General features: G+C 38.3%; 1 protein-coding gene across 1 annotated transcript; it reads left to right on the top strand.

Annotated features, from left to right (window-relative positions):
- The first annotated feature begins 4,932 nt into the window (after positions 1-4,932).
- Positions 4,933-32,309, top strand: LOC135213889 (alpha-1,4-N-acetylglucosaminyltransferase-like). The gene is made up of 5 exons (XM_064247987.1): positions 4,933-5,133; positions 12,502-12,600; positions 20,453-20,477; positions 20,606-20,796; positions 31,833-32,309. Exons 1-5 carry the CDS (start codon positions 4,933-4,935, stop codon positions 32,307-32,309), a joined length of 993 nt encoding a protein of 330 aa, XP_064104057.1.
- The last annotated feature ends 32,398 nt before the right edge of the window (positions 32,310-64,707 follow it).

Genomic DNA, 64,707 nt, shown 5'->3' with positions numbered 1-64,707 from the left:
AGGTGGAATTTTTAATACCAGGGTTTGATGGCCCTAATTTCTTTTATCATCATAACATCCCACATGCACAAGGTATGGCTGTATACACTAGGTCTGGACACCCAATTTATCCTTAGAAAAACTTGGGAGTGTAGTTGCCATGAAGTTCTTTGTTTCGAGATTTTCTTTAAGTTCCTCGGTAGTTATGATTTCGTGTTTACCACAATCCAAATATTGACAATACACTATAAGACTGTTTCTTGTTTCTGTGTATCCTCTAATTTTTTTCAAAGTAATTGAGGAATCCATGCATATATATGGTAATGGATTAGACCTCATATTGTCAAGTCCAAGGTCTGCCAGTATATAGGCACTTCTGACTATTGTACAGTTCAGATGAACATATCTGTCACTCAGTATATTCCTAATGTCACCATTGGAAAAACGGTCGCTGAAATCCAGAGCCATTTGGGATCACATTACTGAAGCTTATAAGAACTTAATATTTCAGATACTATATCAGATCCAGATCACAAGAAGTTTAAATGAAATGCTGATGGTTATTTTAGTAAGGTGTGTCCCTAGAAAGGTCATCAAACTCAGGACAGATGACCAGCCATGATTTGATGATACATGAAGATGGCCTTAACATGATAAACAGAACAAATTCAACACATTGAGATGACTGGCATATTCTATCTTTAGTTCAGGCTCGTCTTCCATTCCACCACTACTAACAGATTATGGTAGATTGGTTACAGTCCTAATGAAAAAGCTGAACTGTTTCACCGAGCTTTTGAAGCTAAGCAATCAGCTGAGGATGTCCCTCATACTCTGATACTTATCATGCTTATCATCCTGAACTACTTCATACAGTAATTGCATTTCTCTTTAAGCATATTAAGGAAATTCTTGATAATCTTGATTGCTATGGATTGAGATAACTCAGATGATTTCTTCCTTTTGTTAAAAAGGATTCTGGTGTGTCTGACAAAATTAACTGATTCTACAACTTTTTATGATGACAGTATCTTAGTGGATGAGTGCAAGCTCAGTAATACATTGCCTATTCCAAAAAGCAGCATTTCTGCTGACTGCAGCGACTAAAGGTCAATTTCTATTTTCTCGGTGCTCTCCAAGATTGCAGAAAAAAGATTATTCACTTTGCTGATAATGCAACACTTGTGGGTGTAGTGAAGTCTCTACTTATGAGAAATGATGCTTCCCTTAGTCTCAGTCGGGGTATGGAAGGGATTAGTGAATGTTATGAGGCTGAAATCTGGTAAAACAAAAACACTCTTGTTTCGTAGATCTCAGATTAGTTTTCCACCACATCTTTCCTTATAAGTGGATAGGACTTTAATGAATGAGTCTGAAGCTTTAACTATACTTGGAATAACTTTTAACTCACATCTTACTTATGAGAAAGATCTAATGAAAGTTTCAGCAAATGCCACATGGAAGGTAGTTAGTGTATGTAAGGCCACATGTATTTATAAGTGATAAAATCAATGCAACCTATTTTAGGTCATTGTCCTCCCTTTACTAGAATACAGTTCTCCGCTGTGGACATCTGCCTCTGCCAGAGAGTTGACTATTTTAGATAGAGTGGTTAATGGTGGTAGGTTTCTGCGTCATAACTTCAGCAGTTATGACTTGAACCATCGATGGAAGATCTCTTGTGTGTCAGTTTTTCGTAAGTCATGTTTTAACAAGAGATTTTTCACATTCACAATTGTTTCCAGATTCAATTTTTACCGACAGAGAGCGACCAGATTTGCGGAAAACAGTCCCAATACACAGTAAATTTGCCTTACTGTCAAACTCAGTTCCAGTCCGTTGGACTGTGAAACAGTCTCCCTGTTGATGTTGTGCAACTGGATCCCCCAAAGTTCAAGCAAAGATGGAATCCAAAATTACCCTGAAACAATTTTTCTTGTATTTTAATTAAATTCTTATTTATTTATTTATTTATTTATTTATTTATTTATTTATTTATTTATTTATTTATTTATTTATTTATTTATTTATTTATTTATTTATTTATCTTTACTTTTCTAACAACTGATTGCTTCGTTCTGTATTCTATATTATCTTCTGACTTCTTTCATATGGAACTGACCCCTCTGGGTCAGTTCCATATGAATAAGGTTCATTTTCTGAATAATAATAATAATAATAACAACAGTGGTACCGTCAACATGTTTCGACCAGCTCGATGGTCAAGACCACTGAACGAGACCACGAAGGAATCTACAGATTTTTGATTGAATATTTTCAATAAAATATTTCCGCCCTCCATGGTGTCTTTTTCCAATATGAATATTGGCCAACTGCTGACCGACATCGATGAGCCAGAAAAGCGAATCATTAGGAAAATAGAAAAGTTCATATATAAGATAAATTCGCTTAATACAACCAGCCTTTTCAAGAGGACTTGTTTGAAAGAGGGTCTACTCCCTATAATAATAATAATAATAATAATAATAATAAGAATAATAATAATAATAACAATAATAATAATAATAATATAATAAAATAATAAAAACTAGAGGCTGAAGTAGCTCCAGGACTCATGCAGAAGAGTGTGATCCTAGAAACGGCGCACATAGTAAAAAAACTGATGGACTCCTAAGGAGGCAGGATGCAACCCGGAACCCCACACAATAAATACCACCCAATCGAATTGGAGGACTGTGATGGACAAAATAATAATAATAATGACCACCCATTAATCAAATTAAGGTTAAGATCATACTAGCGCAGTTAAGCACATTTTCAGATGTAATAATCTTTTCTTTGTCTGTTGATGACATCTGCATGAAATTAGTTTGAAATTTTTAGAAGTAACTAACACCTGTAGATGGTATTCCTCAATGAATATGTACTGTTTCTGTCAAGACTGATGTTTAAGAGAAGGTCATCACTAACCACTGTGTGAAATACCTGTAACTCCTGCAAAGTGTAAAAGGACTTACCCTAATTAATGATGACAGGGAACAAGCCTGTTGCAGCACAGCGACTGTTCCTGTGAATGAGTTCGTCTGAGGGAGTTCTGTCACTAGACTCTTGTTGTTGGCTTCTACGCTCACCTGGAGATGAGGGAGAATTATGGAAATAAAAAGTAGGGAAGAGATGAGCGACGTTGGAGGCCACAATGATGACATCTGCGAACCAAACCGTTCTTGATCTTAATAATCATAATACCCTCAAGTGTCGTCCATCATACACTGTACAGATTATAACAATAGACCTGGTTCTGAAAAGATGCTTATAGGACGTGATCAAAGGCGAGGGCAGTGCATGCCAGAACCATTTTACTCTCTCACCTGAAGCGCTGAAGAACTCTGCTTCCCTTCAGGTGAAAGTTAGAGCCGGCTTCCTTTTTGTATATTTCAACGGACTCAACTTTGTCGTCTCCGGTTTCATAAACCGACGACGATTTTCCGGAAAACAGACAAAATTGGGTCTTCGGATGAACCTGCAAGTTTTGAAAACAACGCCCTCCACCCAGACAGGTTGCTTTTACTTTCACCCCTTGTTGTAACCTATAAAATCTCCTCATCAATTATGACAACAAGATGCAGTTTAGAGTGACACTTTAATAATTCAGTGTCATAACAAATGCACAATAGTTTTCACAAACTGCTGAGTAGCAGATAAATTACGTAAAGCAAATTCTTCCTTGTCTTTCTCCGATCAGCGAGGTGCACGATCACATGCTTTTGCAACTTTGTTAAAATGTATAATAATCCGCAATAAATTTCAAACAGTCAGTTTGTGACCTGAGTAACATCCTTTGTAAGTCCGGAGGTTGTTTAAATGGAAGGAAATCTTGAGGATCCACCGCCATTCCGCCTACGTTCTCTTCTATCCCCTGTTTCCAGTCCTTAGGTATTGGCGATTTGGTCTTTTCCTCTCAAGCTGCCAACTACGCTGGCCTGGAAGTTTTTCTTTTCTGCGCCTTTTTAATCCTTGTCTAAGGGACATAGCAAATGCTTCGGGCCTCTCACCAATGTATTGGCAGTAAATCTCTCATGGCCTGTAAACAAAAACTTTACCTTTTAAACAAAGTGAACAATACAAGCATAAAGAGTTACTCTTTCCACTCGCTAGCAAAGCTTCATAGTTCCTTTGCAATGGCTGATTAGTCATTATTACATTTAATAATAGCCATTATTATATGTAATAACGACTATTAAATGAACATCGGTGGTAGTGCTTATACAACTAGGTAAATGATGATTTTCACCCACTGTGCAACCTTTTCAGATGGCGTGAACTTTAACCGCCCTCCCCGCCCGGGCGCCTCTCTCTCTCTCTCTCTCTCTCGTGATTATTTGAAATATTTTGGGATTAATAGCAATAATCTCATGGATATGTAAGTCATGCATATGATTCTTGTATTCGGTTTTCTTGGTGTATTATTACCTTCGATTGCTTCAAACCCCGACTTCCACAAACCAGGTAATATCAGCATTTTATCGCCGCTGTAGCTGCTGCGCGTTCTTCTGGCGCTCCACTCGACGTCGTCAGGAAATATCAGAGATTATGCCCCCATAAGGAAACTTATCGAGAAGCACATGACTCTCGCTTGTGACTGAGCCAACCATTCACCTCCAATTTTTCTTGGTACTCGCAGAACAGGAGGTCTGTTGGACAGGTAATATTAGTCAAGTGAGTGAATGTGGATTTTGCTCTTATGATCAGAAGAGAAAGGCAGATTAACCTTCCGGATCATATAACATTAAACGTTTATTGATCTTCTAGATGAGGAAGAATGACATATCGTCAGAGATAGTACCTGAAATATTCTTATTGTTTTTCTGGGAAAAAAAAAAAAAAATAGATACCATGGTGGTCTACAGAAACACCCGAAGAAAGAAATACACCTGGCTCGTATTTTGCTCTGTTTGTCTGGTGGTCATGTTCAAATACTTTCATTTCGGGGGGATGTTGGTTCCCAGTCCTCTCGCTAGATCCAGGGAGCCTCTTGGCAGGATTGCGAGGGAGGGCGAATGGTACGACCTGCTGTGTCCCCGATATCGTCTCCAGAAGATGGCCAAGCCCTCGCAGCTCAAATGGCGCCCCCCGAATGAGGACTCGATTATCTTCACGCAGACGTCCTGTGGACTCAACTTCAATGGACGTCAGGTGACTATTTTCGCTTTGGGACGGACCGTCAGGGCAAACAGTTTATCCTCTCCGTGAAAACAGTGCACTGATCTTCTTTTGGAACTTAGGGTCACCAAAAGGTCGTTCATAAGATAGCATTCGATGCTCAAGGAAAATGTTAAGACTTCTTAATATCCTCTGTTGTTTCCATAAAAGTTGCATCAGTGTGCTGCTTAAGGAAGTGGATAGGAAACGTTATGTTTATCAAAATGCAAAATTACATAAAGGTCGAAAGCATCATAAACAAGGTTGGGGTAAATGAACCCGAGTGTTCTGTGACCTTTGGTTGCGTAAAGCAAATTGCGAACATTAAAACCTGACCAGAAGCAGCTGTAAGGTTATTGAATGGTAGGGGAAGTGTAGGAGAAAGAGAACAAAATGATGGAAGGAGGAATTAGCAATGAGAGGAGGAGAAAATAGTTTCAGTGTTTGGGGCAGCTGGATCTTCAGCAAAGGTCCGGAAGGTGTTTATGCTCTTCCTTCCTTCCTTCCTTTCTTCTGAATTCTTTCATTGGCAGTTATTGGCAACTTAGCAGACAATGGCTGCCGTGACATTTCCTTTTGTAAAGAGAAAGTTTTTAAAGGTGAAATGCATATTATGTACCACACATACTATAGTACTACATATTAAAACATACACATGTGTAACACATCAAATATTTATACGTGGACCCGTTTCCCCTAACCGAGTATATTGCACAAACTGCTGAAAACTGGATAAATCTGTTCACGTTGCACTTGCACACAATGTGTATACATCGGATATCAGATTCAAATGAAATGAAGTCACATGGATCTTCAAGAAAAAAAACAGAAATTAAGAGAAGAAAGATTAGAAGATTAGTTCACTGGTAAGGTTAATGTATTTTCCAAAGCTTTACCACTAGAATTGGTCAGAAGATTCGCATGCAATGAAGTGGAAGGAAAAGCCAGTTGTGGAATAAAGTAGTTAAATGTGTAATGACTTCTGATGCCCAGAGCAGTCTGGTAGATATGAACAGAGGGACATTAAAGGGTACTGATATAGTGTGCTATGACTGTTAATGTTGAATGAGGAAGTAATGGAGGACTGAAAATTCCACATTTACCGAAAGATAAAATGCTTGAAATTTTGCGTGTAGTATATGAGGCATGAGCCCTAAATAAGGCGACATCCCTCTCGGGTCCAGTCGCAATCCTATACATCTGTAAAGTATTGATATTAAGGGAACATTGTTGCGCTCTAAATCAGTAATGGTTTGAAATACAGACATTATGTATCTAAAGGGAAACGAGAGCCTTCTGAAGAGTTGTGGACCCATTGGAGTGAGGAAATACCCAAATATGGTCGATGAGCGCTCTTTTCTTTAGGCTATTTGTAACCCAACCTTTTCTTACACAGGACACCAGACAAACAAATACAGGTAATACCATTCTCAGCACTCTGTGTCGTGTGGAAGTTAAATGGACGTTGATATGTGTCTTGTAGCCACAAAACACATTAATATTGGACCAAAGTATGGGTAAAAGAATAATATATTTAGTTAATAGGAAGTTAGCAATGGAGTGGACAGGGAAAATAGCAATTTCATACGGGGTGGTGAAAGACAGAGCTATGGAATGGGCAGCACTTGTACTGACAGGAAGGCCTTGGGGATAAGTGGAAAAGTAAAAATATGCTAGGTTAAAGAATTCTGGTTAAGGATGAGTGCTGCGGCAAAAAAAAAGTTCTATTGTGGAGTGTATATGGTCTAGGAATGGAACAGAATGAAGTGAACGAGAAGGTTCTTGGAAGTCTGAATCCTCACCTGGCTTTGTTTTGATGATATATAAGAGTGGTTGTGCTAGGTGATATGAGTACAAAGGTAGTACATAGTGGTGGAATTTCTAGACTAATATGATTTGATAGATTTTCTGAAAGTGTTTTGGAAAGAGCTTGAATGCTGGAATACATGATTTTCAAAGAAAAATATTCATTAGAATACTTAGGAAATCGCACAATTCTGGTGATGAAAATCGTCTGCTGGATTATGCAGTAGTACAGAGTAAGTGGAAATGTGGATGAGTATCACTGGGGAGAAAAGGAAGGAGATGGAGGACTTTGTGATCACTATTTTGTTGAAATGAAAGTCAGGTAACAGAGGATGTATGCTAAAGAGGAGGGAGTTGTGAAAATGTGGTTATAACTGTGATTAAGACGAGTGAATTTGATAAGAAACTGAGGAGAGTACACAAGAATCTGCCTCAAAAATTGTTTTCGCAGATAGGGTTGGGAGGAGTGCAAGAGAAGTACGAAACATTTGAGGGTGGTGCCATACGAACATGAAGGAGTATTTGTGGATACAGGAGAACACCAAAACAAAATCAAAACAATACATGGAATCATAAACGAGAGGTTGCATGAAGAGCAATACAGTTTATTTTGGATGTAATTCCAAGCCACAAGAGAAGTTTGTGCATCAGAGTGCATGTGGATGGATAAGGCAATCAAGTTGAAAGAGAGAGAGGATACAAAAACAAGTGTGGTAAATAAAAGGAGGAGGTCGAGGAATAAACGATACAAATGGAGAAATGCTGTCTGAAGAGCATGTAGTCTTTGATCAATGGAGTATTTTGAAGATGTTTTAAATGTGGCGAATAGAAGAGAGGCAGAGGTGAATGACGCAGTAGCGGGAAAGGTTTATTGTCAGATTCAGAGTTTATGGAAATGATTGTCACCTTTTTGATTTTCACCTAGCTGCAAAACTCATCCGGGACCACACATATTTTTGTCTGGCCATTTATGCTGATCTAATTTTCCATTTCTGTGTTTTCGAAGCCAAATAATTTTGACATAATTTAGTGGTTTTTAGGAATGGATAGCAAGAATAAAAAAGTATGAAAGGCTCAAAAGCTTCATTGGGATAATCAAGTTTTTTATATAGCGTATAATGCTGTATGAAACTCTTAGCAACGACTGATGAAACTCTCAGCCATGACTCCTGACACTTTCAACCACGGACCTCTGGTGGCCCTGTGTTGTTGGCACCTTTAGTGGTGCCAGACCTAAGATCATGGCTAATTTTAACTTTTGAGGCTAGAGGGCTGCAATTTGGTATGTTTCATGATTAGAGGGTGGATGATCAACATACCAATTTGCAGCCCTCTAGCCTCAGTAGTTTTAAGATCTGAGGGAGAACAGAAAAAGTGCGGACGGACAGACATATAGCCATCTCAATGGTTTTCTTTTACAGAAAACTATATATATAGAAACGATAAGTGGATGTTAACTGATTTTGTGTAGAAAGTATTTGTCAAAAATCAGTTAACAGAGATATATACGTTTTTCACCGTCCAAAGATAGAATAAACTTCTTTATTAATTTTATATACTACTAGCTAGCTAGCATGGTGGCAGGCAACCATAGGCCGGCACTGCTTGAACCATAATATCATCGTTATTTTTCATTGTAAAAGAAAAGTAAGAGCTATTTGGAATCCTTGTGAAAAGTTCTACCAGAATAATGTTTTTGTTTTTTCTTTACAACTAATATTAAAGAAGTTATCATGACCGGATATTCTGATCAAAACGAAACTCATAGTTATTTTTCATCGTAGAAGAAAAAGAGTATCACATTTGGAATTATCGCGAAAAGTTATATAAGAAATAGGCTTTCTTTTTTCTCTACGAATAATAATAAAGAAGTTAGCATGGTCAGATATCCGTATCACATCGGCACCCAGCTAAAAACCATCCCCCATAAAATCTACATATATGGTCCGACTTTGATTCAATTGGGTCCAGCAGTTTTGCCGCTATAGCAAACATACACATACATACATACATACATGCATACATAGTCCGACTGTCAGGTTTATTTATAGTGGTACCTCGAGATACGAAATCCGTTCCGAGGTGGCCTTAAAATTATAAAATTACAATAAATATAAGTCAACTTAACAGGAAATTATAATTAAAACACGCAATGAGTCACATTAAAACAATAAGTGACATTAAAAACTCTTACATTAAAATTGCATAATAATTTACAATTGAACCAGGATTATTCACAAAGTTTCCATTAAAAAAAAGGAATAAACAAAGGGAGAGAGGAGCTAACCTACCAGAGCAAAGTCTAGAGTTAAACTAAACACAAATAAAATTTTAAAAAGTTGAACAGATGAGGACTGGTTGTTTAAAAAGGGAACAAGTTGTCTTTATTTGCAACATCTTAAAACTGAATAAGTCTAGAGTTGTTGACCTGTTCAGTTATAGAGAAATCTATGTATTCAATGGTTATTTTATATTTTCAAGAATGATTTCTCTTTTAGATGCATCTGGGTTGGATGATTCCTTTTATTAGATGCACCTGGGTTGGACAAATGACATTGTGGCAGGATAACAAGCTTGAAAGCAAGCGGGCAAATCCCGCCCCCCTCCCCCCCCCCTCCCCCCCCCTCCCCCCCCCCCCCCACATAAACTTAATCCACCTGCCAAACTCACCCTCAGTAACACTTTCCTCTTTACACTACAGAATACATGCAGGACAATTGACCTATACCTATAAAAAGAACAAAATAAACACAAGCATATGTACTTACCCAACTCCAGATACTCCGGGCTATACTGTGCTGTCCACTGGTCAAGGTCACTGAGACACCACCAACTACAAGACAAAAACCAAGAACCACAACCCCACAACTCAACAACAACACAACAACTAAGGACCACAACCCAACAACACAACACCCAAGGACCACAACCACACAACTCAACAACACAACACCAAGGAATCACAACAGCTCACCAACAACAACCCTCAACAACTCACAACCACACCAAGAAACCACAACAGCTCCCGAAAAACAACCCTCAACTATAACAACTCACAAATAACCCAACAGAAACTCACTAGCACAAGAAATCCAACAGCACAGGCACAACAACTCTAAAGCTAACACTATCAACTTAACAAATCAATAAAACACAAAACTTACCTGACTTCAATGCCTTCAATAGACTGCTGCCAACACTACTGACTATCACAGGCTCTCATCCAAGACTGATCAAAGACTGACTCCAAAACACAGAACTCTAACAGCTAACTCCAGCTGCACCAGCAGACAACCCAGAACTCACCGACAGCCAATTCAATCGTTAACTATCCATACAGCAATTACGCCCTCTCTCTCTCTCTCTCTCTCTTCTCTCTCTCACAGACGTTGTCAAATGGAACTCCATAACTCTTCCATATTCTTTCCCCCGTTACATTTGACAACGTCTCCTTACACTCACAACACCCACACTAAATAGCCTTCTGCAACACTCACGGATGCTCGGACGCAGGCCCCTTGGATCTTGTTTGAGGACCCTTATACACACTCTCAGTTACACCGCCATCCACTTCTCCCAGACCACTTCCAGTCAGACTCCCATTACCATCTCCCTCACTACCATCCTCCCAAATCCCATTCACTATCTCATCTACCCCTTCTGACTCTTGTCCAAATATCTCTTGTAACTCTGCCACCAAATCACTTACCTCATTTACACTCCTGCCAAACTCCCGAAGAGACTCTTTCATACTGCCAACCACATCCTTACCACCTGATTCCCTTCCTGGTGAAATTTCACTAAACCCTGACAATTCAAACCCACACACGCTATATGTATCATTCCTCCCCTCAAAGTCATCCATATTACATGCCTTATCCACCATTTTTACCCTAACACTAACCCCTCTATCATGCAGTTCACGTTTATCCCTTTCATTCCCTTTCCTTACCTTCTTCCTCTTCCTTCCATACTCAACTAACACTAACTGCCGATCTCCCAGACCCATTTGCTCACTGATGCTCAGCTCACATTTATTCACTTTCAACCACTCACTCATCACATTCTCCTGAACACACTGTCACATACTAGAGGACCCACCTAACTAAATCCCCTTAACATCTAGTTTCCCGAATTCCCAACCTGACTTGTCCTCTTTCGCCTACACACTCACCATATGACCTTCCATTACACATTGAACACACTTCGCACATGGCTCCTTACACATCCAAGCATAATGCCCGTTCTTCCCGCAGTTGCCGCAAACTACATTCATACAGGTACCCCGACATCCACTAGCTATGTGTCCTACCTGTCCACACCTGTAACACTTAATATCCCTATCTTTCTTACACTCGCTCACTAAATGCCCTGCTTGCCCACACCCAAAGCACGCTCCTAATGCCCACCGACATTCATTCTTCCTGTGTCCTGGCTTACCATATCTATAACACTGATGCTCTCGCTTACAACTAACTGACCCTACTCTTCCAACACTCGCACTCCAATCTCTTTAAGGGCTAACTACACTCACGTTACTTGCCCTAACGCTCCTATCAACCACTCGCTCTGCTATTTGCCTCGGCCCTTCCAAAACTGCTTCCCTATAGCTTTTAAACTCTGGTACAACCTCAGCTACTTCAGTCCTAACACTAACACTCCCACTCTCTTTCATACACCTATCTAACTTATAATTATCTAACTAAGGGTACGATTAGACACCTATAGAGGAGTTAGTTTTAGAACCGGAAGCACTGTCCAACCCAGAACAATCCAATATAAGGAATCATTCCAAATTATGCAAAATATACATAGATAACAAAGATTTTCAGATAATAGGACAAACGCAGAAAAACAATGACCTAACAACGTTAGAGTCCATAATGATAAAATTAACTGTCCCATCATTAAACACCCAAACATCATCTTCACAATTGTTCATTGCTTAATGGCCCTATTTGTCTTGTTGTTGCCTTACTGTACGTGTGTGCCTTAGTGTTTAGTATTGTAATTTTGTTTAAACAGTTTCCTTTTAACTCCCGTCTAGGTAGGTCCTTCTTTTCGTGTCAATGGTGTTTTTTATATATTTCTAAATGAGTTAACATTTTAAATAAGAGATTACTGTAGTGATTTTAGTTATACATTACTATAAGTGTTTTTATGATTAATTATTAAGAATCAACTCGCTGTATTCCAGCCTTGAAGATGCAACAATGTAGTTGTGAAACGTCGGCATTAGCAATAAATCTTCAATTATATTGAATGCCTTTCCCTGGACGCCTACAGGTGTGATTTCGAGAGCAGCAGCTCCAATGTTTTAGTTATATATATATACTAAATGTTTTAGTATATATATATATATATTATATATATATATTATATATATATATATATATGACAATGTTTTAGTATATATATTAATAATATATATATATATATATAGTATATATGTATGTATGTATCTATGTATGTATGCATGTATAATGTTTATGGATGCGCATGTTGATTTGTCTGTATATTTAACGAACATCCCAACATTTTGTGTCCTATCCGCAGGCATGTGCCGTTGAGAGTGCAGCTCGTCACCATCGCCATCGATCAGTTATCGTTTACGTCACTGCTCCCTTTATTGATATGTCACATCCCTTGATAAAGGTACTCTGTCACTTTTTGTATACCAAAGGATGCAGGGTTAGAGTCCTTTCTATTATTTTTGTGTAAAAGAGAACTATTGTGCCGCTTTATCTGTCCATCCGCACATTCTCTGTTCTCCCTCAGATCTTAAAACTACTGAGGCTAGAGGGCTGCACATTGGTATATTGATCATCCACCTTCAAATCATCGACCATACCAGACTGCAACCCTCTAGCCTCAGTAGTTTTTATTTCATTTAAGGTTAAAGTTACCCATAATCGTGCTTTTGGCAATGATATAGGACAGGCCACCACCGAGCCATGGTTAAAGCTTTGTTGGGGCTGCTGCTCATACAGCATTATACCAATACCACCGAAAGGTAGATCTATTTTCGGTAGCAGCTGTACAGAAAACTCGATTGCATCGACAAAGCTTGGGTGCATTTTTTACTTGTCATTATTAAACTTCTCTTCGATTAATTTTATATTGTATGCCGTGCCATTATTATTAAAAACTTTTTCATCAGATTTCCGTAAAATTTGATAGAAGTAATGTCTGTTCTGGGAATCACTATTGGAATTCTTCTAGGGGTTGAAGCAGTCTGCAGCCATTAAATGTATTTCCATTTAATAGTCATTCTTAGTATAACTGAGTGTAATGATGTACAGAATTGTTCAGCATACTTTTGAGAGAGATTGACTTGAGTTTGGATAAGCCCTTGTGAGAGAAGTATTTGTGTGCAAAACATAACTTCTAAAAGTTGCAGACACTGCGATTTTTATTAAAGCCATTGAAATTTGTATTTTGTCAGCTCATCATCATCTGTCTGATATCTTCTAACTACTGAATTTTGCTGTATCAGTACATTGTAAGAGAACATTTCCTTATGTACTAGTGCGATGCTAAAAGTAACTACTCGTTAGGGTAAAATGTATTTATGTATATTAGCACACCATAAAGTGACGGAAGTTAAGAATGATCTTTATGTTTCGTCAATTAGAATAAAAGATATATTTCACGTAATATGAAGGTTATGGGATCTGCTTGAGGTGATGATTGCATGCTTGAACTAACATTATTTCTAGTTCTGTAAACATGATGAACACTACTAGGAATTCAAATTCAGTAAAGAAGTAAAAGTTTTCAGCTGGTTTCTTTCTCTGAAAGAAGTAACATAAAATTGTCTGCGTTGAGAAACTCGTTAATACTGGGAAACTTGTAGCTCTGGAGTGCTATGGCCTGTCTCTTGATCCTTGACTTTTAGTCTTGCAATGCTAAATGTATCCAAGTGACGTGTGCCCTGTTTGTATGTATTACAAAATTCACGCCATAAAAAAATGGATCTTTACAACAAATATTATCGGTAGGCACCTGCTTCCCCTTCCTGCATAAGTTACCAGTAACGATGACATCTCAGAACGTTTCTTCTTCATTTCATGGTTGAGGTTCCTACCAGACCTCTTCTGGGATTACCTAGTTCTTGTCAGCTTCTTCCTCGATGATGGTCCCACTCAGGCTACCCCTTCTTTGACGACAACTGCTGCTGCTTCCTTTGCTTCCCTTTCATTGTAATGAAGTCTTTGTAGTTGAAGCAATTAACAACCTCCTTGACGTATACAATCTCCATTGCAACATTAGCTTATATCCTACCCTGCTGAAAACTTCAGGTAGTTCTTCCTGCTACTTTATATTTTAAGGAGTGCTACTGCCTCTGGGTATCTCATAACCAAAGCTTACCATTGCCAGAGTGTATATGTTGCTGTTTTCCAACACTGGCAATACAGATCTGGTGGTCTACAGCTAATATCTTGAACAACTCTTCAGTCAGCAGTATCTTCCTTAGCAGTATTTTGGCAAATATTGCAAGACCAGTAAAATCTGGTGATGTTCCGAATTTCTCCCGGCCAGTGAAAACTGCTTTTTATACGCCTGACAGTCATTTTAACCCTCATAAGATGACCACCAACAGAAGACTCTTGGACTGCTTCATCACTTTGGCCCAATATATCTCCAGACAGGATAAATATTGGGCCTTACCTTGGAAAACACAAAGTGCTATGTTATTATAAAACGAGCTTTAACTTGAGGTCTTTCACCTTTGGTCCTGCACTATGTGAAATTTTTGGCAATCTCCAACTGCTTGGCTAAAATGGGTTCCATCTGTTGTGCTTATTTTAACTATTCCACATCTATATGTAAAATCCTAAAGGGTTTACCAATAGTTTGATGCTGAATCTTTCTTGCTGGACTTGGAGCTGGTCATAAAAACTGCTGACTTGGTACTAGCCTTTTCCAATTCTATCTCTGTATCACTTCCCTCTGATTTTAGCCTTATTATCCCTGCATCTTTCTTGACCATTTCAGCCTCCACAAGCTTCATCATCTTGCTAATGTCTCTAGGTAGTCTTCCCATGAGAAATAATACCATGTCGCTCAAACATGTTTTGGAAAAATGTTTCCTGATGAGTAAATCTGTCAAATCATCAACCTTTTTCTGCATTAAGCCATTTCATTCCATCTGTTGGAATTTTTCTGCAGCCTAGCTACCAAGTAATATGTAGTTTCACGCTGTTCTGATCTAGACTTACGGAATTTCTTCCCGAATCCCTTCTCTGTCATCTCATATCTCTTTAAAAGTGCTTGCTTTAAGCTATCATGAAGCAGGGTTTTATAAGTATACATAGCATGAAAAAAATTGGTAGACCCATACTTCTTCATATTGGAGTTAAAGAAACCGCACATTCATCTCTATGCTACCCTTTGCTCTTTGCAAGCCTTTCAAATTTTTCAACGAAAGTTTACAGGTCGTTTTGGCAGTTTTGGCCTTGTTTAGTTGTCCCATAGTCAGATGTTGAGTTTTAATGCTCAAAGTCCAGGTTCCTGCTGTCTTCAAGCTTTCTGTCTTCATCTTTTAGCTACCTCTTTTGCTGCTTCTCTTTTTCTCTCTGCATGGCTGAGTTTCATTATTTCGTTATGAATTCCATCTTCTTGTCCTTGCAACAACATCTCCACAGCCAATTCAATGAGTTTAACTGTTATATTGTGGTCACGGCAATAATTTTATGTCAACCAGTGTGTTAAAGGAGGCTCATGATAGTAGTGGTCTGTGGCTTTGCGAATGGTATCGTTCAAACACTTGGTAAAAGCTAAACTATAAAATTTATTCACAATACTAAGCAGGTGGTCCTCTGCTCGTTGAAGTTGTCTGTCAGGGACCTTTTCCTAAAAATGGCTCCTTGCATCCAACTAAAGCTAACATAAATTCCTTTAAACTGAGACACCGTATTCTCCTTTCTGTGTGAGATGTCTGAGGAAGATATATGAGGTTAGCCATCTCTCCATCTTCTGCTCCTTAATTAAACAGCATATGCAAAGCGCCTCAGTGGTGTAATCGGTATGATCTTGACCTGCCACCTCGGTGGCCGCGAGTTCGATTCTCGGGCATTCCATTGAGGTGTTAGAGATGTGATAGAAGTTCACTCTCGACGTGGTTCGGAAATCATGTAAAGCCTTTGGTCCAGTTGCTGAATAACCACTGGTTCCATGCAATGTAAAAACACCATACAAACAAACAAACACAAAAAAAACAGCATATACAGCTTCTCTCAGATCTCAATTATTCTAGCATCCGCATACATTACCAGAAATAAATGTTACATAATCCTGGTCAACTTGGGCAGTCTGGAAATACCTTGAATGAAGATATTATGTAAAACCTCTAAGAAAATTGAAATTAACACGCTTTAAGCATAATTAAAAATCAACCATATGGCACTAATAAGTGTTTTCCAAGCCTAATTCATGTATGAAATGAACATATATGACATTATTCTCAAACAAGAAAAGAAAATTCAAGAATCCATGTAGCCTAAGAACTTCAACCAAGAAGAGTGCTACATGGAAGCAAACCTGGAAAAAATTGTACTTTGTCTTGTATCTTTAACATAAAATGGCCGTACATCTGCATGACAGCATTGCTCAAGTGAAGTGTAGTTTGGTTATTGTCTTGTTTTTGTGATATAAACTATTTTCCGCGTTATTTGAAGTCAAATCTATTTCTGCTGGAGAAGTACATTAAATTTCAGTCCTTGACTGTGTGTGAAATTTCTGATGTTAACTTCAAAGTTTAAGTTTTGGCTTTGTGATTCATTAATAAATCATGCTGTATACCTTTTCTCTATCACCGTGATTTAATAATTTTCCTTTTTCTTTTATTTATTTTCATTTGTTCTCTTGCTGTTTATGGAAATAGAATTCTAATGTGTGGGAACCCAGCATTTTAATTAAAGGTTACTTGCAATTGAATTCAACTGATACAAGAGCCAGGGGAGATGTACAGCCTTGAGCATTTGTCAAGAGCCCAGGTGCTTAAAAGAAATAAGAGTTCTCGCTCTATGGATTCTCCACCTGCTCGAGTAGCAAACCAGATTTTTCGAGTTAAAATCAAAATCTTTCCACATGACGCTGCACCAGCATGCAATAATTTCTATATTGAATATCTAGTTTTGGTAGATCAAGTGATTTCATATTCACTAAAGTTAACAGGGGTAGTTAAAAATGATACCTGAAGGATTTGTTTTGTTTTTCCCTCCTTAAAATCAAACTCATAGACTATTTTCATATATAAATTAATCTTGAAAAATGGCACCAAATAATCACATAATTTTATATCACAATTGCACAATTATTATTTGAAGGCTATCTTTCGAAATAACATTAAAATTTTCATTTGTGTCACTTTTAGATTTGCACTAATATTTGCTCCTACACAATATACAAACCATGGCCCCTGTAAGGCCACCCATCATTTAACGACAGCCAGATCCCCATGTTAAAAGCGCATCTCATTTTTCATGAAAGCTATTTTTTTCTTTCTTTTTTTACATTAAAAGAGCGGCTGCTATTTATATCATAAGTGTGATAGCCTGACTTTACCGTCTGTTGTCCCCTGGTCACTACCAGTGTTATTAGCGCTTGAAAAATCTTTCAAGACCTTGAAAAATTAACGCAAAGCTTGAAATAGAAATGTGAAAATCTCCGAAATCTTGAAAATTAGGTACAGAAAAACCTGAAACGGAGAATCTAGGGAAAAATGAAAGCAGGTTTCGGTCAGACAGCTGCTTAGTATTCTTGTCACAACCTTGTCAGATATGCAAGAGGTTTCGTTTAGAAGAAGACAGTGTCATTGCCATGTTGCACAACATGGAGGGAAAGGAAGTAATAAGTACTGAAAGACAGCTGAAGTCCATCATTAGACTTGCCCTGAACTTTCCTTTTTTAGTGTCTGAGCATCAGCTTGATGACTTACAGGAAGAATGGACAGCCCTTATTTGGGCAAAGGCGACAGTGCATACCATGCTTTCTCAGGAAGTACCAGAATTTAGGCATAATTTAAGGAATAGATTAGATAGAAATGACCAAAGTTTTGTTTATTGTCTGACTTCATGTGTGGCCTTGTATTGCCTTACTCTTCAGCCGGTGTTGAAAGAATATTTTCCCAATGAAATCTGGTGAGGACGAAACAAACAGCTCTTTTGATGGCATGTTTTATCGCGCTTTTTGAACATGGCTTCAGTTCTGAATCCTTTCTCAATACGCACATTAGGAAATATTTTCGGCAACGCTGGAAAACAGCCGTTAAACTCTTGAACAAGGTGGTTAGGCAGTAACCACCGTCCAGTAGGTGGGAGTACCCGCCTGTCCGGTTGTAAACATTCCAGTTGGCTTTCAGATGTCATAAGATGTGGACTTGTTTTCGTGAGCTCTTTGCCTGACTGTCGTTAAGTCTCTTTTTTTTTTTTTTTTTTTTTTCCTTTGGGACCTTTTCTTACTTTTTGTATAGCTATCTATCTATCTATCTATCTATATATATATATATATATATGTGTGTGTGTGTGTATTTTCGTCTTCTCTCCGTGTTTGTCTAATTCGCAATGTGTTCAAAAACCATTTTTCACCCCGAATTGAGGATGAATGCTGGAAGACTTCATCTTTTGCCTGACCTGCTAGCTCTGCTGCTGAGGTACCAAGAAGATTTCCTCTCTGACCCAACCTTTGGTGTCAGCAAAACAGGAGTGGTTCCTCAGGCAGTATATTCCCTGTGTCTTCATGACTAGAGACTATACGGCTTTCCTTGCAAGCATAGGCTTTCTTGCCATGTGGCAAGAGAAATAGGTGGATAACTCACGGATTCCTTCATCTTCCTCTGCTAAGAGTTCCTAATTTCCGATTCAGTTGTGCAAGACATGGGTCCACATTCGGCCTAGTCTTTCACCAGAAAGTAGCCTTGTTTCTCCTTAGTCGAGATTTAGCTACTGATGAGAAACTTTTTCCTGTCTGGCCATCCCAGGGACCCCAGGTCCCTGGATGGCATGCAACTCTGGTTTAGGGTTCCTGTCTCATGCTCTGCACATGCCCTGCGAGAATCATCAGACAGAGATCTGTCTCTCAGTGCCACTTCTTGTCTGGTTCTGGCCTTGGTGAAGAGAATAGATGATTTTTATAGACCTTCTTTGATGTGAGCCTTCAAGAGAGGGCATGTCTTAGCAAAATCCGAATCTGTCGGCATCTGTTGCCAGATTGGAGTCCTTCATGATCCCCTACTCCTTGGACTTTGTAATTAATGATCCAGATCAATTGTTACTTTGTCCTGTTAGGGTGCTGTGGTAATTTCTGGAAAAGTCTCAACATCCCTAACCTGGATGTTGGCAACTTTCATCTGGTTTTGTTAGACAATTGGGAGGAGGTTCCCTGCAGCTGGCGATGATGACACCCGTACACTCTGCTCGAGAGCTCATGAAAGAATTTATCGATCTGGAAACAGAGATGTGGTCTCACTGGATCATATTTATGTCTTTCTACCTTTGGGTTTTGCCCACAAGTCCTTGGAGCTATGGTAGCTGCTCAAACAAGTATTGTCTACTTTCCCAGTGCCTTTAACAGAACAGGTAGCATCTCACCTAAGGTGTAAGAGGGATTGCGAGAATGACTGGCTTCTCCTCCTCATCCTTCCTTGTTCTCTACTTCCCTTCCTTAGGATAGAGGATAGGACTTGAACCTACACTTGCTGTATATGGCGTCTGATGTAAGTCTTAACATCGAGCACCCATTCTATTTGTCTTTCTACAAACAATCCAGATCCTTCCTCTAGCAAGAGAAGGAAGGAGAGACTGGCAGAAGACAAAACCTTTCAGGTCTTACTGCCTCCAAGTCTTAAGATTCTTCCAACCTTTTATCATATGGGTCACAATTCCTCACTCATTAGAAACAAGCCAGAAGTCTGACATTTGATCTTGCAGTTCTTATACTCCGATTAATATGTCAGATGCATGGTACTCTTCCCCACTTTTTCGATCATGAGTAGCCCAGGTGTGGCAAACTCCAGTCACTTCAAAGAGACTCACTCAGATTCCTCCCTGCAGCTAGTGAGTCTTCCAAATGTTAAGGACCAATGGTTTGGGTATCGTGTAGGAACAAATCACAGTTTCTTAAAGTAGTAAATTGTATTTTACCTTACTATACAAACCTGAGGTCCATAACAATACATTTATGCTCACCTCATGCCACCTTGGCCGAAAGGCAAACTGGAATGTTTACATCTGGGCAGGTGGGTATTCCTGCCTACCAGGTGGTAGTTACTGCTTTTTTCTTCGAGAGTTTAACAGCCATTTTCCAGCTTTGCCGAAAATAATTCATAATGTAAAGGACCTCAAGCTCGTATAGTTAGGAAAAATACAATACACTTTTTAAAAATTGTTCTATATATTATCATCTCTCTGTTGTAACAGATCCTCACCAATCTGCACAACGTCTTATTCTCCTTGCTTGACCTCGATGAACTGTTTTTGGACTCTCCTCTCAACACTGGTACCAGGGGAGACTCTGGCTCATTAATGAAGGTGAGTGTATGTTAAAAAACTGTTTCATCTTCATTTATGAAATATTTTGTATTTAGGATGATGGACTCTTGTTCGTTTGGTTATTTGGATATTGCATGATGTCATAAGAATAGATTTTCCCTCCACAGAACACCAAAGTGCCTTTATGTCTGATGCCTCTAGAGCCGAGATCCTGAGAAAATATGGTGGCACTTACATGGATATGGATGCCTTGACTCTTCGACCACTTCCAGACAGGACCAATTATTTGGGGCGAATTGACAATGAAACAATCACTGGAGCCATCATAAGCATTGTCAAAGGGCATCCTCTAAGTCAAGTGAGTTTGAATCCTTATCTGTTTCATTGTCTTATTGTAGTTATCATTGTAGCTTTTCTTTAAACAACATTCACTTCAGGGTGTGATGTCCCTGCCTACTTGAGTTAGGGTAGAAGAGACTCTTTAGCCTTGGCAGTCAACCCTTCTTATAAAAGGACACTCCAAAATCAAACCAACGGTTGGAAGAAATCCTTTAGCCTTGGCAGGTAACTCTTCTAAGAGAAGGCTACTCTGAATATATACACTTTTCTCTAACCTTGGACTGTGCCAAAAGCCATTGCAATGTGGCCTCCCATGGTCTGGGTTTGAGTTTCCTTACTTGAGAGTACAATCAAGTACTTTTCCTATTTTTGTACATTTTCCCATTTTTGTTTTAAGTGTGTATGACAGGATGATGAGAAAGCAAAAGTTGCTTGGTGGATTATCAGGAAAGCACCTTCTTTACCTGATCTTTTCCTCCTAAGCTTTTTATCATTCTAGATCCATCCTGACCATCCTCCACCAGTTGTTTTGGCAAACCTGACAGGTTTCTTATATACATTAAAAGGTGTGCTGGCCCTACTGTACCAACCTGTTGCTTCTGGTGTTTTGCGGATGACATATGGTTAGGTTTATCTATACTTTCAATGTAATTTTTGTAAATAGTGTAAATACTGTTGTTGTTCATTGCATTATTGATCTGATGAATCTTATATTGTTGATGTTTTTGAGTCTTAGTTTTGCTACTAGTTTTATTTTGTTAATTTTAATTATCTCTGGAGACATTAAGCTGAACCCTGGGCCTATTCACCCAAATATTCGGCGCTTAGGGTAAAATTTTCATGATCTCCAGAGTTCATATGATTCGATGTTTATATCAGAGATACTTGTAATTACTAACTAGTCAAAGACTGAATTTTTAATCCCATGGTTTGATGGCCCAGATTTTATTTATCATCCCGCATGCGCAAAGTATTGCTGTATACAGTATTACAGTCCAGACGACCTATATCGTCAGAAAAACGTAAGAGTGTAGTAGTCATGAAATTCTCTGTTTTAAGATATTCAGTAAGTTCTACCATATATGTATTTGCTGTTTACTGAAATACAAATATCGATGCTTATATATATGACTGTCTCTAGGAGAGGATTGGTATGGCTCAGGATTCAAAAGGTTCATTTGTTATTTGTGGAGATTGCAATGCAAAGCACAGTGAGTAGTTTAATTCAAATTCCACAGATCAACAAGGCTGGTCTGCTCTTGAATTCCTTATGTACCAGCTATTGTGAAGTCCAAGGTCTGAAGGCACTTCCAATAACTGCATCACTGAGATGGACAAATCTGTCGATCAGCATATTCCTAATTCCACCACTGAAATCTAGAGCCAATTAGGATCTCACTATTGAAGCATGCCAGGCATTTAATATTTCAGATGCTTTTCAAATCCAGACCCCGAGAAGAGACTGAATGAAATGCTGATGGGTATCTACTAAGGCATGTTCTTGGAAAGCCAATTAAATTCAGGACAAAACACCAGCCATGGTTGAGTTGAGTTGAATATAGAATTTAGGCCAAATACTAGCAACTGGGACCTATGAGGCCATTCAGCACTGAAATGGGAATTGACAGTAAAAGGCTTGAAAGGTGTAACAGGAGATAAAACTAACAGTTGAACTATGAATTAAGTGTTAGGAGAGGGTGGATATTAAGGTAAGGAAAGAGAATATGAAAGGATCCACAGTAAAAAAGAACGACAGTGGTTGCAGCTAGTGTCCGAAGGCACGCTCCAAAGAACCTTAAGTAATGCCTACAGTGCACCATATGAGGTCCATGACGGCACTACCCTCCTACGGAAAGCAGCCATGGAGAGGAAATCGCTCCAATAAAAATTACACCATTTTATTGAGTCTCCTCGTGATGCAAATAGAATTTATCATATATATATATATATATATATATATATATATATATATATATATATATATATATAAAGAGAGACAGAGAGAGTTGTGATGATGGAACCTCGGAAACCTTAACTCACGCTCTTCCTTCCTGCTGTGCTTCCTTTTAGGTCATGGTAGGAGTGGACTTGAAGGACTTCGATCCACATCCTTCTTGTGACTGATTCCACAATGCTTAGGGCTTTTTTGTTTTTCTCCTGGAAAACTCGAGGTGCAAAGTACAGTGAATTCTAAAACCTTAGTAATACTCAGTGGCATTTATTGCGCCGTTTCATTATATACGTTGTTTATTTTTTCTCATATTTTTGTATTCATTACATTAATTAGATAAGTTTAAAAAATGATGTAGACTTCTTCAGATCATTGGAATATAACCCTTAGGTAAGAATTTTTGATCCCCCAGCACCGCCCCACCTCTCCCCTCCACCCCCCTCACTCTCAGAGGAATTCGTGGCTATGGCCTGGAGGTTGTAACCGTATCTCGAACGTTCATGAGAAAGAACAGCCATAAAGGAAAAGGAGAAACTTAACTTAAAGGACCTTGCTGACGCTGTGCAGAAAGAGGCCACTGAAGATGCAGAGACCCACTGAAGGGGCAGTGGGGTTCCAGATACAGGAAATCAGGTCAAAAGTCAGCAAAGACTTCCATAACTTTTTTAGCCATGGCAAGACCTAGTGGCACCAGTGCTTTCATCTCCTACGTAGAAGTGATCCCGTCTGTTTGGGTGTGATGTGAGCAAAGACAATCACCAGGAAATCCTTACCAGAAATTCGCTGCCGCCTGGGAACTGGTTCGACACCATGGCGGCCGAGAGAAGCTACAGACATTTCTGTCAGCTTTTCCTTGTTCGTGTCACTGGAGCTGCTCGTCCGTGGTTTGTGTACCATCTATTCTAGTCCCTCGCACTCACTCACCTCCGAGCGGGCAACGTTTGATCCATCAGCTGATTGACTGACTGATACAGTTGGCGTAGTTGCGTTAAATTCATATCGACGACGAGGTTCAGTAGCCTTCATCAAAAGTCTGTGAATCACGGAAAACCTTTTTTTTTTTTTTTTTTTTTTTTTTTTTTAACCTTTGGATTGAGTCGAAGCTTCAACATCATTATGTAGTTTTAATTTTCACATCTTATTTTAATCAACTGATCCGATAGACATTATAATAGAGTGCCACCAAAACTGATAACTTGTTCATTTAAGAATTTCATGACAAAAAACTTTGGTAGACACACCGCTAGATTTACTAATAAATTATTTCTTCCATGTATTTATTTTAGACTGCGTTAGGGAATATCTAAGTTAACTAAGTTTTCCAGACATTTTTATAGTTAAAAAAAAGTAAATTAACTGATAATAGAAAAGGTCACTTGACAAGTATATAAGCCAGGAAGACCAACTTTATGTACTGGCTCTTGACTAGAATAATTACACTCACAAACAAACACCCACCCACCCTTTGCATATATATATATATATATATATATATATATATATATATATATATATATATATATATATATATATATATATATTGTGTGTGTGTGTGTGTGTGGCGCATGTACACATATATATATATATATATATATATATATATATCTATATTACGTATGGGCCTGGCCTGATGCCCAAACGTAAGGGAAAAATTAAGAGGGAAAATATGGAGTGCTTAGGACTTACCTTCGATAGCTGTAAAAGGGGTTTGCTTAGTTTTTTCTCTAGAAGGTTGCCATTGAAAACCCAGCTGATTAATCTAATTTACATTTATTTACAAGAAACATTGACTGGCCTGAGATAAAGGCTAGGCAAATTAGCCATGACGAGTGCTGTATAATGTCTGGACCGCTCCTATCTTTCACAATATGGAAAAGCTGGCCAAAATCAAATACTACTGCAATGCTGGTTTCCAAAATTGATAGTATCTAGTGGTAAAGAAGTGCTTGCGTGTGAGGAGACGGAGCACGGACTCAGCAAACCTGGAAATGAGTTTCCAAATTACACACAACATAAAATAAGGACTTCTTGCACAATATTTCAGCTACAAGGTCAGTCACTTTTATCTAACACTCACTGGGGGAGGAACTCTAATGCTTAAAAGAAATATTCAATGGAGCCTTTGTCTATCTGGGACGATCACAATGTAGCATGTGGCCGATAGGCAGAAAAGGAACAAAGGGAGGTTTGTTTGATATTTAGGAATTTGAATTGGAAAATGTGGAAAAGTTTATTTGACTTGGAGGAAAAGAACTGGGTGTTGGGGCAGCATTTTCCCCCCATGGGCAGGTCATCCTTGAAACAGACATACAGCCAGTGAAAGTTCACAGGATAAGGGATCTTAGAGTAGGTCTAATAAGTACCTAACTAGCTACACACTCCCTTTGGGATACGTCCCCTAAGGCTTAATGAGTTTTTATTCCCCCACTATCCGACTGGCACTGGAAATGACTATGTCTGGCCTGTTTTTCCCTCCTAAAGTCAGCTGATAGGAGAAAAAATGGCTGCTCTTTTAGGAAATGAATACTTTACTGACTGCTGGGTAGCTGAAGCAATCTACAAACGTAAAAGCTCCCCCTCTTAAGAAGGCATTCACTCCCTTTTGGGCGTGAAGGCCTTGGCTACATAAGTTGATCGCCTCAACAAAACAGTTCTGCTTTAACTGAGGTTTTAGCAGTGATACGGCTAACTACAATGGCGTATCTAACTTACAGGTGGAGAAGCTAAGTGTACTAACTTACTGAATTAATGTAGTTTAGCCTAAGTGAGAACTACTGGTCGTATCTGACGACAGGCTACTCTACCCCTATGTAAGGTTACTTTGAAAACTCTACTTGCTACTACCCTAATGCCCTGGTACTAAATTATTAGCCTAACCAAAATGTGGTACACACGGCAGAGGGTTATCGACCTGAATTGTTAAAATACATAAGATGAGGTAATGATGCGTGAGGGTGATGAGTGATTAGAAGTGTACCAGGATGGAAGTTTTATTAGGTAATTATGACATTTAAGTGAGGGTTAGTAATACAAGTTCTAGGGGTTAGAGGGTTAGTCTACTGGCAGAGATCAGGCTGGCTACCTTCTCTGGGTAGGTACTAGGATCACTCTGCAAATTAATGTGACACTGTACCTAGGGCACAGGTGCCAAGGAGAGCAGGTGGCTCTTTGGTTAGTTTGTGAATTTGCGTCCCTTCTTCTTTTTCTTCTTATTCCTCCAGAGCCTGGCTGCTCCAGCCCTAGGAGGTGACGGAGGCACCGACTCTTGGGAAAGGCCAGAAACGCCGTCAGGAGCAGAGGTAGTGGTAGCCCTAGGGACTACAGGCGAACACCCTACTTCGGCATCTGCAGCAACCGTCGTACATGTGGAACCTACTGCAGGGGAGGCCCTCACTTCGGCTGCTGCGACAGCCATCGTAAGGGTAAGACTCCAGGCTGACTCTTGGTCGGGCAGTTCCTGGTCATCCAGAGAAGGTGTAATGGTGAGGTTTGCCGGAGGTTCATCCTCGGCCGACAGGGGTTATAGTGAAGAAGAATCATGGACTGGAGTGGAGCAATGGGCTGTATTAAGCTCCATGCCTGTTGGAGGATCTCATGTAGGAGGGTCCTTGATTAGGTTAGTTTCCGGCGCCGGCACTAGCTCGGGGCCAGGCGCAAAGGTCAAGGTTTGTGGTGGATCTATGGACGGAGCATGGCACTGCTCAGTTCTGCCAAGTGGCACTGGCAGAGAGTCAACGTCAGGCGTACCTGGGATGGGTACCGGAGGTGCAATACCTCTGTGTGCCCAGAGTGATGGGAGACAGGGTTTCCTGTCTCTTATTGTCAGTGTTCTCTGCGCATAGCTTGCTAGGGCACCTAGGCCAATTTGTGGAGTGCCCACTATTTTGTTGCAGGTTTTGCAGCAGAACTGCAAGTGATCAATCTCCCTCCTTGGTGACGGGGAGGCTGTTGGTGGCCGTACTTCTGGAAGGAAGTAAGTCTTGGATGGCTCCTTGCTTTGGAGGAGTTTGGTGTGGGGTTAGGACCATTAGGTTTGCGGAAATGAGGGGGCCTGAAGTCTTGCCCTAGGAGGAGGTGGTAACCTCCTGGAATGTAGCTTGCTACTGCAAGGGTACATAGCTTGGAGAAGTGAGGTCAGGTGACCTGCAATTGGATGGTTGGAGGGATCAACTTAATATGGTTGATACCTTTAATTGTAATTAGTCGACATCTATCAATGGTAACCCCATGTGGGATTCGATCTTCCCATATCACGGAGATTTGAGCGCCAGAGTCGTCAAAGGCTCTGACGTGGCTTGGCAGATAATGACTTTGGATGGGTATGATGGTGATAGGGCCCTTAGCCGGGGGTCCTAGTGAGGAGGAATTTGTAACTGCCATTGCGATGGCGGGAATATTGTAAATGGCGCACCCTCCGTAATTTGCAGACATGTGACCATTGCGGCCACAGTCTCGGCAGAACCTTCTCCAGAACTTCTTCTGTGGCACGGAAGGATAGGGCCAAGATGGCTCCACAGGTTGTGAATCTGTGGGGTCACCAAGGCTTGCAATGTGGTCTGGCACAGGTGAAGAGTCCTCTCTGGCCGTGATTAGAGGTATGGATGTTAGTGGTTCCTCCTTTGAATTTCCCTCCGGAACAAGTCCGAGGTTGACTGGTGAGCTCACCTCTTCCGAAATGGAGGAGGCAGGCGGTGAAGTGGTAAGAGGCCGGCAGGATGCGGCAGGACTGTGTGGCACAGTGGGTGTAGGGCTGGGAGCTTGCCGAGTGGCTCGAGCTAAGAAGCTCTCACATACGTGCCTTCTCCTGTTTGATTTCGAGTTCCTTCTCCTTGAGAGCTAGCTCATTCTTTCTCTTGTCTTCTCTTTCCTTCCTCTCTGCTTCTTTCTCTTTTATCTCTGCTTCTTTCTCTTTCCTCTCTTCTTCACTCTCTTGATGGTGCGCGGCATCGTGCTGCGCCTTAAGCCACTGGCCAAGTGCTGGTCCAGTATAACCGGCCTCCTTGCCCAGAGTTATGAGGGTTCAGAGCGTCTCTAGCTCTATGGCTATGATGCTGTGGGAAGCAGGGGAAGACATTTTCCTTAGGCTTTGCAGTAGAGGCTTAGATATGAAAGGATGGCCAGGAATAGTACTGGATGGGAGTGCCTATTGAATGAGGTAAGGAAATGTTCGGGATGAGCAACGGTGATGTGTCTGGGAAGACTGGGGGCTCTGTGGCACTGGGGAAGTGTCACGTAATTTGGTGGCACTTTGTGAAAGGCTCCTTCTAAGGAGGTGATAGAATATAATAGTGTGCTGTGTAAGTCACACTTAAGGGCATTCCTAAATTGGGATATGTAATGGAATGGGTAACCTGTAGGTCCTATACAGGTGCACGGCACTTATGGAGACGTTCCTTGGACAGCGCTAGTAGTGCTGGTATTGCGGCACTTATGGAGGCGTTCCTTTGTTGAGTGTTCTGAAGGAGTGCTGATCCTTGTACCTGGAAACACTAATGAAATGGGCATTCCGTAATGGCGGATACACAGTTAAATGGCTACCTGTAGGTCCTGTACAGGTGCACGACACTTATGGAGGCATTCCTTGGGTGAGTGCTCCGGAAGGAGTAATGATCCTTATGCACAGAAACACTTGTGAATAAGCGTTCTGTAATGGTGGATACACAAATAAATAGCTACCTGTATGGCCTGTACAGGTGCACAGCACTTATGGAGGCTTTCCTTGGACAGCACTATTAGTGCTGGTATAGTGGCACTTATGGAGGCGTTCTTTTGTTTGCACTGGTAGCGTGCTGGTGTGTCCCGTTGTACAACACTAAATGCAGTATACTCAAGTATACAGAAGAGAAATGGCACTCTGTTCGTGGCAGAGTGTAATGGTGGAGGAGAGAAAGTAAAAGGGGGAGTACTTCAGCAGCCAGTCAATGGACAGTATCACGGATTAGTGGCACTGTAAAATGGTAGGGCCTGATGAGCACTGGTGGTGGCCAGTCCTAGACTGGTAGCGGCTTCCTTGTATGGAAGAAATGAGGTTGCACTGGCACTTTATGTGCAGTTAGTGCTTGTGGTATACGCAAGTCTTATGTGATAAAAATGGTAGATACTAGTACTGAGATTGATATTATTTATGTTAAAACATCAAGATTTACGTTAATTGGCTTAAATCGTTGAGATAAAGCTTTAGGTGGTGAATGAATGCTTGCCTTTGTGAATGCGAGTTGGCTGACAGGGCTGTGAGAGTCAACACGCGCTGAGAAGCTAAGCAAGCGATGCGGTTACCAACACGTGATATGAAAGCTAAGTTAAAACGAATTCCCCTAACCTTTCACCGACAAAAGAATTGTACACTTCTTTTGACGTAACTATTAGTAGAACACTCCTAACAAGCTAGTCTTGTACATGCAATGGATCCCTGGCAAAGCTCTTCCTAGTTCTAACTAGTACTTTCTGGCAACTATCTAACATACACACTAGTGTCATACGAACAACAGGCTGATACTTGCTAACAGAGAATTCGCTTGGCACTCTGTCCGTTACACAATAATATCTCTAAATTAGAGAAACACAGTTACTTAAAACACTTCTAAAATAACTCCTTAACGTAACTTAAAGCTAACAAAGGTGATAAGCATAATAATATTAATTGAATGATATACCTCACAAACTGCGAATCGTGCTGTCTCCTTACGCTTATGAATGCTTTTTTTTGGATTTACGTCTTGTAAAAATTATTTACAGTTTACGTTTTTAAGGGGATAATGTGATTTACAAGCTTTTAAGCAGCTTCGGGGATCGAGCCTAGCAAGGTCTGCCACTATTACGAATGGGCCTGGCCTGATGCCCAAATGTAAGGGAAAAATTAAGAGGGAAAATATGGAGCGCTTAGGACTTACCTTCAATAACTGTAAAAGGGATTTGTTTAGTTTTTTTCTCTAGAAGGTTGCCATTGAAAACGCAGCTGATTAATCTAATTTACATTTATTTACAAGAAACATTGACTGGCCTGAGATAAAGGCTAGGCAAATTAGCCATGACGAGCGCTGTATAATGTCTGGACCGCTCCTATCTTTCACAATATGGAAAAGCTGGCCAAAATCAAATACTACTGCAATGCTGGTTTCCAAAATTGATAGTATCTAGCAGTAAGGAAGTGCTTGTGTGCGAGGAGACGGAGCACGGACTCAGCAAATCTGGAAATGAGTTCCCATATTACACACAACATAAAATAAAGACTTATTGCACGATATTTCAGCTACAAGGTCAGTCACTTCTATCTAACACTCAAAGGGGGAGGAACTCTAGTGCTTATGAAATATTCAATGGAGCCTTTGTCTATCTGGGACGATCACAAGGTAGCATTCGGCCGATAGGCAGAATAGGAACAAAGGGAGGTTCGTTTGATATGTAGGAATATGAATTGGAAAATGTGGAAGAGTTTATTTGACTTGGAGGAAAAGAACTGGCAATATGACTGTAACTCAAGACGTACCTGGGTGCCGTATGTAGAGGAACTTTGGAGAAGATGGCGTTGGCTTTGTCAGAGCTCAGGGCATGCCAGATAAGTGCCTTTTCTTAGGCCTATGGGTAGGCTGGCTTGGACATCTGTCCTGGGTCAAGGACTGGGCTGAACTGAGAGCGTCGTCGGGCACGAATCTTGGGTGTTGGGGCAACATTTTCCCCCCATGGGCAGGTCATCCTGGAAACAGACATACGGCCAGTGAAAGTTCACAGGATAAGGGATCTTAGAGTAGGCCTAATAAGTACATAACTAGCTACACACTCCCCTTTGGATACGTCCCTAAGACTTAATGAGTTTTTATTCCCCCGCTACCTGACTGGCGCCGGAAATGATTATGTCAGCTGATAGGAGAATAAATGGCTGCTCTTCTAGAAAATGAATAATTTACTGACTGTTGGGTAGACGAGGAGAACTACAAATGTAAATATATATATACATATATATATTATATATATTATATATATATATATATATATATATATGTATAGTCCCATATGAGCATTCTAAGGAATTCACTGTTTGTAAATTATCAAACACATCAAAAGACTTAAGGCTGTGCTTTTTGTGCATCTAACTGCCTGGCACTCGTTATCGACCAAGTTTTCATTTATCCTATATATCATATATGTCTAGTGCTCATCCCCATTACACACACACACACACACACACACACGCACACACATATAGATATATATATATATATATATATATATATATATATATATATATATATATACATACAGGTATAAGCCATGAAGGAAAGGTAAACAACGGAGTTTTGTCTGCTAAGTAAAGGACGTCAAGTCGAAAGATCTTGCAGAAAACCTGTTGTTTATCTTTCCTTCGTGGCTTATACCTTTATTTATGGATTTATCACGTTCCAAACTTTCGTGATTCAGTTATACATACATAAATACATACATACATACATATACATATATATATATATAGATATATATATATATATATATATATATATATATATACATATATATATATATATATATATATATGAATAACTTGATCACGAAGTATATAAAACGTGATGCTATGTATAAATAAAGGTTTTTTGCCACGAAGGAAAAAATGAAAAAGCGAGATAGCCAGGTACTTTCGGTCCTGTCCAGTAAAGGGTCCGAACAGGACTGAAAGTACTTGGCTATCTCGCTTTTCATTTTTTCCTTCGTGGCAAAAAACCTTTATATATATATATATATATATATATATATATATATATATATATATATATATATATATATATATGTATATATATATATATATATATATATATATATATATATATATAGATATATATATATATATATATATATATATATATATATATATATATATAGATATATATATATATATATATCTTCTAAAAAAATCCACAGGATTTTGTATATTTTAAAATGAGGTTATTTCCTTACCATCAAATACCAATTAAGAATTCGAACTAAAAATCCAGATATTGTGAGGAGATAAGTTTACTGTCACAGTATATTTAGCTGCATTAGAGATGGAATATTGACCTGTAAAAAGTTTTGCTGTTTTGAAATGCAAATTAGTTTTATTTTTCTCATTACAGATTTTGGTCAAATCTCTTCCAGAAGCATTTGACCCTTTCCAGACTGAGAGCATTGGCCCTTCCTTGGTCACCTCTGCCCTGAGGGAGTTGTGCCCAGGAAATCTGACCAGCAGCACTTACTCTCGACGCCTCTCCAATGCTTCCAATGACGACGAAGTGTCTGCGTACCTGGAAGACACTTCGCCATACTTTCAAACCTCCGAAATATGCTCTAATCTGACCATTTTTCCTGAGAAAATGTTTTATCCCATTGGCTTCCATTTCAACACGGGAGAAAGATACCTCTTATTCAAAAGAGGTCGTGGTTATGGACAAAAATTCTTGAGGACTTCAAAGGCATATAGTTTGCACCTCTATAGTTCTCTGACCTGGATGGAGGAAGCTATGTCAGGTGGAGATTCCATTATGGAGGAAGCCATGATGAGAAACTGTCCCAGTGTATATCATTACATAAAAGGAACTGATGGACGCCTTTGAAAAAGTCTCCCAATTTACTTATATTACTGTATGCACAAATTAGTTGTTAATTCTCGTAAAAACTTGACTTGTTTTTAATTGTTACATTACTTAACTGATACTTTAATGGCAGTGATTTGTTAAATCCCACATCTAACCTAATGACTATCAATACTGACGTATGTTCATAATGAAGTTGTACCTCTGTTATATTTATAGTCCACCATAATTCACAAGTGCCTGAGATGTATATATTAACGCAGTGAATAATCACTGTTGCCAGTTTTTTCTTCACTTCGAATATTCAAAGTTTACCAAAGTTGCTCACCTTTCAATAATTTGTTTCTAAGAGCTCCTTTAAAGTAGGGGGTTGGTGTGACTTTTCATCAGTGACATTCACTTCAGGGTGTGGCATCTCTGACTATGTGAGTTAGGGTAGAAGACTCTTAAGCCTTGGCAGACAACTCCTCTAAGAACAGGGCACTCGAAAATTAAACCACTGTGTGGAAGGGATCCTTCAGCCTTGGTAGGCAACCCTTCTATGAGAAAGGTTACTCTAAATACAAACTTTGTTCTCAGCCATGGACTGTGCCATAGTCATTATACCATGACCTTCCATGGTCTTGGTTTTGGGTTCAGTTACTTGAGGGTACAATCAGGCACTTTTCCTCTATTTTGTTCACTTTCCTGTTTTTCAAAAAGTGTGTAGGGCAGGCTGTTGAGGAAGCAAAAGTTGCCTGGTGGATTATTAGGAAAGTGCCTTCTTCTTTACCTAATCTTTTCCTTCTCAGCTCTTTATAATTTTTTAATCCACCCTGACTGCCCTCCCCCGGTATTGTGGCAAACCTGGAAAGGTTTCCTGGCCCCTTCTTGTTGGCTAGATGCTTCCGGTGCTTGTTCAATGACATATAGTTATCTTCATCCTTATGATGAAATTATTGTAAATAATGTAAATACTATTATTGCTGAGTTTTGTCATTTCAGATGGAATAAACTTTTATTTCTCCCACCAGCTATCATCTCTCTCTCTCTCTCTCTCTCTCTCTCTCTCTCTCTCTCTCTCTCTCGTTAGTTTGATTTGAAATATTTTGGGATCAATAACAATAATTTTAAGAAGATGCAAGTCATGGATGTGATTTTTGTATTCGGTTTTCATGTAGTCCGTCGATCGGTCCAAATCCCGACTTCTGCAGACCAGGTAAAATGGGTATTTTATCGTCACTGCAGCTGCTGCAGGTTCCTCTGGTGCTTCCACTCGACGGCTTCAGGAAATATGAGAGAAATCTGAATAGCACCGCAGATATGTCATCTTAGGAAACTTATCGAGAAGTACCATTACTATCACTTGTGACTGAGCGAACCATTCACCTCAAATTTTTATTGGTACTCACAAAACAGGAGGTCTGTTGGACGGATAATATTAGTCAAGTGAGTGAGTGTGGATTTTGCTATTAGGATCAGAAGAGAAAGGCAGATTAACCTTTCAGGTCACATAACATTAATCATTTATTGGTCTTCCAGATGAGGGAGAATGACATATTGTCAGAGATAGTAACTGAAATATTCTCATCATTTTCCTGAGAAAAAACAAACCGAAGAAAGAAATACACCTGGCTCATATTTTGATTTGTTTGTATGGTGAGCATGTTCAGATACTTTCATTTGGGGATCATGTTGGTTCCCAGTCATCTCGCTAGATCCAGGGAGCCTCTTGGCAGGATTCCAAGGGACAGCGAATGGTACGACCTGCTGTGTCTCTGATATCTCAGAAGATGGCCAAGCCCTCGCAGCTCAAATGGGGGCCCCCGAATGAGGACTCGATTATCTTCACGCAGATGTTTTGTAGACTCAACTTCAATGAACGGCAGGTGATTATTTTCGCTTTGGGACGGACCGTCAGGAAAAACAGTTTATCCTCTCGGTGAAAACAGTGCAATGATCTTCTTGTGGAACTTAGGATCACCAAAAGGTCGTTCGTAAGATATTATTTGATGCTCAGAAATCTTAAGACATCTAATATCTTTTGTTGTTTCCATAAAAGATGTATCAGTATGCTGATGAAGGAAATGGATAGGAGACATTATGTTTATTAACCCTGGATAGGTTTCACTATATTGGTACCCCGTTAAAGGTGTGTGCAGGTCGAGCTTGACCCGGGCGCCCAGAAGAATTTGTGAAAATTATATTATTATTAAAATGCTGTACATTTTAATTTCTAAAATCAATTTCAGCATTGACAAAAACTACTGAAAAGATAAAATACCCATCTACAAATTAAATATTTATTACAAATATATTAAAAAATAAGTATATACAAAAAATAATTTACAGAAATATTTACAAAAAAGGCAAAATAACCTATATACACACACAAATTGAGGGAATCCTTCCAAAATCTACTATTTACAATATGTGACTGCCATAGAAGGTGTCGGACCCGTAGAGTAAAAAATGGTAAGGTTTTTTGGCAAAAAAAAAAAAAAAAAAAAAAAAAATTGTCAAAATTTCACGAATTTTTTTTGGTAGCTAAATTAAATAGGAAGTATCTAATTTTTTTTTTTTTTTTATAAAATAAACTCATATTACTCTAGAATAGAATCATGTAAAAAATCTGCACTAAGATGTAATTTGCTGTTATATCAAGGGCAAAATTTAAAGGTCATTTTTTTACCTAGTTTCACCATGAAAATTTCTTATAAAAATCGTTGTACCCATTATTTATGCATGAAAATCTACCAGAGTACCACAAATTCTATAGAGAACAAGAATACCTTTTGGATATGCCAACAAAATGGCCGCAGTCGACTTCTACTCTGACGGCCACACCTACCACCTGAAATGGAGAATTTGAATGCAAATTTCAATGTGCTATTTACTTATCTGATTATGTGTGGATTTGCATAAAACTATTATGGTGGCTTGCTGGATATTTGATCCTTATTTTGCAGCTATTAAAAAAAATCTGGCCCAAAAAACTTAATCCAATGTAAAGGTAATTTGTTGACCTCCAAGATTCACTAGGAAAATTTCTTATCAAAATCGTTGTAATTAGTATAAAATATGATATTTATATATGAAAATCTACCAGAATATCACAAATTCTATAGAAAACAAGCATATATAGCGATACGGCAACTTAATTTTCGGATATGTCCACAAAATGGACCCCGACCACGACAAGTGCAACGGCCAAATTTGCTACCTGAAATGGAGGAAGGGTATGTCAATTTTAAGGTGTTATTTAGTTATCTAATTATTCGTGGATTTGGATGAAACTTTTTTTGTGGCTTGCTGGATGTTTGAACATTATTTTGCAGCTATAAAACAAATCTGACCAAAAGAAATTTTTCGAAAGGGAAAATTTCGAAAATTTGGAAATAGTTTCGACAAAAATGAAAAATTATTGCAATATTTTAGGTAAAAAATGGATTATATATATTTTGTAAAGATTAGAATTATAGTATTTATGCAAACAAGTAGTAAAAAAAAAGTTTCATGATGTAACTTAACTATATAGTATAGACGCACTTTAGACACAAGACAGTTTGATGCTGCAGGCAGAGGGGCTTGTTTTACCACAAGCATGCCGTGTTTATCTTGTGGTCTTCCCAAGATGGGCAGCTTTGGCAGCAAACACGCTCGGGCAGCTTGACATGGCCAACGGCAGGAGGTGGTCTGTGTTCAAGCTCAGCCAGCCTGAATGTTTCCGCCATCAGCACACACAGGGGCTTCGACAAGTTGGTCAATGTGTAATACCAATGACTTACAAGGCGAGCACAAAATTCAAGGGCGACCTCCTTGAGGAACCTTCACCTTGTCAAACTCTTTGACGATGGCAGGGACAAATAAAGAATATAAGAATTCACCATAATTATACACAATATCCCGTAGAAAAGACAAAGTGGCCAGCGTCGTGTCTTACGAAAGCAATATAATGTAGAACACATCTGATCAAATGTGTCTACACCCCCTTTTGTGGCATGATGCAGGGAACTCAACAGCATCACCTTTTTAGTCCTGCTGACTTTCTGACATTGAAGAGTCAAATTGTATTCGTAATTTAACACGGCCACTGAGTCCTTGACGGGAAGCACCTTCTCAGAAAGTTCCTTAGGAATATAAGGTTTCTGTCGAATGGTGCCACACAAATGCATGCCATCGTCAGCGAGTGCCAAGGCAAGCAGTAACGTTGTACATAGGTAGATAGATAGATAGATGGAGATAATGTATTTATTATTTTATACATACAAAAATATCATATTCCAATTTCCTTATTCCTATAAGAACATGTTATATAATCAAAGAAACAATTATAAATAAATAAAAGAGCAATTACATAAAAAAAACGAAATGTAAATCAGTGAACTTACTTCGCTGGTTTACTGGGGATGTACATCCTGAAGGGACAGCGGCTCCTAGAGGGAATGAGCTGCTCATGAACAGTGAGATGGGGCCCTGGGGTGTAATTCTTCTGACAATTAGCCACCACATGGTCGAAGAGTTTCCAGATTGGGGCAAGGTGATCTGTCCTCGCCCTCTCCGCTCTTGTGGCTGAATTGTCGAACTCAAGAACTCTCGTCAGCAGGGTAAAACAACGCTCACTCATCGTACACCTACACAAAGGATTGCCCTCTGTGAGGTCCCACATGTCACTTGTTGTGGTATGATTGTCTGCCCTCACTGCCAACATTATTAGAATTCCAATGAACGCCTTCAGTTCCCTCAGGTCCATGTCCCTGAGGGCAACATTGCCCTTATGATGGTAATTATTCCTCAAAATGGCAAGGAGCTCATTGGAACGCAAAACAATCTCGGTGGGCGTGTGGTTAGACAAAAAGAGCGAGAATATGTCGCTCACTCTTATCGCCCCAGCAGTGACATGGGTGGGACCCCCCAGGTTCAATCCTTGGCATAAACATGTGGGGGAGAGAAGGATTAGGGTCTCTGTGCCAGTGGGTACTATCACGACCCTCAACAACCTCAGGTCCTACACACTGGATAGGAGCACCCTTGGTTGGGTTGGAGGTCACCCCTCCTCCTCCTCCTCCTCCTCCTGCTTCTAACTTCGACCGGGGTCAGCATGTCCTCAGCTTGAAAGGTTGACGGTCCTGGTGTAGGTGTCGTTCTGATTGGTGCTGTTGTTGTTACAACAATGGGCACATTCCCACTAACCATCGATGACTTCCCCCTGTCAGTGTCGTCCCCATCCCCCTGGGAGAGGTCTAGAGGTTCAGCCTTCTCTTCCCTCTCCTCATCTCCCTCCAAAACAGCCTGCTCTTCCACAAAGATGGCGGTTGCCTCCTCCTCGCCTTCTGACTCGTCAATCTCCATGTTGTCCTCAACATCACTTTCAAATTCATTGACAAGTGCATTGATTGCATCCTCACTCAGAGATTGCTGTCATCTGGAGGCCATTGCTGATAACTGAAAAAAAAGCAAAACATCAGAAATGAGCACTTGAGGGAAACTCCAACATATGGCAATTACATACACCATCCACCCACATATTTACAAAACTATACTAATAAGCTAATATGCACACTGTTCTATATAAGCAGTGTTTACCTAATAACTTTATTTTGTGAAATAAAAATTCAGAAATTTGCACTTGAAGGAAATTGGACTGTACAGCAATTTAGGGCATCTCAGCCAATGCCCCAAGCATGCACGTGATAAACACACCATCCTCTCACATATTCTTATAAAATACAAAACTATACTAATTAGTTATTATGTACTCTGTCCTACATGAATTTAATAAGTAATAACTTTGCTTTTTGCAAAAAACACAAAATTTGGCACTTGAAGGGAAATGGATCATATGGCAACTTAGGGCATCTCAGCCAATACCCCGGGCATGCACGTGATAAACACACCATCATTTCACATATTCCAATAAAACAAAACTGTACTAGCATGAAAACTGTTCAATATGTGAGATTTACCTAATAACTTTGCTTTTTGCAAAAAAACCCCATAAATTGGCACTTGAAGGAAAATTGACCATATGGCATCTCAGCCACTCCCAAGGTCACACATGTGATACACACACCATCCTCCCACATATTCCAGTAATACAAAACTGTACTAATTAGCTACTATGCACACTGTCCTATATGAATTGATTACGTAATAACTTTGCTTTTTGCAAAAAAAAAAAAAAACAGACATTGGCACTCGAAGGGAAATGGACGATATGGCCATATACGGCATGTCAGCTAATGCCAAAGGCATTCATATGATAGATAAACCATCCTTCTACATATTCCAATATTGCAAACCTCTACTAACATGAACACTGTTCAATATGCGAGGTTTACCTTATAACTTTGCTTTTTGCAAAATTAACAGAAATTGGCACTCGAAGGAAAATGGACCATATGGCAATATATGGCATTTCAACCACTCCCAAGGTCATGCACGACGTAGACACACCATCCATCCAGACTTTCCAACACAACAAAGAAACATGACTATGCACACTGTTCATTGAGAAATCGTTACATAATAATTTTGCTTTTCAATCACCTACCCGTTAATGGAGCGTGTGGGTTGATCTCGACCCAAGTGATTCTCAGAAAAGGGCGAAGCACTTGAGGCAGACATAGGCAGCTCTGCACACAACCGTGGCTTGTAGAACAGTGACACTTGCAGGTTGATTACGCCCAGATTTGCCACTGGTGATGATTTATGGGAAAAAACATGTTTTTTTAAATGCCTCGGGTCGCGCATGACCTGTCGCACATATCCAGGGTTAAAAAGCAAAATTACGTAAAGGTCGAAAACATCATAAACAAGGTTGGTGTAGATAAACCAGAGTGTTCTGTGTCCTTTGGTTGCGTAAAACAAATTCAGAACATTAAAAACTGACCAGAAGTAGGTGTAAAGTTATTGAAAGGTAGGGGAAGTGTAGGAGAAAGATAGAGAACAAAATGATGAAAGGAGGAATTAGCAATGATACGAGAAGTAAAAGGCTTCTGTGTTGGAGGTGGGAATGTGTTTGGGGCAGCTGGATCTTCAGCAAAGGTCCGGAAGGTGTTTCTGCTCTTCCTTCCTTCCTTTCTTTCTGAGTTCTTTCATCGGCAGTTATTGGCAGCTTAGCAGACAATGGCTGCCGTGACATTTCCTTTGAAGACGGCCCTTTCGTAAAGAGAAAGTTTAAAGGTGGAGTGCATATTATGTACCACACACATACTATAATATACATTAATATACATTAAAACATACCCATACACATGTGTAACACACACACTTATTAAATATTTCTACATGGAGCTGTTTCCCCTTAACGAGTGTATTGCACAAACTGCTGAAAACTATAAATCTGAAGTGAGATTAGAAGAGCTATTCACTGGTAAAGTTAATGTATTTTCCTAAGCTTTGCCACTAGAATTGATCGGAAGAGTCGCATGCAATAAAGTGGAAGGAAAAGCCAGTTCAGGAATAAAGTAGTTAAATGTGTAAGGACTTCTGATGCCCAGAGCAGTCTGGTAGATATGAACAGAGGGACATTAAAGGGCACTGATATAGTGTGCTTTGACTTTTAATGTTGAATGAGGAAGTATTGTAGGTAGGTGTAATGGTAATTGCTTTATAGCAAAGAAAGATAAAGGAAAGGAAAACGCATCTTCGAGAAGTTCTGCAGCAAGGTGGCATTCGCGCATGTTTTGGAGGTGCCTGTTCTCATGATTGTTCTAGAATTGGCAGGAGTGTTGGGGAATTTGACAGGCGCAGACATGACGTGAGGAACCCCGCGATTTCTGATGCAATACTTCATCAAGAAACTTCTAAATCATTCCGGTAATCTCGGGAGTCTATGCCGCTCGCCGTAGGCCCCGCCCCAAGAATGCCGTATAAATACGATGGACGAAGTAGGAGAAGGCAGATCATCAGTTAGTCACAGAGTAAGAGATCATCAGTAAGAGCCACAGACCAGATTACAGTGCGAGAATAGCAGCAGAGATCGTCAGAGAGAGATAAGAGAAGAAGGAACCAACGAAAGATCAGACAGGAAAATTCGCTCGAGAGTTGGTCGAATTCTGGTCAAGTCGTCGTCAGGAGTGGACGACCGAGGCATTTCGACGCAGAACAAAACTTCAGTGAAGAAACGTTCTGCAAGAGGTTTAGAGAAGTTCCTGCCCTTCGAGTATCAAGAGTAGACATTATTTTCTGCAATACGGAGGCAAGAAGGTGTCTACAATTAGAGTTCTCCTTTTGTGAAGCCATCGCTTCGAGTTGCAAAACTGGTCGGCAAGTACTTTCATTACCTCACTGTTCCCAGTTCTACCTTTTTTATGTAAATAGGAGACACCACTCTACATTTATCTCTGTTAGTAAGCTTGTAAATAAACCTTTGTTGTGTTAGTGTTTCTTTCTATATTCGTATCCCCAGTTTCAACTATTGGTGTTGGATTCTTTTTGTTTATAATAATATCGAACCTGAAGCGGACCTCTCTCGGTTCGTAACAGTAGGGATGGAGGATTCAAAATTCAACATTTACCGAAAGATAAAATACTTGAAAGTTTGCATGCAGTATATAAGGCATTAGCCTTAAATAAGGCAACCACCCTCCCGGGGTCAGTCGCAATCCTATACATCTGTAAAGTATTAATATTAAGGGAACATTGTTGTGCTGTAAAGTAGTAATGGCTTGAAATACAGACATAATATGCCCAAAGGGAAACGAGTGCCTTCTGAAGAGTTGTGGACCCATTTGGGTGAGGAAATACCCAAATATGGTCGATGAGCTCTCTTTTCTTGAGGCCAGAATAAAGTGAACGAGAAGGTTCTTGGAAGTCTGAATCCTAATCTGGTTCGGTTTTGATGATGTATATGATTGTCTGCGTTAGGTGATATGAGTACGAGGGTAGTACATAGTGATGGAATTTCTTGACTATACTATGATTTGACAGATTTTTGAAAGTGTTTTGGAAAGAAGCTTGAATGTTGGAATGCATGATATTCAAAGAAAAATATTCATTAGAATACTTAGGAAATCGAACAGTTCTGATGATGCAAATAGTTTACGATTATGCATTAGTACAGAGTAAGTGGCAAAGTGGATGAGTATCACTGGGAGAAAAGGAGATGAAGGACTTTGTGATCACTATTTGGTTGAAATGAAAGTCAGGTTACAGAGGATATATGCTAAAGAGGAGGGAGTTTTGAAAATGTGGCTGTAACTGTGATTAAGACGAGTGAATTTGATTGGGAACTGAGGAGATAACACAAGGATCTGCCTCAAAAATTGTTTCCGCAGAAAGGTTTGGGTGGAGTGCAAGAGAAGTACGAAACATTTGAGGATGGTAGGTAATCTAGCTTAACAAGAGAGAGCAAATACAAGGAGAGAAGTCAATGTACAAATGGTTCTCAGAATAAACATTGCAAATGGAGAAATGCTGTCTGAAATGCATGTAGTCTTTGGTCGAAGGAGCATTTTGAAGATCTTTTAAATGTAGAGAGAGGAGAGGCAGAACTGATTGAGCAGTAGTGGAAAAGTTTACTCTCAGATTCAGTGTTTGTGGAAATGATTGTCAACTGTTTTGATTTTCATCTTGCTGCAAAACTCATCCTGGGGCCACACAATTTTTGTTGACCATTTGCGCCTATCAATAATTTTCTATTTCTGTGTAGAAGATTTATTTTGCTACCTTTTCTAAACTGAATCATTGTGATCTTATTTAGTAGAAATGATGAGTCGATGTCAGGTGTTTTTCCGTAGAATACATCTTTCAAAAATCAGTTAACAGGGATATAAACTTTTTAAACCATCCAAAGCTAGAATAAACTCCTTTTTAATTTTATATATATTATTACAATTTGTGTCAATTACAAAAGAATGTATCGTAAGGGAAAAAGTAAAAAAAAAAAAATAAGCTCTGGTGAAATTTTTGACTCAAGGTTCGAAAAGCAATTTTCCTTAAATGTTGGTGTAAAGTTATCGTTCATGATGAGAGATTGATAATGCTTCCATTTTTCAGCTGAGCAATAATTTCCACTATATTTCCAAAATTCATAGAAGAAAGAAAGTTACAGACCAAATGGAAAGACGAAATGATCTAAAAGTAGACATTTTTATATTTATAAAAAAACACAGTTGTAATACATTTCCTGTTTAATATCCAGTTGCTGCTATTGTCGCTAGCTGTGAAGGAAAAGTACAAAAAATTTAATCATTCTGTCACTCGCTCTCTATCACTTTGATGTTGGTTGGCAGAGAAGCGATGTTTATTCTGTAATTTTACTGTGCAAGATATTATTGGTTTAAGCTAATTGGTATTGCATAGCAGAATGTTAAAAAACAGTAAAAGTAAAAAAAAATTAGTTAATGACGTGCTGACAATCGACCCAGTAGTACAGCAGGAATTTTCTTTTCCTTCAAGCCTGCAACTTTGAAGAGATTATAGAGACAGGGAGTTTGTGGATGTTTGCGTTGAATTGTGTTTGCATATTTAACGAACATCCCAACATCTTGCGTCCTTTCCACAGGCATGTGCCATTGAGAGTGCGGCTCGCCACCACCGCCACCAGCCAGTTACTGTTTACGTCACTGCTCCCTTACTTGATATGTCACATCCCTTGATAAAGGTACCCTGTGGTGTTAAATGTAAAGTTCCTGTCACTTTTTGTATACCAAAGGATCTAGGGTAAGAGTCCTTTTTATTATTATTAAACTTCACTGTTTCATCAGTGTTTAGTAAAATTAGATAGAAGTAAAGTCTATTCTGGGAATCACTATCTTTATCTGCTGCCTGCTTAAGTTTCCAATAATGTTGACATCTCAGAGGGTTTCTTCATTTCATGGATGAGTTTCCTACCAGACCTCTTCTGGGATTACCTAGTTCTTGTCAGCTTCCTCCTCGATGATGGTCGCACTCAGGCTATCTCTTCTTTGACGACACCTGCTGCTGCTTACTTTGCTTCACTTTCATTGTAGCGATTAACCACCTCCTTGACTTGTATACCCTCCCCACTGCAACATTAGCTTGTTTGCTTCCATTGGTAATAGCACTAACACTTTCTGTTCCCTCTTGAACGAACAGCCTCTGGCCCTCTTATTATTGGGACACTTCTGGTATTCCTGTGTCACTAGTAAACTCTTACGGAAAAGTCAAAATGTATTGGTAGGCATTTGACTCTTTCTCCATGCAGTCCTTCATCAATAATTAATTTTGGATCTTTACTGGAACTCTCATTTTCCTTCTGTACGGAAACATAATTGGTGAAAATCCTATTCGCTAAATACGCAAATATAACTGCTGCTAGAAATTAGACCCATTCCTTTAGTCTCTCTTGGTACACCTTCAGCATAGATTTTCAGCACATTGCTCATCTTTTCACACAATCCATTGCATTTTTCATCATATGGAATAAAAAACAGCTGCTTAGAGCTCACATTCCTCGTTATCTTGGAAGTAAACAAAGACTCTTGATCACTTAGCACTTCTTTTGGGAATTTTACCCTACAAAAAACTTCAAGTAGCATCTTCTGCTAAACTTATTTTATATTCTACGGTGTTTGCCATAGTCAGGGTGTATATGTTGCCCTTCCCCAACACTGACAATACAGAACCAGTCTGGTCTACTGTTACTTTTGAACAACTCTTCAATCAGCAGTATCTTCCTTAACAGTATTTTGCTAGTACACACCCTTGTTGCAGTCTTGTAGCAAATGTTGTAGGACCAGCAAACTCTGGTGATGTCCACAATCACTCCTGGCCAATGAAAACTGCTTTTCATACACCTCATAGTCTTTATAACACTAAGATGACCACCATCAAAAGACTCATGGACCAGCTTCATCACTTGGGCCCAATATATACCTAAACAGGATTTTCTGTACCTGTTTAGCCCATTGGTCCTGCATTTTGTCATTTTTGGTTCTCACCATCTGTTGTGTTTATTTGTTCCACTCCTATATGTAGAATGCTAAAGCCTATACAAATGGTTTGATGCTGACTTTAGTACTAGCCTTTTCCAATTCTATATCTGCATCATTTTTCTCTGACTTTGGCCTTCTTGTGCCTGCATCTTTGTTGACCATTTCACCCTCAGCTTTAATAATTTCTTATGGGTCATTTATGCTTAGAATGTTTCCAAGAACAGTTTCATTAATATGATTATCTGGGCACATAGCAAGTAACCTTACTTCTTAGTGTGGAGTGTTTATATAAATCTTAGCAATGGAATATCTATGGATATTTCTGTCATTGAGTACACACCCACTTCATATTGGTCATTTGGTCCTCAAGTTAACAAACTTCTAGGTACAGTGCACTCGTACAGTCTGTATCATGTAGGACAGTTAGGTTTACGTAACTCCTCACTAACAGGTATAGTATGGCGCCTCTTCCTCTGCTACTCTGATAAGCATGCTCTCAATACAATAGAGTAGTTCTGCTCCATCTGACAGCTTTGTTGTATCACATTTGGCATAATCTTCTAAATGGTAATTAATCCAAATGGACATCCTCACATATGATATTGGTCGCCTCCCTCGTTTCTTCCCTACTGTAGCACTTGTTGACTTTTGCTTGAACTCATAATGGCCTTTACACCTTAAAACACGTTTTGTTTGTTGTGTCCTGCTTTGTGATGCATAAAGTACCCACATTCACTACTTCTACTTGACTTTATTCCCAACTGGCACACAGTTCTTGGCTAAGTGTCCAAGCTTGTGATACACAAAGTACTCACGTTTACTTTTGAAATTCTTTGGTCTCTTTATACCCCAACTAGACTTTTTTGTTGATATCTGGCATTCAACTATGCTTATCTCATAAGCCTCCATGAACCACTCCTCAAGATCACCATATTGGTATTGGCTCTCGGTAGGCTTCCCATGAGAAATAAAACTATCTTGGTCAAAATGTGCCATATCATCAAACTCTTTTCTGCATTAAGCCATTTCAGTCCCTTTTGAAATATTTCTGCAGTCTAGCTACACACTGATATGCAGTGTCACGCTGTTCTGATCTAGATTCATGGACTTTCTTCCTGAATCTCTCCTCTGTCATCTCATATCTCTTTAAAAGTGCTCTCTTTAGGCTATCATGAAGTAAAGCTTCATCCATATGCATACTATAAAATAAACTTGTAGATCTATGTCTGTTAGTAGTGGACTTAGAGAAACAGCACACTCATCTGTATGCCAGCCTTGGCTCTTTGCACTAATCAGATGTTGAGTCTTATTCTTTGAGGTTTAGGTTCCTGCTGTCTTCCAAACTTCTGTCTGTCTTTTAGCTACTTCTTTTGCTGCTTTCTTTCTGCATGGCTAAGTATCGTTATTTAGTTATGAATTCCATCTTCTTGTCCTTCGAACTACATCTCCACAGCCAATTAAGTGAGTCTAGTTTGGTTGCCATGCTGAAGTATAGGCTATTCACCTCATGGGACAACACAAAATGAATCTCACCAAATTTTCCGGAAGTTTTACTGTTCTATCTTGGTCAAAGCACCAATTTTATGTCATCCAGTGGGTAAAAGGTCTGACAGGGGTCTTTTCCTAGGAATGGCTTCTCACATCATACTAAAGCTAACATAAATTCCTTTGAACTGAGACCCTTTATTGCTCAGGTGCTCAAAAGAGAGAAGAATTCTTGCTCAATGGATTCTCCACCTGCTCAAGTAGCAAACTAGATTTTTCAAATGAAAATCCAAACCCTTCCACTTGACACAGCATCATCATGCAATAATGTTTATATCACATGTCTAGTTTTAGTAGACCAGACAATTTTATATTCATTGAAGATAAGAGCGAAGATAGAAATTATAATATTTGAAAGCATTGTTTTATTTTTTCCTTCTTAAAATCAAAGTTACAAAATATTTTCATATCAAAATTAATCTTGAAAAAGATACCAAATGATTATATAGTTTTAGATTACAATTATAGAATCATTATTTTAAGGATATATTTCCAAATAATATCACAATTTTTAAAGTAAATTATATTTTTCCTAACTATACATACCTGAGTTCCTCTACATTAGGAATTAATTTCAGCATAGGCTAGAATTCAGCTGTTAAAGTTTTTACAAGGTAGTTAGGCAGTAACTACTGTCCACTAGCCGGGATTCCCGCCCGACTGGATGTAAACACTCCACTTTGCTTTAGGTCCAGGAACAGATTGAGGGGTGGCATTAGGTGGGCCTATATGGAAAGGACCTCAGGTTTGTATACTTAGGAAAAATACAATTTACTTAGGAAGACTCACTGATTGGAGGAAGGCATCTGAGTGAGCCTCTATGAGCAGACTGGTATTTGCCCAACCTAAGGTCTCCTTCCTGGTCATAAGAGTGAGGAGGGGGACCTGACCTCTGGCCAATGGGTCAGAGTATGGGAACTGTGTGACCAATGGCCAGAACTCTGGACCATTTCATAAGAGGGAGGAGAATCTTTTGTAGTCGGTGGCTGTAAGGCAAATATACGTATAAGCATGGGGTTTGTCTTATGCCAAGGCTCCCTTTCCCCCCTTGTTAGGGAAAGGGATGGATACATGGTTCTACACTCTAAAGAAAGAACATAGAATGGAGCTCTCTATATATAACTTATCTGCATCAGACGCCAGTTCCAGCTTGTGATGACCGCAGCTCTCTGCCCACAGGAAAAGAGAAGAAGGAAAAGGGGGAGGTCAGTCACTCTCATCCATGCCAACTTTTGCATGGCTCACTAAGGTGAGATGCAAACTTGTCCTGTTAAAGGAGCTGGGTAAGCAACACAACTTGTTGAGCAGCCACCACAGGTCCCAAGGAAGAAGTTTCCAAGGACCTGTGGGTTATATAACTACTTAAAAGGGTTTCTGAACAGCCTATATGTTTTAAGGTCCCCAAGCTCCCTCTTTATGCCATTTTCCGGTATCTCTTACATGACAATTTTCGAAAAGAGTTTACCAAGATTGTACACAGATATTTTGGAGCTGTAAGTCTAAAGCTTATACCTAAGAATCCCAAGACCATTGGTTCTCTCTTCAAGTTCAAAGATCGGCTCCGCCCTTTTATGACGTCGGGTGTCTTTGTCCCAGATGTAATCTGGGAAAATATGTGGGATCTACCCGGCATCTTCTCAGGGTCAGAGCCGATTCCCATCGGGGAGTTAGTTATAAAACTGGGAGTAAGCTATCTAACCCAGAAACATCTTATATAAGGAAGCACACTATTAAATGTAAAGCTACAATCAAATACGAAGATTTTAAAATTATTGGCCAAACAAGGGAACTCAACAAACTGTTGATTTTGGAAACTCTGAACATCAAACTATGGGTTCCAACCTTAAACAACCATTCCTCTGCTATCCCTTTGTTTTTAGCCTAATTATTCTGTCATTCCTTGTGCCTCTTGACGTTTACTTTTAGTGTGTTTTTATCTTTAATGCTGAGAGGTTGGTTAAGTGTTGAACTATTTTTGGCTGTGGTTTTATGTATATATGATTTTTACTTTTTATTGTATTTGTTGTTATTTTATGTATGTGTCATTTAGCTGTAATTTGTAAATGTTCTTCTCGTCATTTGTAAGTTGTTTGGTACCTCTGGTCAGCTTTAATCAAGTGTGCAGGTAATTTAAGCGTGAGAGTTGAAATTTTACCATTAAACTGTTTTAACTTTTCAACTATTGGGCTTATAATCAGCTTTTATTTTATGTTAACATATTATACTTTATTTTGTCGAAAAATCTCTGAAGATGTGGCGATGTTGTCACGAAACGTAGGATTAAAGCATGTTCCTGCCCTTTGATCTTCATCGTATATATATATATATATATATATATATATATATATATATATATATATATATATATATATATATATATATATATATATATGTATATATATATATATATATATATATATATATATATATAGATATATATATATATATATATACATATATATATATATATATATATATATATATATATATAGATATATATATATACATATATATATAGTCATGTCATTCCCTTTACTTTATAACCAAAAATTTGGATTCTTACTGTACCAGGTTCGTTCTGTCCAGCAGGACGTGAACACTTACTCTCATAACCCAAATGGGCTATCTATGTAATAACCTTATACTTGAACATAAAGAAACAGCACAAATGATCCCGTGTAACTTTCAGACAAGGAGTATCAAAACACAAGACAAATTCATCACATTTTACTATATACACATTTTACTATATACACATTTTACTATATACAGGCTGACGAGTGGACAGTCAGAGAAAACCCTGAAAGGTGAAATCAGTTATAGCAGTGATCAACTGCTCAAGTGTTGACGTATTAGTATGGGAAAGTATGACAGTGGTTAAATATAGCATTAAATATTCCTTACATGAAATAAGCTTTCTTCGTGCCTCAGATTGAAGAAACAGTGCTTCCAGGGATGATGAAGACGATGAAAAAGACGAATAACTGAAGATGATAATCTGGAAAGAGCTTCTATAAACCCAGCCTCGATGATCCAGAATGATGACGATGACAATGATGATGAAGCAATGTGAGACTGAAGTATCCTTTTGGTGTATGAGGCGATTAGCTTCGATTCTTCGGTTCCCAACAGTGACCTGTGCCAACAACACCAGGACCCACCACCTCTCAATCCAGTGCGCTAAGCCAAAGCTCCCAACAACGACTACCAATCCCCTGAACCCCAGGGTGACTGTAGCATTTCCCAGGCACAATGGAGGTGTACTTCGGTAATCAGGCAGGAATCAGCTTCCCTGCCCGTGAGCTCAATACCAACCGAAGGCCAGATGTTGACTCGACTGCCTGTCATCTGTAACTTACTTACGATGAAAGCTCAAGAAAAGGAAAGTTGCTCACTAACCACTGTCATTAACTATTCTAACTAACCCATGCTATTTACGATTATGCTCATCACCAACAACCTTAACAGATTTTCCTACAGCCATTAAACAATTTAATCTCATAACTTGGTAATACCATAAGAATATATATATATATATATATATATATATATATATATATATATATATATTATTAATACATACACACAAACACACAGATATATATATATATATACAATATATATATATATATATATATATATATATATATATATATATATATATATATATATATATATATATATATATATAGATTGAATACATACACACAAACACACAGATATATATATATATATATATATATATATATATATATATATATATATATATATATATCGAGCTACAAATGTCCTTTAATATCTAATTCACTCTACCTCTACCTCGGAATTAATATAATTTCACATATGCTTAACGAAGGGGAATTTTATTGGCGATAATAGAATTGTCAGCGCCCAGGCGTGAACCCAGGACACCATACAAATCCAGGAACGTCAGTGAAGCTTTTACCCACTCCACCACCGGTGGTGGAGTGGGAAAAGCTTCACTGACGTTCCTGGATTTGTATGGTGTCCTGGGTTCGCACCTGGGCGCCGACAATTCTATTATCGCCTAATAAAATTCCCCTTCGGTTAAGCACGTATGAAAATATATTAATTCCGAGGTAGAGTGAATTAGATATTAAAGGACATTTGTAGCTCGATGTATGTATATGAATCACGGTAATGTGATATGACTTATATATATTATATATATATATATATATATATATATATATATATATATATATATATATATATTACCAAGGTTCCAACATAAGTAATCTTAAAAGGTTGGTAGCCATGACCGTGTAGCAGTGAGGCACTGAAATGACATCCGTTTTCTCTCTCTCTCTCTCTCTCTCTCTCTCTCTCTCACCATTACCTAAGGCAATTAAAACAGACTCGTGATCTACAAAAATACATTTATTTAAGAGCAAAGCATTAGCTAAATAAATCAGGTTCTTTAACAAAATGATTAAACGAAAGGTTGAATTCAAATTCAAATAACTCAGACAACCCTGGAGAATTAACCAAATAACTAACATTAGTTTAGTCATAAAACTAGGCATAGTCACAGCAGTCTAGTAACACCACGAAACATCAGTCAAGTTCCCATTTCTAAATAAATCACCTTATCAGTTCCCCTTTGTCTCAGATCCACCTATAAGAAGACAGGAGAACATATTGATAAGCAAAGATTATAAAGCAAAATAAAGAGGTCAAATGAAATAGAACATCTTTGAAGCAAATATTCAAAATACAGTCAAGCCACACCTTTGGCCAAAGAATAAGTATGCTTATCCATTCAACACAGATGTCACACACTTCACCAAAAATACTGACAAAGGAGCCATCTTGGCCCTTCGGCGACTCTGTATGTATGGAAAAAGCTCGCACGAACGCAAGCACAAATTAACACCCCAACACACTCCCAAATAAGTGTTGTTACAAGAAACAGCCTAAATCAGATTCATAAAGCATATCTGCATCCGTCCGTGCATAGAAACAGGACGTGGTCTGTTCTGTTTAGGCAGCAACTTCGACATCGCGCCACCCCAGGAAGTTACGCCAGCACTTTCAAAGCTGAGCTGTCTTGTCACTTAGGACCACTGTTTCCATGGAGAAGCTAAATTGATGATCTCTACATTCTAAAACTGCCGCAGCCCATTGTGTTCTCTCACTCAGAAAGAAAAGATACAAATCACATTCTCAGTGGTGTCTTAATTATATTGTCAATTACTCCTTATTGAATTATATATATATATATATATATATATATATATATATATATATATATATATATATATATATATATATATATATATATATATATATATATATATATATATATATATATATATACATATATATATATATATCATATATATATATATATATATATATATATATATATATATATATACTATATATATATATATATATATATATATATATATATATATATATATATATATATATATATATATATATACCTTATATATATCTATCTTTGTGTTTTGTGTGTATGTATTCAATATATAAATGTATATATATATATATATATATATATATATATATATATATATATATATTCTTATGGTATTACTAAGTTATGAAATTAAATTGTTTAATGGCTGTAAGAAAATCTGTTAAGGTTGTTGGTGATGATGGGCATATTCCGTAAATAGCATGGGTTACTTAGAGTAGTTAACGACAGTGGTTAACGAGCATTTTTTCCTTTTCATGAGCTGTCATCGTAAGTATATATATATATATATATATATATATTATATATATATATATATATATATATATATATATATATATATTTGAAGTTTGTCCCTATTGAGTGTGCAACAGTCATGGGTACTTACATAAATATACAAATGCCTTGATCAGGTGACACAATCCTAATGATAAAAATAAGGCTGAGGACCTATTTCAGAGTGAGAACTGATTATGCAAACTCTAAGGGTTAGCTTAATTAATTATATTCACGCACAAATTATAGTAAAACATTTGATGACACCTTATGGGTTTAAGTGGGACATCAGGGCCCCGTAACACAAAGATATTGATAGTGAATCAGATCTTGTAATAGATGAACAGGTGACTTGGCATTTCCATTTGGTACAATGGAAATGCAAAGGAGGGGGAGAATCCTGGAGACAGAGCGCTCAGTGGTGTGATCGGTATGGTCTTAAGCTGCCACCTCGGCCGCAAGTTTGATTCTCGGGCATACATATATATATATAGTATATATATATATATATATATATTATATATATATATATATATATATATATGTATATTATATATATATATATATATATATATATATATATATAAAATATACACAGTCAACCCCCATATTCAAGTTCTCAAGATTCAGTGACTCGCCTGTTTAAGGATTTTTCTGTGGAACCTATCTATAAATTATCCACAAAAATTCTACAGGCTTTTTCGCTGGTAAACATTCACTAATTACTGTATTTTGTTGTTATTTTCATGACTAAATGTATTTTTATGATAAAATCTCTCTCTCTCATTCTCCCTTCATATCTCAGATTTCGTACCGAGATGGGAGAAGTTTTATGTGTATTTATGTTTATTTGTTTTGTATGATAAATAAATTATTTACTTAATAAATCGGTACTAATTTTCAAATAATGATAATGATAATAATAATACACTGTTAATGCAATATTTATATAGTTCTATAGTTAGTCATTTAAAAATGATAGAAACAAAACTCAACTCCGCATTGTTTGTTTAAGCTGTAAAGCGAGGGTGGCGGCGGGGGGGGCCGGTCATAGATGTCATATTTCTGATATTTTTTACCATAAGGGTATGTAGATGTTGCCAATTCTTGCTCATATCATTTCTACATCCTTCCTTTATCTCTCTCTCTTTCTCTCTCTCTGTCAAAGGGTAGAATGAGAAATAGATAGACAAATACATAGTTAGTTCAGCTCCCGCCACCCATCCCTCCCCCCCCTCTCTCTCTCAGGGAACGATAGTACATTACTGCTAATTTGAGGCTCTTTACCCAACTGTGTATGTATGTGTGTGTAAATATATATATATATATATATATATATATATATTATATATATATATATATATATATATATATCAATTTTTATCACATCACTGTGATTTATATCCATACATCGAGTTACAAATGCTCTTTAACACATAATTTACTCTACCTCGGAATTAATATATTTTCATATATGTTAATCAAAGGGGAATTTTTTTAGTTGATAATTTCATCCTCTTGTAGGTTCGAACCAGTGCCCAGTGGGCTGAAGAGAAATCAGAACTCCAGTGACTATCGACTCGATAGTGTCACTGGAGTCCTGATTTCTCCTCACCCTCCTAGGCGCTGGTTCGAACCCATGAGAGGACGAAATTATTATCAACTAAAAAAATTCTCCTTCGGTTAACATATATGAAAATATTTTAATTCCCAGGTAGAGCGAATTAGATATTAAAGGACATTTGCAGCTCGATATATAATATATAATATATATATATGCTTAAAAAATCACAGTAGATGCACGTGACTTCATAAATAAGCGAATACCACGGGAAATGATAGACAGGAATCCAAGCGCTTTCGTCTTTATTCAGACATCGTCAAGGAGCTACTAAAGTACAATCGGAGAGGAAGGCCTCAGGTACAAACAAGATCAGGAATACCAGATGGTTAATTATCAAAAGGGTAAAAATTAAAAGGGATAATCCAGGATTATCGGATATCACACGGTCACAAACTTAAACAGATTCTGACCCTAACCGAAATTACAAAGTATCATTTTAAGTCCCAAAACATGTAAAAACTGAATATATTAATTTTGTTGCTTATATTTATCTACAACTTTTTTCATTATGTAAGCATCAAGTTTAAATAAACCAAGACTTAATTTAGAACATTTCTATTATTTGACTTGATAAAACAAGATTCAATGATATTCCTTTTAACTGTGTCATTACATGGGACTAAGGCTCTTGCTAGTCCCATGTAATGACACAGTTAAAAGGAATATCATTGAATCTTGTTTTATCAAGTCAAATAATAGAAATGTAAATTTAAGTCTTGGTTTATTTTAAACTTGATGCTTTCATAATGAAAAAAGTTGTAGATAAATATAAGCAACAAAATTAATATATTCAGTTTTTTACATGTTTTGGACTGTAAAGATACTTTGTAATTTCGGTTAGGGTCAGAATCTGTTTAAGTTTGTGACCGTGTGATATCCGATAATCCTGGATTATCCCTTTTAATTTTTACCCTTTTGATAATTAACCATCTGGTATTCCTGATCTTGTTTGTACCTGAGGCCTTCCTTTCCGATTGTACTGTTTAGTAGCTCCTTGACGATGTCTGAATAAAGACGAAAGCGCTTGGTTTCCTGTCTATCATTTCCCGTGGTATTTGCTTATATATATATATATATATATATATATATATATATATATATATATATATATCATATATATATAAATAATATTATATATATATATATATATATATATATATATACATACATATATATATATATATATATTATATATATATATATGAATATATATATATATATATATATGTAATATACACAAAAGGCATGTGCTTGTTTTTGTGTGTAAATCCATCTAGTCGAGAGCCACATAAAGATGGTTTTCCTTGTTTTTATACCTTAAGTGTGACTGTGTCTATTGACAGCAAAGCTAATTTCTTAATACAAACCTCTGGAAAACTTTAACTTACATATGAGGCGTCCAGCGCTAAAACACACACTCGCCACATTTTAAAAAATGGAGAAAAAGGCCTTTAAATGTGTAAATTTAAAAAGACCATAACTATTTTATTTTTCAAGATATTTTCTTCAGGTTTGAAGTTTTGGAATGTTTAGCACCCCAAAAATATGATGTTATATATGAGCCAAAAATTAGATTGTGCACAATTTGATTGACTGATTGATTGTATGATTGATTGTACAATTGATGAGCAAAATTAATGCTGAAATTTACTAAAGTACAGATCATATAATGCAAAATTGAACCATATTCTCATCATCAAAATATACACTCACTTACGCCATTCGAAAGAGAAAAGAAAGGGGATTCCAGATGTACAATAAAATGCATTTCTCAAATTTGTGGCGAGTGTGGGTTAAATTTAGCACTGGACGCCTCAATTATTCCCTAACGCAGTCTTTGACTCCGATAATGAAAATTCTGGAAAAATTGGGTTGCAGTCTAGACAAAATAAGCTAATGATTTCTTAGCACATTTCAGCACAATATTGATTCAGAAAAGCTTTTTAATAATAATGGGTTGTATAATAAAGGAGACTGTGTAACTGTCGCCAAGTGCATAGATTCATCGTGTGGTAAGTGATGGAAAAAGGACCTGCAAAGTGTTTCAATACTTTGAAACAAATTGACTTTATTCTCTCGTTACAGATTCTGGCCGAATCTGTTCCAGAAGCATTCGACCCTTTTCAGGCTAACGGCATATTGACCCTTCTTTGGTCAGCTCTACCCTGAGGGAGCTGTGCCTAGGGAATCTGACGGGCAGCACTTACTCTCGACGCCTCTCCAATGCTTCCAATGACGACGAAGTGTGCGTACCTGGAAAACACTTCGCCATACTTTCAAACCCCCGAGATATGCTCTAATGTGACTATTATTCCTGAGGAAATGTTTTATCTCATTGGCTTCCGTTACTTTGCGGGCGAAAGATTCCTCTTATTCAAATGAGGTCGTGCTTACGGAGAAAAATTCTTGAGAATTTCAAAGGCAGATAGTTTGCATCTCTATAGTTCTCTGACATGGATGGAGGAGGTGATGTCAGGTGGAGATTCCATTATGGAGGAAGCCATGAGGAGAAACTGTCCCAGTGTCTATTACTACATAGAAGAATCTGGTGGACGCCTTGGAAAAAAATCCCTGATAAACATACATAGCTGGATGCACAAATTAGTTGTTAATTCTCGCAAAAACTTGACTAGGAGACCAAGAAAGTAAATATTCGAATGGTCTTATTTGTTATACTAATTGCTCCTTTAATGGCAGTTATTTGTTAAATCCCACATCTAACCTAATGACCGAACAGAGACTATCAATGCTGACATATATTCACTACGAAGTGTAACACTGTTATATTTATAATCCACCATAATTCACAAGTGCCTGAGATGTGTATATTAACAAAATATGGCCTTTTAATAATCACTGTTGCCAGTTTTTTCTTGACTTCGAATATTCTAAGTTTACCAAAGTTGTTCACCTTGATATACTTTCAATAGTAATTTGTTTCTCAGAGTTTCTTTAAAGTAGTGGGTTGATGCGACTTTTCCTTAGTGAAATTCAAATCAGGGTTTGGTGTCTCTGCCTACACAAGTTAGGGCGGATGGGGCTCAGTAGTCTTGGCAAGCAACTATTCTAGGAGCAGGACACTCCAAAATAAACGATCAGGTGGAAGGGATCTTTTAGCCTTGGTAAGCAACTCTTCTAAAGAGTTTACTCCGAATACAAACTTGTTCACCAACCATGGACTGTGTCATAGTCATTATACCGTGGCCTTCCATTGTCTTGGATTTGAGTTTCCTTACTTGTGGGTACAATCAGGCACTTTTCTTCTTTTTTTTTTTTTTTTTTTTTTTTTTTGTTCACTTTCCTGTTTTTTCAAAAAGTGTGTAGAACAGGCTGATGAGAAAAGAAAAGTTGCCTGGTGGATTATCAGGAAAGTACCTTCTTCTTTACCTACTCTTTTCCTTCTCAGCTCTTTACAATTTTTGAATCCAGTTGTTGTGGCAAACCTGGCAGTGGCTCCTCCTTGCTGGGTGGTTGGTACCTGTGCTTTTAATGACATATGGTCATCTTCATTAGTTCTTATAATGAAATTATTGTATTTTACTGTTGATTGTTCTGTTGATATTTACCATGTAGGAGTTGTTATGAATTCATTTATTATTTGCTATTCTATTTTTATACTGTTTATTTTAATTCTTTGAGGAGACATTGATCTGAACCCTGGCCCTGCTACTCGTTATAATAAAAAGACTGCAGAGTACTTGACTTAAATATTCAAGGATTAAGGTAAAATTTCCTTGATCCCTAGAGTTGTGGCCATAACTATGATCTGATATTTTTATCTGAGACACCCGTAGGTAGTAACAAGTCAAAGGTAGAATTTCTAATACCAGGGTTTGATGGCCCTAATTTCTTTTATCATCATAACATCCCACATGCACAAGGTATGGCTGTATACACTAGGTCTGGACACCCAATTTATCCTTAGAAAAACTTGGGAGTGTAGTTGCCATGAAGTTCTTTGTTTCAAGATTTTCTTTAAGTTCCTCGGTAGTTATGATTTCGTGTTTACCACGATCCAAATATTGACGATACACTATAAGACTGTCTCTTGTTTCTGTGTATCCTCTAATTTTTTCAAAGTAATTGAGGAATCCATGCATATATATGGTAATGGATTAGACCTCATATCGTCAAGTCCAAGGTCTGCCAGTATATAGGCACTTCTGACTATTGTACAATTAAGATGAACATATCTGTCACTCAGTATATTCCTAATGTCACCATTGGAAAAACGGTCGCTGAAATCCAGAGCCATTTGGAATCACATTACTGAAGCTTTTAAGAACTTAATATTTCAGATACTATACCAGATCCAGATCCCAAGAAATGCTGATGTCTATTTTAGTAAGGTGTGTCCCTAGAAAGGTCATCAAACTCAGGACAGATGACCAGCCATGATTTGATGATACATGAAGATGGCCTTAACATGATAAACAGAACAAATTCAACACATTGAGATGACTGGCATATTCTATCTTTAGTTCAGGCTCGTCTTCCATTCCACCACTACTAACAGATTATGGTAGATTGGTACAGTCCTAATGAAAAAGCTGAACTGTTTCACAGAGCTTTTGAAGCTAAGCAGTCAGCTGAGGATGTCCCTCTTACTCTGATACTTATCATCCTGAACTACTTCTTACAAAACTTGCATTTCTCTCTTAGGATATTAAGGAAATTCTTGATAATCTTGATTGCTATGGATTGAGATAACTCAGATGATCTCTTCCTTTTATTAAAAAGGATTCTGGTGTGTCTGACAAAATTAATTGATTCTACAGCTTTTTATGATGACAGTATCTTAGCGGATGGGTGCAAGCTCAGTAATACATTGCCTAAAGGTCAATTTCTATTTTCTCTGTGCTCTCCAAGATTGCAGAAAAAAGATTATTCACTTTGCTGATAATGCAACACTTGTGGGTGTAGTAAAATCTCTACTTATGAGAAATTATGCTTCCCTTCGTCTCAATCGGGGTATGGAAAGGATTAGTGAATGGTTTATGAGGCTGAAATCTGGTAAAACAAAAACACTCTTGTTTCGTAGATCTCAGATTAGTTTTCCACCACATCTTTCCTTATAAGTGGATAGGACTCTAATGAATGAGTCTGAAGCTTTAACTATACTTGGAATAACTTTTAACTCACATCTTACTTATGAGAAAGATCTAATGAAAGTTTCAGCAAATGCCACATGGAAGGTAGTTAGTGTATGTAAGGCCACATGTATTTATTAGTGATAAAATCAATGCAACCTATTATAGGTCATTGTCCTCCCTTAACTAGAATACAGTTCTCCGCTGTGGATATCTGCCTCTGCCAGAGAGTTGTCTATTTTAGATAGAGTGGTTAATGGTGGTAGGTTTCTGCGTCATAACATCAGTAGTTATGACTTGGACCATCGATGGATGATCTCTTGTTTGTCAGTTTTTCGTAAGTCATATTTTAACAGAGATTTTTCACATTCACAATTGTTCCCAGATTCATTTTTCCGACAGAGAGCAACCAGATTTGCTGGAAAACAGTCCCAATACACAGTAAATTTGCCTCACTGTCAAACTTCTCAGTTCCTGTCCGTTGGACTGTGAAACAGTCTCCCTGTTGATGTTGTGCAACTAGATCCCCCAAAGTTCAAGCAACGATGGAATCCAAAATTACCCTGAACAATTTTTCTTGTATTTTAATTAATTTATTTATTTATTTATTTATTTATTTATTTATTTATTTTTTACTTTTCTCGCAACTGATTACTTCTTTCTGTATTTCATATTACCTTCTTACTTCTTACTAATGAACACCATATTCTGGGAGGCTTGAATTTTTAGTTCATGGGCCCTCTGGGTCAGTTCCATATGAATAAGGTTCATTTTCTGAATAATAATAATAGTAATTATAATGATAATAATGGAGAAACAAATCCACAGTTATGTAAATGCATACATATATTTAAATTAAAAACTCCGAGGATAGCTTTCGGGAATCTGTTCGTTTCCCCGTATCAATCTGGCACGTTGATATAGCACTCCAGCAAAGTAAACATAACAGGAGTCAAATTAAGTGACTTGTTTATGAACAATGGAACCGGTCGTCAAGCATAAATAGGCAATGTCGTCGTTTTCTGATGAAAGCCCCCCTCCCCCCTGTACCCCCACCCCGACAGTCGTCTGGAACGTCTAATTAGTCCTTTTCCAATGCGGTCGTTTGAAGACTCGTGCTACTATGAGGATTTTTTTTATATTTTTTATAATAATAATAATGATAATAATAATATAATAATAGTGGTGGTAGTATTAGTTGCAGTAATTGCAGGATATTAAAGTTCCTTTGCAGTGGTGAGTAATTGAAGAGTTATTATATGTAATAATGACTATTAAATGAACATCGGTGGTAGTGCTTATACAACTAGGTAAATGATGATTTTCCTTCACTGTGCATCCTTTTCAAATGGCGTGAACTTTCACCGCCCCCCCCCCCCCCCCCCCCCCCCCCGGCCGCCTTTCTCTCTCTCTCTCGTGATTCATAGAAATATTTTGGGATTAATAACAATAATCTCATGGATATATAAGTCATGCATATGATTCTTGTATTCGGTTTTCTTGGTGTATTATTACCTTCGATTGCTTCAACCCCCGACTTCCACAGACCAGGTAATGTCAGCATTTTATTGCCGCTGTAGCTGCTGCGCGTTCTTCTGGCGCTCCACTCGACGGCGTCAGGAAATATCAGAGATTATGCCCCCACAAGGAAACTTATCGAGAAGCACATGACTCTCGCTTGTGACTGAGCCAACCATTCACCTCCAATTTTTCTTGGTACTCGCAGAACAGGAGGTCTGTTGGACGGGTAATATTAGTCAAGTGAGTGAATGTGGATTTTGCTCTAATGATCAGAAGAGAAAGGCAGATTAACCTTCCGGATCATATAACATTAAACGTTTATTGGTCTTCCAGATAAGTGAGAATGACATATCGTCAGAAATAGTAACTAAAATATTCTCATTATTCTGAGAGAGAAAAAAAAATGGACTCCATTGTCATGGCATCTGCAACCAACCGCACCTACACTAACACCCGAAGAAAGAAATACACCTGGCTCGTATTTTGCTCTGTTTGTCTGGTGAGCATGTTCAAATACTTTCATTTCGGGGGGATGTTGGTTCCCAGTCCTCTCGCTAGATCCAGGGAGCCTCTTGGCAGGATTCCGAGGGAGGGCGAATGGTACGACCTGCTGTGTCCCCGATATCGTCTCCAGAAGATGGCCAAGCCCTCGCAGCTCAAATGGCGCCCCCCGAATGAGGACTCTATTATCTTCACGCAGACGTCCTGTGGACTCAACTTCAATGGACGCCAGGTGACTATTTTCGCTTTGGGACGGACCATCAGGGCAAACAGTTTATCCTCTCCGTGAAAACAGTGCACTGATCTTCTTTTGAAACTTAGGATCACCAAAAGGTCGTTCATATGATGTTATTCGATGCTCAAGAAATCTTAAGACATCTAATATCTGCTGTTGTTTCCATAAAAGTTGCATCAATGTGCTGCTTCAGGAAGTGGATAGGAGACGTTATGTTTATCAAAATGCAAAATTACATAAAGGTCGAAAGCATCATAAACAAGGTTGGTGTAGATGAACCCGAGTGTTCTGTGACCTTTGGTTGCGTAAAACAAATTAAGAAAATGAAAAACTGACCAGAAGTAGTTGTAAGGTTATTGACTGGTAGGGGAAGTGTAGGAGAAGGATAGAGATCCAAATGATGGAAGAAGGAATTAGAAATAATAGGAGAAGAGAAGAAAAGGGTTTCAGTGTCGGGGGTGGGAATGTGTTCGGGGCAAAGGTCAGGAAGGTGTTTCTGTTCTTCCTTCCTTCCTTCCTTTCTTTCTGAGTTCTTTCATCGGCAGTTATTGGCAACTTAGTAGACAATGGCTGCCGTGACATTTTCTTTGAAGAAGCCCCTTTTGTAAAGAGAAAGTTTTTAAAGGTGAAATGCATATTATGTACCACACATACTATAGTGCTATATATTAAAACACACATATGTAACATACACATATTAAATATTTCTACGTGTCCCATAACCGAGTATATTGCACAAACTGCAATGTGAAATGACTTCTGATGCCCAGAAGAGTCTGGTAGATATGAACAGAGGGACATTAAAGGGTACTGATATAGAGTGCTTTGACTGTTAATGTTGAATGAGGAAGTAATGTAGGTAGGGATGGAGGACTGAAAATTCCACATTAACCGAAAGATAAAATGCTTGAAAGTTTGCATGTAGTATATGAGGCATGAGCCCTAAATAAGGCGACATCCCTCCTGGTGCTAGTCGCAATCCTATACATCTGTAAAGTATTAATATTAAGGGAACATTGTTACACTGTAAAGTAGTTATGGTTTGAAATACAGACATAATATGTCCAAAGGGAAACGAGAGCCTTCTGAAGAGTTGTGGACCCATTGGAGTGAGGAAATACCCAAATATAGTCGATGAGCTCTCTTTTCTCTAGGCTAGAATAAAGTGAACGAGAAGGTTCTTGGAAGTCTGAATCCTAACCTGGCTTGGTTTTGATGATATGCTATATGATTGGCTGCGCTAGGTGATATGAGTACAAAGGTAGTACGTATTGGTGGAATTTCTAGACTATACGTAGTATGATTTGACAGGTTTCTGAAAGTGTTTGGGAAAGGAGCTTGAATGTTGGAATACATGATTTTCAAAGATAAATATTCCTAAGAATACTTAGGAAATCCCACAATTCTGGTGATGAAAATCGTCTGCTGGATTATGCGTTAATACAGAGTAAGTGGAAATGTGGATAAATAGCAGTGGGGAGAAAAGAAGGAGATGGAGGACTTTGTGATCACTATTTGGTTGAAATGAAAGTCAGGTAACAGAGGATGTATGCTAAAGAGGAGGGAGTTTTGAAAATGTGGCTGTAACTGTGATTAAGACAAGTGATTTGATAAGGAACTGAGGAGAGTACACAAGGATCTGCCTCAAAAATTGTTTCCGCAGATAGGTTTGGAAGGAGTGCAAGAGAAGTACGAAACATTTGAGGATGGTAGGTAATCTAGCTTAACGAGAGAGAGCAAATACAAGGAGAGAGGTCAATGTACAAATGGTTCTCAGAATAACCGCTGCAAAGGGAGAAATGCTGTTTGAAGTGTGCATGTAGTCTTTGGTCGAAGGAGCATTTTGAAGATCTTTCAAATGTAGAGAGAAGAGAGGCAGAGCTGAATGACGCAGTAGTGGAAAAAATTTACTCTCAGATTCAGTATTTGTGGAGATGATTGTCAACTGTTTTGATTTTCACCTTGCTGCAAAACTCATCCGGGTACCACAATTTTTGTTGGCCATTTGCGCCTATCAATAATTTTGTATTCTTGCGTAGAAGATTTATTTTGCTACCTTTTCTAAGCTGAATCATTGTGGTCTTACTTAGTAGTTTTTAGAAACGGAAGACAAGCATAAAACGTAGAAATGATGAGTTGATGGCAGGTGTTTTTCCGTAGAATCTATCAAAAATCTGTTAACAGATATATAAACTTTTCACACCATCCAAAGCTGGAATAAACTTTTTAATTTTATAATATTATTACTATTTGTGCAGTTACTGAAGAACGTATCGTAGGTGAAAAAGTAAAAAAAGAAAGAAAAAAGCTCTGGTGAAATTTTTGACGAAAGGTTCGAAAAACAATTTTTTTTAAAATGGTCGGTGTAAAGCTATCGTTTATGATGAGAGACTGATTATGCTTTTACTTTTCAGCTGAACAATGATTTGCACTAAATTTTCAAAATTGACAGAAGATAGAAAGCCACAGACCAAATGGAAAGATGAAATTATCTAAACGTAGATATTTTTACATTTTTATATAAAAAAAAGGTGTAATACATTTCCTGTTTAATATCCAGTTGCTGCTATTGTTGCTAATTGTGCAGGAAAAGCACGAAAAATTTAATGATACTATCTTTCTCTCTCTCTCATTTTGATGTTGGTTGACAGAGAAGCGATGTTTACTCTGTAATTTTACTGTGCAAGATATTATTGTTTGGGCTAATTTGTAATGCACAGCAGAAGGTTAAAAAATTAAAATAACGACTTTAATTACAAGTAAAAAAAAAAAAAGGAATTAATAGTGTGCTGACAATCGTCCAAGTAGTACAGCAGGAATTTTTTCTTTTCCTTCACACCTGCAACCTTGGATATGAGAGATAATAGAGACAGGGAGTGTGTGAATGCTTGCGTTGAATCGTGTCTGTATATTTAACGAACACCCCAACCAACATCTTGTGTCCTTTCTGCAGGCATGTGCCGTTGAGAGTGCAGCTCGCCACCATCGCCAGCGGTCCATTACCGTTTACGTCACTGCTCCCTTAATTGATATGTCACATCCCTTGATAAAGGTACCCTGTGGTGTTAAATGTAAAGTTCCTGTCACTTTTTGTATACCAAAGGATGTAGGGTTAGAGTCCTTTTTTTTATTATTAAACTTCACTTTCATGAAATTTATGTTGTTGCCCGTGCCATTATTAATCACTATCTTCACCTGCTATCTGCTTAAGTTTCCAATAATGTTGACATCTCATAGGGTTTCTTCATTTCATGGTTGATGTTCCTACCAGACCCCTTCTGGGATTACCTGGTTCTTGTCAGCTTCCTCCTCGATTTTGGTCACACTCTCTTCTTTAACGACACCTGCTGCTGCTTCTTTTGCTTCCCTTTCATTGTAGCGATTAACCACTTCCTTGACTTGTATACCCTCCCCACTGCAACATTGGCTTGTTTGCTTCCATCAGTATTAGCACTAACACTTTCTGCCCCCCCTTGAACGAACAGCCTCTGGCCCTCTTCTGGTATTCCTGTCACTAATAAACTCTCTCGGACAAGTCAACATGTACTGGTAGGCATTTCACACTTTATCCTTGCAGTCCCTGATCAATAATTCAGTGTGGATCTACACTGGAACTCTCTTGGTCCTTCTATATGGAAGCATAACGGATGAAAATCCTGTGCTCACCAAGGTACCTCTACATACGCAAATATGACTGCTGCTAGAAATCAGACCCATTCCTTCAGACTCTCTTGGTATGTCTTCAGCATAGATTTCAGCATACTGCTCGTCCTTTCACACAATCCATTTCATCTTTGTCATAAAGAGTCAAAAACAGTTGCTTAGAGCTCACCACATGGCTCACATTCCTCATTGTTTTGGAAGTAAACTAAGACTTGATCGCATAGCACTTCTTTTGGGAATTCTACCCTACTAAAAATATCAAGTGGTACTTCCTGCTCAACTTATTTTCTATTCTACAGAGTTTGCCACCGTCAGGGTGTATCTATTGCCCTTCCCCAACGCTGACGATACAGCACCAGTCAGGTCTACAGGTACTCTCTTGAATGACTCTCCAATCAGCAGTATCTTCCTTAGCAGTATTTTGCTAGTACACACCCTTGTTGCATTCTTGTAGCAAATGTTTGTAGGACCAGCGAACTCTGGTGATGTCCACAATCACTCCTGGCCAATGAAAACTACTTTTTATACACCTCACAGTCTTATAACCCTAAGATGACCACCAACAAAAGACTCGTGGACCAGCTTCATCACTTGGGCCCAATATATCCCCAAACAGGG

The sequence above is a fragment of the Macrobrachium nipponense genome, chromosome 43 (assembly GCF_015104395.2).
Source record: "Macrobrachium nipponense isolate FS-2020 chromosome 43, ASM1510439v2, whole genome shotgun sequence".
Classification (NCBI taxonomy): Eukaryota; Metazoa; Arthropoda; class Malacostraca; order Decapoda; family Palaemonidae; genus Macrobrachium; species Macrobrachium nipponense.
The sequence above is the reverse complement of the archived record's forward strand: the minus strand, read 5'-3'. Positions and strand labels throughout refer to the sequence as shown.

Bases quoted from the DNA above. Each gene is read 5' to 3' on its own strand.
- LOC135213889 (XM_064247987.1), top strand. From the start codon at position 4,933: ATGTTGGTTCCCAGTCCTCTCGCTAGATCCAGGGAGCCTCTTGGCAGG. The intron at 5,134-12,501 runs GTGACTATTTTC...TCCTATCCGCAG, and splicing joins TCAACTTCAATGGACGTCAG to GCATGTGCCGTTGAGAGTGC. The intron at 12,601-20,452 runs GTACTCTGTCAC...CACTGGTACCAG, and splicing joins TGTCACATCCCTTGATAAAG to GGGAGACTCTGGCTCATTAA.